Source organism: Pan troglodytes, chromosome 17 (assembly GCF_028858775.2).
Source record: "Pan troglodytes isolate AG18354 chromosome 17, NHGRI_mPanTro3-v2.0_pri, whole genome shotgun sequence".
Taxonomy (NCBI): Eukaryota; Metazoa; Chordata; class Mammalia; order Primates; family Hominidae; genus Pan; species Pan troglodytes.
The window spans coordinates 80,662,979-80,735,067 of record NC_072415.2 but is presented as its reverse complement, the minus strand read 5'-3'; the positions used below and the strand labels follow the sequence as shown (position 1 = coordinate 80,735,067).

Here is a 72,089-nt window from a genome sequence, read left to right as displayed (position 1 = left end):
TCTCCAGTAGCCTTTTAAAATTCTATTCCCAGAGTAGTTAAATGATGGAAAGTTTAGTCAACATTTATGCAGATATACTTTTGGCTCTTTCAAAGTCTTCTGAATATTCATCTTCTCTAAATGTTAATACTACAAAGTTTTCCAATTTTAATGTATTTTTTAATTTTTCAAACAACATAATGACTGACTGAAAAAATTCTGTTTATTATCTCAAGAAAACTGCTAAAAAGAAATGGAAGTTCAAGTGAGCAGGTTTACTAAGGAATGAATAGGAATTGAGAAATAGAGATAGTGACAGCTGATTTAATATATCAGTTGCATTTAGAATCACTGGGTATATTAATAAAAGGAAGATTACTAATACTTATATAATTTCTACTGAATCTCAATTTCTAATCATAGAGCTAGACAAAATATGTTTTGAAGAGTCTTCACATATGGCCCCAATGTTCCTGAAACACCAGTATAGACAACACTGGCAGAGGTGCTAAGGAAGGAAAGATCTAAGCAGGTTTAAAAAGAAAAACTGGAAAGAGCAAGATGACAGTGAAATAATGAAAAAAGAAATAATGGGCTAATCAATGCAAACAAGGTCTCTCTGGGGACAGGATGAGAAAGGCAGAGAGAGGTACTAGGTTTACAGAGAAGAAAGAACCAACTTCCACATTGAAGCAGAAGACACAAAGGAAAGAAAGAGCGGAGATGCAATTCAGTCCATATGTTACGTGGCATAAAGTTGACATTTCCAGACTCTTCTCAAGCCCAAGCCATCTCCTGAGAATGAGGGAAGAGGCAGGAAGTATAGAGGTTCAATGCAAGTCCAGAAAGCTTGAAGTTGCTGATTGCTTTCTAATTAAGATACTATATATGTTCTTTGTTTTAGAGAGGTAAAAGAAAGAGATACTCACTAGCAATCTCTCATTAGTATTTCCTAGGTGCTTTAAACTGTTGTAACTACCACCAATTCAAATATAACTTCTAGGATTGATGAATTGGTCTGGGCAATTAGAATAGCAGAAAAAGCATATTGAAAGGAATTTATCAATTTCTACCAAGGCAGGTTTTTTTTTTTTTTTGCGACAGCCTTTGTTAATTTCAGATATCATATCATCCATGATTACCATCATCTATAATAAATCATGTGATTTCTGCATCACAGCTTATTTTTAAAACAAGAAAAGGAAGGTAAAAAATTATTGTCTCTTCATAGTCAATGTAATCTTGTTGAATCAACCCAACTTTTTTTCCTAGGTGAATTTTGGTAGAAAGAAGATGAATTTGGGACAAATGAAGAAGAATGTCAAAGAGAGGGAGGAAGGGAGAGACTCATTATCCCCCAGTGTTTATATAGTGTACTTATTGTTCCTTTCTGTTTTCTGAAAAACGCAGATGCATTTAAATTGATTAGTAAGTCAGACATCTCTATAAACAACAGGAAATTGTATGCTCAAGTCTAACTACCACCAAAATCAGAAGAACTTCTTCAGACGCCAGGAAAACACTGATCTACATTCTGTAACTACAGATTTGATTTGTCCTCTCTACAGTTTCATATGATGCAATTATACAGGATGTACTCTTTCATGTCTAGCTACTTCAGCTTAGGTTTTGCGATTCTCCCATATCGTTATCTGTACTTTGCTCTTTTTATTGCTGAGTAGTGTTCCATTGTATGGATGTGCCACAATTTGTTTATCCATTTGGCATTTCATGAATATTTAGGTGTTTAAAGTTCCAAACAACAAGAAATGGGAGTTCCATTTCCTTCATAGCCTCACCTCCAATTTGGATTGTCAGTTTAAGAATTTTAGCTATTTAAGTGAGTGAATAGTGGCAAACTGTGTTTTTTTGTAAAATTTTCATTTCCCTAATGACCAGATGATAGTAAAATGTACTTACTAGCCACTTATGTGTCTTATTTAATGAACTGTTGAAATCTTTTGCTCATTTTCAATTATGCTGTTTGTCATATTATTGAATTGTATATGTGGACATGGACATAGATAGATATAGATAAAGATATATAAATGACGTATATACAATACAGTTATATTTTAGAACCAAGTCCTTTATCAAGTAAGTGTATTCCAAATATGTTCTTACAGTCTGTAACTTGTTTTTCCATTGCCTTAATGATGTCTTCCAAAGAGCATTTTTTCACTGTGAGAAAGACCAATAGTGTTAGTTTACTTTTGCTGTGGTAACAAATGACCAGAAACATAGTGGCTTACAACAGCATAAATGTGTCATGTGACAGTTCTATAGGTTAGACATTTGGCATGGCCTCAGTGTTCTAAAATCAAGGTGTTGGCAGGGCTGTGTTTCTTTCTGAAGGCTCTAGGGACTCTTTCTGCTTCCAGAAGTGGCCAGCATTCCTTGGTTCATGGTCCCCTTCCTCTATCTTCAAAGCCAGCAACTTGATATCTTGCTGACTGTTCTTTTTCAGTCACATGTCCTCCTGCTTTTAAGGATTTCTATGATTACATTAAGCCCATCTGGATAATCAAAAATAATGTCTCCCATCTCGAAATTCTTAATGTAATCACATCTACAAAAGTTCCTTTTGCCATGTATGGTAACATATTTAGAAGTTCTGGGGATAAAAATGTGTACAACTTGTGGAGGGGAGGAAATTATTTTGTCCAGCATACCAGTGTGCATTCTAAGAAACCTTTACCTAAACCAAGTTTGCAAATATATTTTTTCTAGTAGGTGGTTTGTAGTTTTAGCTCTTATATTTCGATCTATCATGTATTTGAATTCAAATCTTGCCTGTGGTGTGAGGTAAGGGTTGATGTTTTATTTGTCCCATTATAATTAGTTGTTACACCATTGTAAAAATGACTATTTCCTATTTGAATTACCTTGGAACTTTGTCAAAAATCAACTTTGACTACATGTGTCTGGATATATTTCTGGATTTTATATTCTGTTCTATTGATTTGTATGTCTAATCTTACATTGATAATTCTCTTTTGATTATTGTAGCTTTTTAGCAAATCTTGAAATCTCTGGAGCTTTCTCTGGAAGCACAGCATGAACATAATAATATTCTTTTATAATTTAAAAATGAATAACAGAATTGACCTGGTAATAATAATGAATTGCTGCTTGGCACTTTGTCTCGACAGAACTATCAATATCTATGCTGTCAAAATCTCTCCATTTTGACTAAAAGGATTTTAGTTCAACATTTCAAAAATGTACAAAAATGTGCCCACTATGGTCCTGGATGTGGTAGAGTAGAAAAATAAGGCACGTGTGCAGCGTGGTGAAAAGAGAGACACACGGGGTAGCACAGTGCGATTGTCTTTGCAGGGTACTTAGGCACCAAGCCCAGCTCACTCACAGGAGCAGGAGTCCCTGTCCACCTGCGGAGCCAGTGGTAGCTCCACAGAGGATGAGGCCAAAAGCTGTGGGACTTTAAAGACAAGTACGACTTCCCAGCAGAGAATCATGATGAAAAGAAACATTGGAGACGTGACTTCCAGCACTTACTTTTAGGACTCAGATAAAGTTCTTCATATTCATCCTTACTAAATTTAGAATCATTTGTTTTGGATGAATCCCCAGGCTATCGAGTGTTTTTTAAAGAATTCTTGGCCGAGCGCGGTGGCTCACGCCTGTAATCCCAGCACTTCGGGAGGCCGAGGCAGGTGGATCACCTGAAGTCAGGAGTTTGAGGGCAGCCTGGCCAACAGGGTGAAAACCCATCTCTACTAAAAATACAAAAATTCACTGGGTGTGGTGGCAGGCGCCTGTAATCCCAGCTATTTGGGAGGCTGAGGCAGGAGAATCGCTTGAACTCGGGAGGCAGAGGTTGCAGTAAGCTGAGATCATGCCACTGCACTCCAGCCTGGGAGCCTGGGACAGGGCAAGACTCCATCTCAAAAAAAAAAAAAAAAAAAAAAAGAAAGAATTCTTAGTATATTACCCAAGCACATTGGTGTGAGGTCATTTGTGAAGGTGATATGCACTTGTTATATTAGATTGGACAAGCCAACTGCTATCAGGAGACCTGCCTTTGTTAAAATATGACCTCAGGAACCAAGAGGTGTTGGTTGGGTGCTGACTAGATACTGGTAACTGCTCAGGGTGTCATCGAGAAAACAAATACAAGTTTCCAGTTGCTGAGATTGCTAATTACTACCTTCTACAAATAGTTGATAGAGGGAAGAATACGGCAAATAAAATATGACTGCCACATAATAAGAGGGTGAAAGACTTTGCTATTATGACCTTGTTGCATGCTGTATTCATTTCCTAGAGCTGCCGTATCAAAATACCAAAAATTGAGCAGCTTAAATCAACATACATTTATTTTCTTATTAGTGCCGGTGGTTAGAAGTCCAAAATGAAGGTGCTGGCAGGGTCATGCTCTCTCTGACAGTTTTAGAGAAGCATCTTTCCTTGCCTCGTCTAGCTTCCAGTGTTTGCAGGCAATCCTTGACATTCCTTGGCATGTAGATGCTTCAGTGCAGTCACTTGGCTGACTTCTTCCTATACCTGTACATCGTTTCCCTTCTGTTCACGTCTGTATGTGCCCCCAATTTCCCCTTTCATAAGGACCATCAGTTATATTGGATTACGGCCCACCCTAACTACCTCCTTTTAACTTAATTACCTGTGTAAAGACTCTGTTTCCAAATAAGGTCACATTCTGAGGTACTGGAGGCTATGACATCAACAGATCTTTTCTGAGGCAGACACAATTCAGTCCATAACACATGCCTTACTAAAATATAAACAGAGACACTGTTTACAACCCTTCATTGATCTACATAATAAATAAGCTTAATTTGGAGAGACTACTATTGGGTAACTCCAACACACTTCAGAGTGGTCATATTTTTTTCAATAATTACACAGAAATCCTATGTTTAATAATCTGCTTAAGATCATATTTACAATCCTATATTTGATTATTCATATCCTATTTGCTGATGTAAAAACATCCTACAGTTTCCAAAGATAATCGAGTGCCTGTCAATTCCTCATTGCCACTTCCTGATAGCTAATAATTTTTCTAAATTATAGCTTCTGTACATCACGACACCTGGTTTTACCTAGTAGTTTTAACCTTTCTCATTTCTGTTCAAATTACCATTTCTAGGTCTCTTGATAAGGATTAGGACTCTTCATTTCTAAAGCCAGTGTTTGGAATTTTCATAGTGGGGATGTTTTTAAAAATCCGTGGTAAAATAGAATAAATGATATTTTTAAACAAAGTAAAATAGGCTTATTTACTTTCAAACACTTCAGCCTTTTGTATACAAGCATATATTGAAAATCATGAAGAAAAGGATGTAATAGGCAATGCTGAACATATTTATTTGCCCATGGAATACTTTTATCATATCGCACATGAGAAACACACTTAAGAAATCACAGACCTACAATAAATAAATTATAAAATCTTATTCCTTAAAATCATCTGTGTGTTCAGGTATTCACTTTTCTTGTTGTCCTTTCTGTTTGGTTTCATGACCTTCAACCCAGAAGAAGAAATTAAAATATTTTCTTTATTTTCTGTTAATACCATCTTCTACTTAGTAAAAAAAATCACCAAAGTTTTCTGTTTCTTTCTTCCAGTTAATCAATTAAATGTTGGTATACTTAAGTAGACATGTATCTATCTACCTAAGTCACTTCCTTTGGGAAACTATCCTTTCTCTCACTCTTCAAAAATACTGCTCGGCCGATTAGGTTTGGTCAGGGCTAACCCTACACAAGAGAGAGCAAAATAAAAGTACTCCACCTCCTTAAGTCAGAATTTCACACATGAAAGTGGGAGAAGGAGAAGAAAAAGAAAGAAAAGGAAAGAAGAAAGAAGAAAGGAAAGGAAAGGAAAGGGGAAAGGAAAGAGGAAAAGAAAGAGGAAAGGAAAGGAGAAAGGGAAGGAAAGGAAAAAGGGGAGGGGAGGGCAAGGAGAGGGGAGGGGAGGGGAGGCAAAGGGGAAAGAGAAGAGGAAGGGGAAGGGACTCTTGGTTTGCCTGAAACTTCAAACTGTAAAAATCACATCAGTGTTTCATTTCCAGAACCATTATGCTCATATCCCTTTTGCTTAGGGAAGTTTGAATTAACTTTCTGTCTCAGACCACTGAGAAAGTAATAATAAATGCTTTTTCGTTGTTAACAAGTCATCAATGACTCTTATAGTTCACACTTAGGCAAATGATACCCAATATAATTGAATGTTTCTCCATGTAGAAGCAACCCCAATTTCGCACAGAAATGAATGATAATTAACTGTCTTCTCTAGTCCCATTTGTTTCCTTTAGGAGCAGTACTTGCCATTCCAGCAAGTCTCTTTCTTCAGAAAGTGGGTTGCCTAAGAGAAGAGAAGATGTATTGTCTTTTTTGCATTTTTCACAAATCTCAGCCAAGTGTTCAATAAATTTTTTAATTAAATTACTTCTTTGATATCTTAGATAATGTATCATAGAGTTTATTGATTATAATTAATTGCTCCATCTCCAATTAAAATTTGTTCACTGTAACTCAAATAGCATACCCATCTTACGATGTTTTATATAAATTGTATTCCAAAGTGAATATCATGTTAAAGGATTTCCTCTGCCCTTGCTTCTAGCAGGCTGCTTTCCCTTAATGTGAAATATTAGCCTCTGAAGACTACTTTCCTTTGAGCAGATTATCAAGATTAACAATCATTCTGCACTTTGTATTCTACAAGGAAGGCTTTTTGCTCAATTTCTTCAAGAAAACATATGCACTCACTACTCTTTCTGATTTGTTGGGTTAGCTTATGTTATTTTGTTATTGGTGTTGCTGTTGTTGTTTTTGTTGTTACATTGTTCAATTTTTGGAGTTAAGCTTTCTGGATAACATTGAGAACATCCCCATAAAGCTTTGATTTTTTTTCTTGAAATACTAGTGAACAGTATTCCTACAGAAACTATAGGATTGATCAATGGTGAAAATTTTTTTAAAAAAGAAACTCTAGGACCAAGATGACCCTTTGGTGCCTATATATTTCCACTGTATTGTAATATAAAGATCTTATTTCACCCTAAGATTCAATTAACATAAGCTTTAACAAACATTATTATTTAATGTTAAGCTATTAACATTACCATTATTTGATGTTCTATTATATTTAACATTATTTAATGTTCTATTATTCAACATTAAACTTAATAACAGAAACAGATGTTGTATTATTACAGGAAAAATGAGAAAATTATTGACGATAAATATTGGTCTCAACAATCAATAGAATTTATATACCCTCTTTTTTCTTTGCATTCTGACACAGTCCACTGGGTACATGGTTATTAATGAGTTCCTTTTGAAATTATAAGATATTCTACCTATAACAGTAGTTTATCCTTGGTTACAGAGTAGGTCATTAGTTGTTAAGAACCATAACTTCAGATAAGATTTTACAGTTAAATTTCCTTTAATCACTAACAAATAGCTTCTATTAAAGCCAAACTCTCTACTGAAATTATCTTACCCAACTGCTCAGGGATTCCCAGGAGCTATGAATTTAGGTCTTTTTCTCATTTATTGAGCAGATCATCATATGGTAAGTAATCCTCAGCTTTGGAATCCAGAGGTTATAACAGACACCTATAAATTCTATGTAAAGTGTTATCTCTTTTTTTTCTTCCAGAAATACTTACTGTGCCTCAATGGGAAAATAGAAGAAACACAGTTGTGTGGTAACAATATAATTGTAGCCCAATTCGTTCTGCTCATTTCAATATTGCCTTTATTATTAATGCCCTCTCATTACTTTTCACTTAACAAATGATAAGACTAAAGAAAAGAAATTACTATAGGATATGATCGGGATTTTTTTCATGTACTCATACAAAGGTGATATCAAAAAGGGAGCACTTGTTCAAAAGATGTTAGGGTAGACTTTAGGGAGAGAAAGTGAAATAATTATCAGCAGCTGAGAAAAAAGAAAGATAAGAATTGTTTAATGTTCATAGGATATCCCAAATAGCAATGAAAAATCAGGATGTAAAAACTGGTTTTGCATAGTAAATGTGTTTTATGAAACAGAAGTATTGCTTTGAAATGAAGGTGCAAGGTACATCAGTTCTAAGTGCCTTATCCATCACATACAAAGCTTCCACAGTCAGGCAGCATTAATTCTATGGTTTTGTATTGCAAGTCAGGCCACAGGATACATATTATTTTAAAAGGAAATATTGGAAATGGTTGGAGGTGCTTGTAAACATATACTAGAGATGGAATAATGATGCATAGCACATTTACTGTACACACAGAATTTAGATAAGTGGAAGGAGAAGTCTTGTTCATCTTAAAGGCTCAGCTCACCATTCCTTAGGTAAGGTTTATGCCCTGGTTCAACACATTTACATTATGTAGGAGGAGAGGAAGGTACACCAAACAATTAATATAAAACCTTGAAGAACATGAGCATCCTGTTAATGGCCTATGAACAAGAAAGCCTTCTCTCACCATGGTAACCAGGAAGAGCTGTCAGAGTTTTCACAGTTGAGGCTTCCATTGTTGCTCAAGGGAATCCTGTGGATGCCTTAATTTCCTCTGCTTCTAGACATGTTTTCTAAAGGTTAAGACACTTTTTTGAGGGTCATGTTTAAGGTTCTTTTTCAGAATTAAAAATAAAATCAAATAAAGTGGGCCTAATTGAACACTCTGTGCAATGTATTAGAACTTGCTAAACAAGGTGACTTCTGCATTCTAAAGCTCTGGTGCAAGGTATGAAAAACCGGCATGGTGCCCTAGAAGGCAAGAACAGGTATGAATATGTGAGTGCACAGGGACTCCAGGAAGCCCATAGTTGAATTTGTTATACACGTGTCATTTTCATTTTCTGGGAGAAAAGATGGCTAAGAATTGAAAGTGCTATATGATTCTAATGGAGGGGCCGTCTCAAAAAAGAATGTGCAAATGTTCAATTTCAGTCCAAATGGACAATGGAGAATCATGGACTGTCCATTAAAGAAAGGTTGGGTCATGGATATGCATGGCATATATATGGTCAGGAGATGACAATGATCACTTCTCACATGATCCACTTATGAAGAAACTTTCTCAGAACGAGCTGCTCTTGTTTACACCTGCTGGACTTGCTGTCTACGCTCAATCTCAACTCACCAACTCCTTGCATTTATCTTCTCGGTATTAACCCTTAAGTCTTATATGTGATATCCATGTTCTCTGCTTGGGCAATTAATATTTTCAAGTATCTATCATGGTGACAACTGGGGCCAGTGGTCTTATATCTAAAGGGTCTGTTATTTTATCGTCAATGTTATATGTTAATCGGACTGGGCTAAGGAATGCCCTGAGAGCTGGTAAAACATGAATTCTGGGTGTGTCCATGAAGGTGTTTCTGGGAGAGATTAGCATTTGAATCAGTAGACTAGTAAAGGACTGAATGACACCTACCTACTGGGTACCAAGATGGTGGGCAGCATTCGATCCATTGAAGGCCAGCATAGAAAAATAAGGCAGAAGAAGTGTGAATTCACTCTCTCCTTATGCTGGAACATCTATCCTCCTGCCCTTGAACCTCCAAGCTCTTGGTTTCAGGCCTTCAGACTTCAGGCCTTGAAATTACACCAACAACCTCACACCCTTCCCCCATCCCTTTACACACCAACCTCCCTCCCACCCCCATTCTCAGGTTTTGGTCTCTGTCTGGGAGTGACACCATCAGCTCCCTTCCTTCTCAGCTCTTGGGACTCGGACTGAATTACGCCACAGAATTCCTAGTTCTCATGCAGATGTCATGTTGTGGGAATTCTTGGCATCCATAATTCCATGAGCCAAGTCCCATAATTAATTTCCTTTTATAGATCTGTATATCCTATTGGTTCTGTTTCTTTGCAGAACCGTAATGCAAAGCCCCGGGAAATATGCTCCAGAATCAAACAATGACAGATGGTTGCAGAGCCTCAAGGAAGAAGACATGCCAGCCATGCCCAGTTATCTCAGACTCCTCTCTTCAATAATCTTATAATAACTATATTTATAAGCTCAAGATTTTAACATATAGACATACTGTGTCTCAATTCCCATAGGACACGTGAAAAAGATTTTTTGTAATATACTGATTGAGCATCCCTAATCTGAAAATCTGAAATCCAAAATGCTTCAAACTTCAAAGCCTTAGAAATCTGACATGATACCACAAGCAGAAAATTCCACATGTAAGTACTTAACACAATTTTTTATGCACAAAATTAATAAAACTATTGTATAAAATTACCTTTAGACTATGTTTATAAGGTATATATGAAACATAAATGAGTTTTATGCTTAGCCATGGGTACCATCCCTAAGATACCTCATTATATATATGCAAATATTCCAGAATCTGAAATCCAAAACACTTCTGGTCCCAAGCATTTCACATAAGGGATACTCAACCTGTATTGATAAATATATACTAGAGTCAATAGAGTTACATATACACATAGCAGGGTGTACAGCCTGCCATAAAAATCTTAATCAGTGGGTTGATATAGAAATGTTTTAAAAGAGAAAGAAAAAAATGTTTTAGAAATATTTCAGAGTTTCACTCTTGGCTTATTCCATTTAACACAGAGATATAAAAGATTTTTATCTAGAATTTGGATGTCAGATTTCAGAATAATAGGAAATTGATCAGATGTTGTAATTATCATTCAATATTATCCTTTTAAGGAGGAATAACAGCTTGAAATATGGAATATTAAGCTACCAAAATAGACATTTGACATTAGTCCATATGGAAAAGGGTCAATATAAATCAACATAGGAATACAATATATAAGCAGTAAATGTGAAATAAGGCTCGAATGATGGAAACAAAGCCATAGAATCAAGAAATATCATTCACTCACTAGAATTCAAACGGCCGTTTAAGTACCTATGCACTGGGAACATGATCAAGATTTAACATGTGAATGAGGCCTAGACATCAGGAAACTTTCAGCATGACAAGTCTGGCGGGAGAGACAGACTTGTAAACACAAATGTCAAGAAGTGTGATACGCAGAGCTGACATTCAACAGTGCTGCCCAGCAACATACAGGCTTGCATTAGCTCAGACTAGCAATAGACACCATGTAACGCTGATTAAAACATTATTTTTAATATCAGCTGAACTGGGTGATACAGGTTCCATAACACTGTTGTGCTTAAAGATAGGCAGAATTTCTAACAAGAAAGGAACCAGGAAATGACGCTGAAGACTGAAGGAGCATCATGGAGCCTAGAAACATAAAACTTTTGGTAGTTTTCACCAGTCAAGGTCGGTGAAAGAGCTTTGGTGGGAGACAGGCCTGGAAGAGTAGAAAGTGAGCCCAGGGATGGATTTGGGAGCCACTCATGTGGATGTGATAGTTACAGTAACAAAAATGAATACAATCTTCAAGGAAGAGAATGCAAATGAAAAAACAGTAGAAGACCCTATTAAGTGAAAATTGGATTTATATTTCGAGAGAAGTTAAAAAAAAAATCATGAAGCTCGGTAATGTAGAAAAGCTAGGCTTTCATAGAAAACTGAGGGTAAAAAGCTCAGAGAGTACAGTTCTGCCCTGTCCTCTACATCTGGGTCCTGGAACACAACCATGTACAGAGGACATCATTGGATCAAGTAGAACAGAGCATAAGTAATCAGAGGATTTTCTTTGTCCTGTTAAAATCTCCAATGCTGTTCACGGTAGAATATATGACCCCATATATTCCACTGAGAAACTTCAAGATTCAGTTTGCTGTCAGTGTGTCTCCAGCTAAATTAGGCTAATAAGTTAGCCTAATTTATTCTTTCTGAGGGCTTTTGTGCTTAGTAAAGACAACCTGAAAGCATAGATTTTCACTCTTTGGTGTCAGCAATCTTCTTATCCCAACATCATCCTTGGTAATCTTGATAATGTTGGAGGAGAAAGAAAATGAAGAAAAATCTGTGATAAGATTTATCTCAGAAGCACCCTAAATGATAAATTATGATTTTCATGGGCATTCACAACAGTCGTCTGATAGGAGCTTCATGCTTGGAAAATGAAAAGGTTTGTTTCTGATACATCTCCCTGGGCCGTCTTGCAGCATTCCTTGATCTTCCCTTCAATATGTTACCAGTCACGCAGTAGCACTCTGTCACCTAATTTAATGGTGCACCTGAGAGAAACTGCGTCTGCCTTCCACAGACAGAACATTAGCAATAACAGGAAACCACAAGTCTGTTAGGAGGTCAGTCAGGCAATTTTATTGTTATTATTGAGGATGGTGATCAGAGGCTCGGGAGTGAACATCACCCTTGACAGAGATTGTTCTGGAACAACCACAATTTCATTTTATGGCTCCTTTTTCAAAAGTGCATATATTTATGAAATCGCTCTTATGAAGTTCAGCACAATCTTGATGGAACACCTCTGCATTGTTGTGTGATACGGTACAGTGGCAGAGGCTGAAAATATCTTTAAATCAAAAATAGTGATACCAGTTGCAATTTTTTAGTTAAAAAAGGAAGAAATGCTTCCCAACAATAATCCCTTATGCCAAACCAACTGTTAGAGCAGAGATTACTATCCTTACCACAGTTACCATATGCTTAGAGAATCTGCTCCAAGCACAAGTAACAGCTGTCACTCCCATATGCGGGGTTAGTGAGAGCCCAGCGGTGCTGTGCTGCTATTTCCATTGCACGTCTGGGTGTGCATGCTCATGCCTGATTCAGGTTCACATAAACTGAAGGTGTGTGCCTCACAGGTGCTGCACTTTGCTGGTGGCGTATACTACGAGGCCCAGTCATGTCTGTGTGACAGCCCACAGGTTGAAAATGCGGCTGTGGCATTTGCAGAGAGCTTATTTTAAATGGATTTGTCCTCCTCTAAAGATATTGCTCCAGCATTATGTAAAGTAAAAAAGTCCTTCAATTCATGGGCTCAGAACCCTGGGGCTACAGAGACTCATGAAACTTTCATCAAAAACAATTCTCAGTTCTCAATTTATTAAAGAGATCACCTGTGTATAGGTTTTGACAGTTATTTATGGAATTCATGGTGGTTAAGTCTAAAGTTCTATATCTCGTTTCCAGTGGTTCTTTAAGATACCTCTCGACTAGACATTTTTATGGCATATATTGTTGGTAGTGAACAAAGAAGTGTAAAATTATATTACATTAGAGGTATAATCTGACCCAACATCCAACTTGGTTACTTCAAAGATGAAGAAACCAAGTTAATATTTTATTATTTTTGTTTATATCTTTATTAGGCCATTAGATTTTTGTTCTTCAAAACCTCACTGCCTTTTTGTGACTCCCTGTTTCCCTGGAAAATTCAAGGTTTATGTAAGGTTTGTAAAAATAAGTCAGCTTCATTCTCGTGGATGTTCTTATTATGATGATCTTTTTGTATCTATTCTATCATCTGAGAAAAGGCACAAATGAAATGTTAGCTCTCCTTTCTCTCATGCATCAAGTCATTTTAAATTGGAGAAGCTGTGCAACAGGGAGTATCACAGTATAAAATTTACATACATGTTTTTCCACTTTATATTACCTGCTACGAGGACCTATAAAAGAGGAGGATTCATGGACAAATTTTAGAAGCATAGAGTCTTCCAGATCACTATTTTAAATTAAGGATTTTTTAAATCTCCAATTTACATACAAGTTTAGAGCTAAGCAATGAATACTAAAGGCATTGACCTCACTGGAAATGGACTTCTTAGATGGAAATGTTATAAAATACTCTAGGAATTGCACTATCAGCTTAGTACAAGGTCTGCATTAAAAACCTAAGTAGTTAGAAGCCAGGGGCCATGACCAGAATCTAATCCCAGAACAGTCAAATGAATAGAGTTGGGTCATTTAACTTTGAGAACTATGCTGTCCACTTTAAAACAAATAGAATGATACCAGGTGACTGAAAAGGGTATCTGGGGGGTGCACAATCATCGATGTAGCTGAAGCCTCAGCAGGGACAGAGAGACCACATGACTAAGCTGAGTTCAAAGATGGATTCTAAACACTCTTCCTGATTCAGCTGAACAGCCCTGGGTGTGGGCATTGTTTAACTGGAAATTGAGTTGAAAGCACATACGACCTTAAATTCATGGTGCCCTTTAAGGATTCTCCTGTAATCCAAATTCTGTGATTCTAGAATACTCATTGAGAAAGATGATGTTCACCTACTGCAAGGAGTAGAGATCGCACTCCAAGGCTATGCTGAAGGTGCTTTTCCATTACATAAAAGTTCCCTCAATAGAATGAGCTCTTAGTGTGATAGCTGAATTTAGTGGTAGCCTTGATCTTATTTGTTTTTTATTTTTATGAACAACGCTGTGAACTCCACAATGCAAGTTGTGTAGAGATGGGCCAAACTGTCCTTAGCTCTGGTTCCAATGAAGTTTATTATTTTCATACTATTTCTTTTCAGAGCAATTAAGAGAGCAAAAAAAATACAGACAACAAAGCCCCCACATCTTGGCATTTTTAAAGAATAGTTAACAGAGACAAAGATGGAGAAATAGGAGGTCCCCAGCCATCATCCCCCTACAGAAGCAACAATTTTCCAGCCACCCATGGACAAAAGTGCCTTTGTGGGAGCCTTGGGATCCAGGTAGGAGGTTGTGAAACCCTGATGGAGCCCAAGAATAAGAAAGCCCACTTTGAAAGGGCAGGCCCATGCCCTGGTGATAGGCCTGCTGACAATAGTCCTGGCTATAGATTCAAAAGCAGCCCATGCCCCTGGGGACTTGGCTTCAGCCCCATTTGGGGTTCAGCCACTACACAAAACCAGGCATGCTGACTGTGGCAGGGTAGGCAACTCCAGGTGCCAGCATGGGTGCTGGATCCCTACAAGGCTGCAGCTGGTCCAGATGTACCACAAGCAGCTTCCACAGGTGGCACTGGGGAACTGAGTGGCACATGGAAGCTTGGAGATGCCAGGAATGCAGGCTCTGAGAGTTCCCAGGTCTGGGCTCCCCAGAGGGCCACAGCTCTTCTCTCTTCTCTCCTTCTTGTCATCCACAACATGATGAGCAAGGGGCATGTTTCAGTTTGTGTTACAACTCTTTTAGACCTGCCATGTGGTGGCTCCCAAGTTCTTGTCCTGTGTCCAGGAAGAATTAGGTGTGCAGACAAGTGGAGGGTGAGCATGGTGAAGAGGAGCTTTATTGAGTGACAGAACAGCTCAAAGGAGAACTTGATTTGGGTAGCTCCTCTCTGCAGGCAAGGTGTCTCGATAAGTGTTCAGCTGTCAGCAGAAAGGAGACCATGGAGTGGGTAGCTCCTCTCCACATCCGGTCATCCAATAATCTCCACAAGTCTGGCTGAGTCCAGGGTGTTTATGGGCCTCAGAGCAGGGAAGTGCACACCGATTGGTCCATGGGTTGCCATGGATGGGCCTAGAAAAAGCACCACAAGTTCCCACTCTGGTCTGTGGGACTGGCAGCCCGGGCCCCAGGCTTTAGGCCCTATCCAGCTTGAAGGTGAGGCTTCACTAAGGACTTGCCCTTTCTACTCAGGCACCTGTCTGCCTCCTGCCCCCATTCATGGAGATCAGGCTGTTCATGAAAAGGGGTCCCTGCAGGCCAGCACTGAACTGCCCTCAGTCCCTGCTTAGCCTTCCTCCTGTGCTCCTTGGTGCCCAAAGTCTGGAGGGGGCTGAGACAGCAGGGGGTTGGTGTATCAGCACTGCCCTGAGTGTGTGCACACCCAGCTAAGTTGCAACAGCACCTGGGCTCAGCCCCAACCTTGCTCTGAGATTGGAGAAGGAGTCAGGAGCCAGGAGAGGCCAAGCAGCAGGGGCAGACACCTCTGAGCCTGCAGGGGCAGCGAGGGCCTTTCCAGGACCCTGAGAGTGCAAAGATGCCTGGGTCCACAGCTGAGGCTGCACCTGGGAGGGCGGGACTCCTGCCTGCTTCCAGCCCCCAAGTACACAGGGAGGTCCAAGCCACAGCTGCAACTTGGGCAGCTGCAGATGCACCCAGGAGAGTGGGGCTCCTGCCTGCTCCATGGAGCACACAGCCCCACCATACCTCCCCTACTGCAGTTGGTGTCATGGCAGCAGCTGCTCCCAATGGGCCACCACTGCCACTAACAATGCAACCAAAGGAAACTGGTAAAGCTCCAGTAACTAACCCTAAGAAAATGAAGACCTACAAACTGAGACAAATCAAAATAACCAGCTTAAAAAAGCTCAATGAACTACAAGATCACAACTAAATAAAGTAAGCAAAGCAATACAAGAACAAAATGTTAACAAATATTATAGCAGCATGATTTCTAGTCCTTTGGGTATACACCCAGTAATGGGATGGCTGGGTCAAATGGTATTTCTAGTTCTAGATCCCTGAGGAATCGCCACACTGTCTTCCACAATGGTTGAACTAGTTTACAGTCCCACCAACAGTGTAAAAGTGTTCCTATTTCTCCACATCCTCTCCAGCACCTGTTGTTTCCTGACTTTTTAATGATTGCCATTCTAACTGGTGTGAGACGGTATCTCATTGTGGTTTTGATTTGCATTTCTCTGATGGCCAGTGATGGTGAGCACTTTTTCATGTGTTTTTTGGCTGCATAAATGTCTTCTTTTGAGAAGTGTCTGTTCATGTCCTTTGCCCACTTTTTGATGGGGTTGTTTGTTTTTTTCTTGTAAATTTTTTTGAGTTCATTGTAGATTCTGGATATTAGCCCTTCATCAGATGAGTAGGTTGTGAAAATTTTCTCCCATTTTGTAGGTTGCCTGTTCACTCTGATGGTAGTTTCTTTATTGCAGCACTGTTCACAATAGCAAAGACTTGGAACCAACCCAAATGTCCAACAATGATAGACTGGATTAAGAAAATTGGCACATATACACCATGGAATACTATGCAGCCATAAAAAAGGATGGGTTCATGTCCTTTGTAGGGACATGGATGAAATTGGAAATCATCATTCTCAGTAAACTACCGCAAGGACAAAAAACCAAACACCGCATGTTCTCACTCATAGGTGGGAATTGAACAATGAGAACACATGGACACAGGAAGGGGAACATCACACTGTGGGGACTGTTGTGGGGTGGGGGGAGGGGGGAGGGATAGCATTAGGAGCTATACCTAATGCTAAATGGCGAGTTAATGGGTGCAGCACACCAGCATGGAACATGTATACATATGTAACTAACCTGCACATTGTGCACATGTACCCTAAAACTTAAAGTATAATAATAATAAAATAAAAAAAATTAACAAAATATTTCTTAATAAAGAAATAGAAACCACAAACTAAAACTGAGCAGATATCCTGGAACTGAAAAAATCAATGGAAAAATACTGAAAGCTTCTCCTCTAAGATTTGGTGTGAAACAAGGATGTCCCCTTTTGCCACTTCTATTAACGAGAGCAAATAAACAAGAAAATAATTTAAAAGTATTTAGTATTAGTAATTTAAAGTTATTTACTATTATTAGTAGTCCCAGCTACTTAGGAGGCTGAGGTGAAAGGATCACTTGAGCCCAGGAGTTTGAGTCTGAAATGAGCTATAATTGTGCCACTGCATTTCAGCCTGGGCAACAGAGCAAGACCTCGTCTTTTAACAATAAGGAGGAAGGGGAGGGGAGGAGAGGGGAGGGGAGGGGAGGAGAGGGGAGGGGAGGGGAGGAGAGGGGAGGGGAGGGGGAGGAGAGGGGGAAGGGAGGGGAGGGGAAGGGGAAGGGAGGGGAAAGGGAAGGGAGGGGAAAGGGAAGGGGAGGGGAATGAAGGGGAGGGGAAAGGGAAAGGAGGGGAGGGAAGGGGAGGGGAAGGAAGGGGAGGGAAGGAGGGAGGGAGATTTTAACAGGCAACTAATTGGAAAGAAAAAGTAAAATTATCTCTACAGATGAGATGATATGATCATGTATAGAGAAAATTCTGAAGTCTGTAAAGACAACAAAAAATTATTGTCTTAATAAATTCAGTAAAGTTGCAGAATATAAAATCAACATACAAAAAATCAGTGGAACCTTTATGAACAGATAAAAAATTATCTCATAAGAAAAATTTTAAAATAACTCCATCTACAATAGCAATAAAATACTTAGGAATAAATTTAACCATGCAGTTAAAAGACTTGTACACTGGAAAACAGAAAATATTGATGAAGAAAATTACAGAAGAGACAATGAAATGGAAAAGTATCCCATGTTCGTGGACTGAAAGAATTAATATTATTAAAATTAATATTATTAATATTATTAAAAAGTCCATACTAACCAAAGAACTCTACAGATTTAATGAAATCCCTAGCAAAATTCCAACTGAATTTTCCTCAGAAATAAAAAAATCTATTCAAAGGTGTATGTAGAACCACAAAAGACACCCGAATAGTCGAAGAAATCCTGATAAAGAAGGACAAGGCTGAAGACATCATACTACCTTACTTCAAAATATATTACGAAGCTATAATAATCAAGACAGTATGGTATTGGCATAAAAGCAGACACATAAACAAATGGAACATAATAGAGAGCCCATAAATAAATCCATGCATTTACAACTAACTGATTTTTCAAAAGGGTGCCAAGAACACACAACGGGGAAGAACAGTCTTTTCAATAAATGGTTCCAGGAAAACTGAATATTCACACACGGAACAATGAAATTGGACCCTTTTCTCATACCATATACAAAATTGTACTGAAAATGAACTAAAGACTTAAACACAAGACCTAAAACTGTAAAACTACTAGAAGAAAACAAAGGGAAAAATCTCGATGACCATATTTTTTAAGATATGATTAAAAGCACAGGCCACAAAAGCAAAAATAAACAAGAGTGATTGCATCAAACTAAAATTCTTCTGCAAAGCAAATGAAAAGTCAATGGAGTAAAAAGGCAACCTACAGAATAAGAATATTTCCTAATTATTGTGTGTCTATGTATATAATGTGTATATAATAATGTATATATGTATATACACATACACATATGTATATACACATACATATACATATGTATTATATATCTGTATATCTGATAAGAGGCAAATATCCAAAATATATAAGAAACTTAAACAACTCTATAGCAAAAAAATAACCTGACTTAAAAATGGGCAAAAGGCCTGAATGCATATTTCTCAAAAGAAGACATAAAACAAACTAACATATGTATGAAAAGGTGCTGAACATCACTAAATGTCAGAAAAATACAAATCAAAACCACAATAAGATATTACCTCACACTATTAGAATGGCTATTATCAAAAACACAAGACGTACCAAGTGTTGTGAAGATGTGGAGAAATGGGGAACCCTTATATACTACTGGTGGGGATGTAAATTGACACAGCCATTAATGAAAAAAAATAGTAATTCTTCAAAAAATAAAAAAGTAGAACTGCCATTTGACCCATCAATTCCACTTCTGAGTATATATCGAAAGGAAATAAAATCAGTTTATTGGAGAAACAGCTGCACTTTCATGTTCTTTGAAGCATTATTTACAATAGCCAAGATACAGAACCAACCTGTTTTCATCAAAGATGAATGGATAAAGATAATGTGGGAGATATATATGTTTATAAAATAAGATGATATTATTCAGCCTTTATAAAAAGAAATTCCTGCCATTTGCAACAACATGGATGAACCTGGAGAACATTATGCTAAGTGAAGTAAGCCAGACATAGAAAGACAAATAATACACGACCTCACTTATATCTGGACTCTAACATAGTCAAACTCAAACGGAGAGTAAAATGGTGGTTGTCAGAGTTGGGGAAGGAGGAGTAGGGGAAAATGGGGAGATGTTGGTCTAAAGGTATAAAATTTCAGCTATTCAAGATAACTAAGCTCTGAGATCTAATGGACAACATGGTGAACGTAGTTAATGCTACTGTATTGTACACTTGAAATTTGATAAGAGGGTAAATCTCAGGTGTTCTCACCACAAAAAGCAGGTAGCTATGTGAGGCGATAGATATATTAATTAGCTTGACTGTGGTAATCATTTCAAAATGAAGATGTATATTAAAACATAAAATTGTATACCTTAAATATGTACAATTTGTGTCAGTTATATCTCAATAGAGCTACAAATAGTAGTTAATAGAACAGTGATGCTTGACTGCATTCCAACTTGGAGGTAAAAAGCTTAGTATGTGTCAAAATTCTGTCAATGAATTTATTCACTGTCTCAGATCTGTAGTAGATGGGTAATTGCAGAACTGAAGAAGTGCAAATGAATGCCAGGCCCTATGCCAAGTATTTTATCAACATGATTTTACTTAACTCTTAAAACACATCTTTAAGCAAAGCTGTAAAAGAGCAACAATTTTTTCCCGTCACAAACTTGGTAAAAGACAGCATTTAAAATTCTAACTCACATTTGTCTCACTTAAAACGCTATCTTCTGAATATACCACTATTTTGAAATATATATTCTTAAATATTATAAAACATCGAAATATAGAGAGGTGACAAATTTAGATATCTGCTCACTATACTGTGACCACTCAACTCCATTAAGAAGGGAAGATCACACAAATCTGTCATCTGTACCGAAAAGGATGAAAATCTTCCTTTGTTAAACTGGAAGTGTTGGTACTTTGGCTACAATTAAATCCACAGAACCACCCTGTTCAAATAGCAGTCAACTCTTCTATGAGTTGTCAAATATTCCCATGCATCAAGTAAGGCCCATTCTTCACATTAAACAAAATGCTGAACTAAGTAGATTAGCAGGAGTTTCATTGTTTTCACTTATTCTTTATTCATTTTGTCTCATTACATGTGAAAAAATTCTCTGCTGCAGTTTAGAAAAAAACTTTTGAAGTCAAATAACACACTATCTCAAGTGAGCCAAGAAGGTTAACGATCTATACTTTCAAAGCACTAGCTCGGTTAAAGTTTAAAATAATCCTTTGAAGACAGCAGAACTAGTTATCATTTTACCATTTTGCAGATGAGGAAACTGAGGCCTAAAAATTTTAGTTGCTCGCCCAAAGCCAGAAGGCGAGTGAGTGTAGCCAATGTTGCTTTGAGGGAGGAGAACGTCCCCTTGCTTTGACAATCTGTGAGTCAGGATCAGTTTGACTCTGCTATAATTAAAATCAGTCCAGTGAAAATGTGTGTTAGATGGGTTAATAGTGATAATTATTTAATATATCACACTGATAGCTAGTCAATTCCCTAAACATTAGTTGGTGTATTGTCAGGTGCTATATGCTAACTTTCATCTTACCATTTAAAAAAATTCTAAAAACACCTAACAGATTCATCAAGAAACCAAATATAGATGGTTTCAGTGTAACTACTCTCAGTTGATTCTTAAGTTTTAAAACAATTGTAGATAGAGGTAAATTTGGGGTTAAACAATAAACTCTGCTGCTCAGATTTCATTAATTTGGTGTATTTTTCTTTCAAGATTAAATTTAACTCATATGGCTAATTATCAAAAAAGAATAATAAAATAAAGTATATAAGTATAGGTTATTGCAAGTCTCATTTGGCTATAAAAATTACTATTTGCCAAAAATTAAGCTTGTAACTGCTCTCAGTTAATTCTTAATTTCTTCTATCCAAGAAGAAAATTGAAATGATTGAATCAGATACATCACCATCTATCTTGGCAGCACATACAAAAATTATCAGACGACATCCGTTATTCTACCAGTTCTGGTTTTGTGTTGCTTTTGCTTTCTGATAACTGACTCCTTGCTTATGAAATGTTAGAGAAAGTTCTCATTAAACTTCAAAAGAAACTTTTCAGAAATAAATAAATCTGTCCAATTCACTGGGATCTTGGGAAACAGATTCCTTTACAGGCCTAGGCTGTTACACTGTGCACTAAATTTGAGAATTCGGAACAGATATCAGAATGCATTTTGTGTAGCTATGATGCCTGTAGAGTCTAGACAGAGAGAGGCCGAGCCATTCCTTCAATTGCTCCCACTTTCTCTCGGATGGATCAGGGTTCATGCAGGAAGGACACAGCATAGTCACAGGTAACTCAGAAGAGTTTTATAAAAGGAGAATTTACAACGCAGAGAGAACTAACAAACATTGGTGAAGCAAGAGTGGAAAGTCTACCATCAGGAAGACGCCTGATAGGTAAAGGAGGGAACATCATCGCTGGATCCCTGAGGGAGAGCTGTGGCCAGGAGCCCAGGTACTGGCCCCCATACTGCGTGGCATAAGAGATCTGACTTGCTTGCTCCCAATTCCTGCTGACACCTCCCACTGGCCATGCCCTATCAGAAGCCAGAGGGTAGCAGCATCCCTTGCAGCCAATAAGGGTTAGACTCCTGGGGGACAGTGCAAGGCAGAGAAGGGCAGAGGGTAAGTAGGTGTAGAGGGGCCACTGGAAAATATCCAGGACCACCCCCCACCAAGAGCACCCAGCAGTCAGAAAGGACCCCAGACAGGTTTGGGAAAGGTGTGAGGAGAAGGACAAAAACACAGCCAGTAATGACCACGTGAACATAGTGGGAAGACCAGGTTATAATTTCCTAACTTTGCATTAAGATGATGAGTTATAGAATTCATAGAAATTATCATTCTTATTTTACAGATGAGATAACTGAGGTGCAGAAAAGTTAAATAAATTGTCAAAATTCATACAACCAGTAAGTGGCAAAATTGAGATTTAAATTAATGCTTTCTGATATCAAATCATATGCTTTTCAAGTAGAGAATCCACACCCCTAGCAATATGTGAAGAGCCATTTGATTTCCCACTGGTCTGAGAGGTAGCCCTAGTAAGAAAAATCAGATGTTGTTCAACCCTGCTTGCATTTAGATTAGACGTAACTGGAGGTCCTTGAGACTTGAGTAACCAAGAAATGCATTAAATAACATGAAGAACAAGACTAGTCATGGAAAGTTTGCTTTTTCTTTGCCTTTCTTTGAAAGAAAATTTGCCACCAAGGCATTTTTTTTCTCTTTGCCAGAGGCATTTCTAGCACTTGAGAGAACAGACTGTCATTTATACAGTCCTGAAGTGGTTAATATTTGTGATCAGTTGCCTGCTACCCTCTTCCCCAGGACAACTTGAGCTCATTTTTAGACTATAATTCACAATATGCTTTCTAAAAATAAGAAAAATAATATGTGTCACCAATCTGTTTTTTATTTGGCCTCAATAAACTCCTCTACACTAATATCTTTCAATTGTCCAACTATTCTTCAAAGAAAAGACCATTTATTTTATCTTTCTAATCTTAAGGAAAACATTCATATTAACTGGATTTATCATTTTGTGATCAGACCATACAATCTGAATTAGGAAACTATTTTGGCAAAAAATGAAAATAATTGTTTTTTGTTGTAATTTTGATGGAAATGTCGCTGTGGAAATTCCTTTCTATCTAACATACGAGGAAGATCACCTACTGAGACTCCAGTACTTATATGTCATTTGCCTGAGAGTGCACACATTAAATACTTCATTGGTCACATTAAATATCTCAATCTTAAATTTTGGGTTGATTCTATTAAGTCTTTCTATAGTCATGAAGGAGCAACATGGATATATAATACTACTTATCTCTACGATAGACTTATGTTAAAATACTGACTCTGCAATGGTCATTGGCTAGGTACTGTTGGGAGGTGAGGACAGAGAAGACATAAGAAATAAAACAATGAAATGCACGTACATGAACTCACACACATATGAATTCACATATGTGAACACATATAGAGCACACAGGCGAACACACATGCATATGAACAGTTATGGACCACGCACAAATCATCTTGGAACTAAAGTTCTTCACCATCTGATGGGGTGAGTGAATCTCTCTTACAGGCTAACAGACAAGTCACATACACGGTCATTAATTTGTAGAACAACACATGCACTATTATGTTATTTCTGTAACTCACACAGAAGATAACACTGTCCATTTTATGTGGGGCCATGTATATGCATATAGAAATAAAAGTGGCTGGTGGGATATTCTCACACTGAGAACAGGGGTTAATCCAAAGAGTGTGGAATGGAAGAATGGAGAGTAGTGATGAGAGATTTGACCCTTATTCATGCTACTTCACCTTTTATAAGAAGAATACATTTTCTTAATTGTGGTGTATTTTAAAAAACCTTTACAATAAGCCAAGTATTCTAATAGTGGTGTATACACAGTAATGTTAGCACAGATGAAGGAAAGATTAAATGTTTATGCATCCTTGGAAGCCATCTTAGAGGAGGTGCTATTTGAATTCAGTCTTAAAGATAAATAAGAATTTTCTTATAAGAAATATGAGGGTGGGGGCATATCCAAAGAAACACAATAACGTATTGAAAGACAAAGAAATGGGACAAAACATGGTGTATTCACATTTTGGTGTGGCTCACAAGGAGAATGTGTATGCAGGGGAAATGAACTGGTGAAGAAGAGTTACTGTATTTGAAAGAGGCTTGCCGGTCAGATGAGACTTTAGAATCACTTTTAACCCATGACCCCTTAGATAAACAGAAATATCTCCTGCCTTCTTTTAATGTTAATTGAAATTGCACAAATAATGTGAATATTGCAAACTAAAAATGAAACAAAGGAATAGTAGCTTTAGAATCACACACACACACACAATCATATTATCTGCTTTTGCTGGCTACACATTTTCTATTCTATGCATCATAAAAGAAAGAGAGAACAGAGAGCTGACATGCAATATTGAACCATTCCTACTGCTTTATTTCCATAGGGACAATGAACACAGAGCAACTTCCCAATTACATACAAATTAAAATAACAAGACAATACCCAAAGCCCACCAGAGCACACCGTTTACCTCATAATCAAATCCTAAAAATGATTTTCTAGAAGTTAACTGTATCAAATGAATGAAGCATTAATTTTTAAAAATTAAACTTCTCTGGGATAGTGACAAAAACTGGGCATCTCTGAGGAGAGTTTTGCACAAGCTTCCTTCTCGGCCAGAGCACGCGAGGTCATGGATTCATTCCCTGGATTTCACTTTCCCCACCTGAGCTGTGCTTTTGTCCCTTTGAACCACTGTCAAGCCGGGTGCTCTTTGAGATCTTCACTGAGGGATGAGACATTTGGTGTTGTGATTTTGTTAGCTGGGGCTGGAGCTTATATATGGATGCTGTAGGGCTTTTTTTCCCATCAGTTTCAGTTTCAGCATATTTGAAGCTCGAATATATTTGCCAAATTTCCTAAGTTCTTTTGAAAATTATCATTTTTGGAGGTTTGAAGCATTTGGTAATTTTCCCTGGTGTTCTGAAACCAGAGCAACTTCAGGTCGCAAATCGGGGCAAGCATATTTCTATTTGACAAGGTTGCAGCGTGTTTTCCATGAGCTAATTTCAATAATGTATAAGCAGTCTATTCCAGGTCCCCTGAGTCAAGCTTTGTGGTTCACCAAATTAAATATGTATGTGTGTGTGTGCATGTCTCTGTGTACGTGTGTGTATAATTTATACATATATGTATATGTGTGTGTGTATATATATATATATATAAAACATTAGATCTTTACGAAAGAAAAAGAAGTAGTGCATAGAATGGATGAGCCTGAAGCATGGATCCTGGAATAGTTCTGCCACCTAGTTCCCTCACAGTCTAATCCACACTCTGTCCTCACAAGCCTGGGTGAACATTTCTTCTGGAGGAATCTGTGTTAATAGCTCCTCCTAGAACAGGGCTCAGCTGTGCGGATGTCGTCTTATCAACCACAAGCAAACATGGGGGTAGGGAGCTGTGTGTCAGTGAATCTTGCTCGTGGGAAAATTGTTCTATCAGTCACAGTAGTATGCAGCAGGGCTACATTTTTTAAAAATAGTGCCTGCCCTTCTTGACTGTCTAAAAAAGCAGAACCAAATTCTCACTGAACCAGTAAACCAGCCAAGGAAAAGTGTGTCAATCACATTGATGATTTATTTCTAAGACTCTTGCTGAGTACAAACATTCTAAGTACCATTGGTTAAACTATTATCTTACTTAGAGGGAATAGCTAAATAAATCAGAATATTCTTCTTAAGGACTTGTCTTTTGATTTACAATACATTGGGACAAAATATATTCATCATCTCCATTCTAAAATGAGTTAAGTTATTGGTTTCATATTTTTCCCTGCCTAGAATATGGAAAGCATCTTCAGAAGAAATTCCCAAACACAGTGCAAAAAGAGCTTCACTTTAAAAATGTTCAGGTCCAGTGGGACGATATTCATAATCTGAAGTTTTAAAATTCTGATAGACATTCAAATGGCATCATTGTGGAAAATAAGCAAATTCTATTTGTCATTCAGGATCCTCACATTGCAATTTGAACAATCTACTAATCAACAGTTTTTAATTAACTGCATTACTCACAATGGACTCTCACCCTGGATCACTAAACAGGGTTTTCAAAGCTAAAATTTGGTAACAAATGATCTAATACATTCCTGAAAGAAGAACTTGTTTCCTTCAACTTTCCACCAGTAATCCCTATTACAAAGCTAGCATAGCTGGCATTTTACCAGCTCATGCTCCAATCAGCTTTTTTCTAAATTAATTCATTACATCAAAGAATTTTATTCAGCTGCAAAGCTTCATCAGCTTTATTGTAATCTTCAAGACCTGAGAAAGAATCAGATATTTTTCTACAGATTTTTTTAACCACATATGCTATACATACACTAGTAGTGGGGAAAAAATTGCTTTGCTATAAAATTCATCACAATAAGTAACATAAGAGTAATAATGTCATTCCTGGCATATCCTACATTTTGATATGCTAAATTATTAATTCAGTGGTTGACATTGTGATGATTGATTTTATGTGTCAACTTGGCTCAGCCTTGGTACCCAAACAGTTGGCCAAAAATTATCCAAGGCCAAGCATGGCAGCTCACACCTGGAATCCCTGCACTTTGGGAGGCTGAGGTGGGAGGATTGCTTGAGTACAGGATTCAAGACCAACCTATGCAACATGGCAAGACCCAATCTCTACAAAAAAAAAAAATTTAAATTAGCTGGGCATAGTGGTCCATGCCTGTGGTCCCAGCTACTCCAGAGGCTGAGGCAGGAGGATTGCCTGAACCCAGGAGTTTGAGACATTTAACCACTAGAAATAGAACCAATAGCATGTGTGTGTGTGTGTGTGTGTGTGTGTGTGTATGTCTGTGTGTCTATGTGTGTGTATGCGGCTGTGTTTGTCTGTGTGCATGTGTATGTCTATATATAAATTTTGATCTTTTTCAAGAAATTGGCTTGCAATTTTGGAGGCTGGCAAGTCTGAAATATGCAGAGTAGGCTGGCAGCTGGAAGCCCAGGAAGAGTTGATAGCACAGTTTGAGCCTGAAGGCCATCTGCTGTCAGAATTCCCTCTTTTCTTTGAGGGAGGTTAGTCTTTGTTCTATTCAGGCCTTTAACTGATTATATGAGGCCTATCTACTTATAAAGAGTAATCTGCTTTACTCAAAGTCTACTGGTTAACTGTTAGCTTCATCTAAAACATACCTTACAAAAATATCTAGGATTTTTTTTTCTTTGAGACAGGGTCTCTGTTGCCCAGGCTGAAGTGCAGTAGTGTGATCGCAGCTCACTGCAGTCTAAAACTCCCTGACTAACACAACTATATATCCAGATAAATTCATATTCTGGAATTTCTTCTCAATTTTCACTGCAGGTAAAATTTGGAAGCCATTATAATAAATATTTTTATGAGGTTTCCTCAGAAATATGGCATTTAAAAATTATTTGTAATTAGAAGTGTAAGTTCTCAAATTATACCTTTAAATGGGGTTTGCACAAGTATGACTTGAATAGTATTCAAGTAGTCAAGAGGGTGATGCAATATTATTGTGCAGAATTTTTAGACTAAAATATTCCCAAAACTACAATCCTTTTCTTTTCAATACATGTGAATCAATACTGGATATAAGCTTTGAAAGTTTTTGAACTGTATATTTCCATTATCAGCCACCTAAAAGAAAAAGAGGAAAATAGGAATAATGACCCGTCACTCTTACAGAAGAGAAATCATGCTAGCTGTTGCCAGTAATAGGTAGAAGTCTTCCAAACATGCACTCTTTTCTGATCCATGGAAAAGAAACTTTGTATTTACTTTTCGTATATGCCTAAAACCACAGTCTATTAATAACCAGCAATTGGTAATGCCCAAAATTAAATATAAATTATTTTATGTTGACAATCTTCTGGTATTTAGCTAGCAAAGCCAAGGATGAAAACTAACTCCTGGGGAAGATGGAATAAAATACAATATGCTTCTCAGGGTTCAAAGATGCTTTACATGTACCCAGTTAGAATAGAAATAGTAAATTTCAATAGAAATAATTTTTTAAAACTTGATTAATGGTGGTTATGTGCATAGGAATATTTATAATTTGCTAAAAAGAAGTCATTTGATTGGCAGTCATAGAGTTGATTCAATGGTTCAAGGCCATCAAACCTAGGCTCCTTCAACCTTCTGTTTTAGGGTGTTGGCTTTGTCCTCAGGCTTGAATCCTCACTGTCACAAGATAGCTGCCATACCTCCAGCCATCATTCCCAACATAGGAAGCAAAGGGGCAGTCAAAAGAATAGATTTTCTCATTACAGAATTACAATATTTCTCTCAAGAAGAAATATTTTTCTAGAGAAGCCCAGAGGACTTCATAGATCACTGCCCAGAACTGGGTCATATGGCCCCCTAGGACAATCACTGTCAAAGGGAACTAGAATTACTAGCATTCTCTGAGACTCACCATGATTTATCTACCAAATTCAAGCACTTTGCCACATGAACAAAACTGGAATTTTGTTAGCAAGAAAGAATTGTAGCATAGGCCGGGTGCAGCGGCTCATGACTATAATCCCAGCACTTTGGGAGGCCGAGGCAGGCGGATCACGAGGTCGGGAGATCGAGACCATCCCGGCTAACATGGTGAAACCCTGCCTCCACTAAAAATACAAAAAAAAAAAAAAAATTAGCCGGGCGTGGTGGCGGGCGCCTGTAATCCCAGCTACTTGGGAGGCCGAGGCAGGAGAATGGTGAACCTGGGAGGCAGAGCTTGCAGTGAGCCGAGATCGTGCCACTGCACTCCAGCCTGGGCAACAGAGCAAGACTCCACCTCAAAAAAAAAAAATTGTAGCATAAACATTGGGTGGGCAGCCAACGGGCCCACAGTAACTGCCCGCCTTAAATCAGTCAACTTGTAGATGCATAAGATCTTTATCCATAATTAACAAACATGACACACTCTTTGTAATAGTAGGGTTTACATCAAATATTTTCTCATTCTACACTCAGCATATTTCCACTTGCCATGAAAATGTTGCCAAGCATTACTTCTTTTGTTTTTATTTAGCATTTAGTGTTTTATTTAATTTGTATAATGAAATTGTGTGAGATTTTACTTGTATAAAATATAAATTAATCCAATTGAGTAAAATTTCTCAAACCACTCCATACCTTTATTCAGACATGCGTTTTCCTTACCAGCTAAAGAATCATTAGCTCAGAATGCACCCTAATATGATGCCATCTGATAGTTTTGAGTGGGAAATGGCAAAAGGTGAGCTACAGACATGGAGGAAGAACCAGAGTTAGAAAGATAACTCCACCAAGGGACAGATAATGCAGGCCAAGGCAGCTGCAATAAAAATAGGGGGAAGGCCAGGTGTGGTGGCTCACGCCTGTAATCCCATCACGTTGGGAGGCCGAGGCAGGCAGATCACCTGAGGTCAAAAGGTCAAAACCATCCTGGCCAACATAGTGAAACCCCGACTCTACTAAAAATACAGAAACCAGCCGGGCATGGTGGCACATGCCTGTAGTCCCACCTACTCATGAGGCTGAGGCAGGAGAATCGCTTGAACCTGGAAGACAGAGGTTAGAGTGAGCTGAGATCGTGCTACTGCACTTCAGCCTGGGCAACAGAGTGATACTCCACCAAAAAATAAAAATAAAAAATAAAAAATAATAGGTGGAGAAAGCCCAGAAAGATATTCAGGAGCTCAAGCGACATAAATTTTTGACCAGATAGGAAGCAATTACTGCACTATACAAAGCCTGGGCTTTGGGTGAGGTACACCTGAGTCTGAGTCGTGATCTTTCTGCTCACTAACTGAGGTTTTGAACAAGTGATTTTTCTTTCCTAAATCTGAGTTTCATCCAATATGAAATAGGAATAAATGAGAATGCTCAGTAGTTGTAAATACTAAATGACACAATATATAACATGTCTGTCCCCTGTTGAGTATTGAATAAATAAAATAGGAGCTGAATATGATGGTGATCATGATGCTTGTTTCTAGGATAGAAGACAAGTAGATTATATTCAATGAGGATATGAAATATAGTGGAAGATGAGGCTGAGAAAGAAATGTATCAAGTTCAGTTTTAGCCTGCATTGTATTTTATTTGTGTTTATTACATCCTCGTAAAATGCAGAACACAGTGTTGGACACAGAGGATTCTCTGTCCAGTGAACCTCCCTGACTCTCAGAACTGCCACCTCTCCCAGCCAACATGGGTCACTTTCAAGTTTGCCCAAGTTATAACAAGGGTACTTGGGCACCCTAAACCTCAGTTTCTTCATCTGAAATGGAGAAAATATTACCCAACTGACAATATAAATAGTAAATGTATATAAAACACATAACAACCAGCTGCATAGACAATCAATTAAAAAAAAATTCTTCCCTTTCTTTCATCTGAAATTCATACCCCAACATTTCCAGTAGATTTTGAAGGAGTTCCAGTTGACCCAATTTACAGACCAGTAAGAGTTCTAATTCCAGAAATTTAAGAATTCTAATTCCAGCTATTTACACGGGGCCTATGCAAACCAAGGTCCATATGGATTGTAATACAACTAATGCCACCTTGTTAACACAATTAATGCTTTTTCTACTACTTATTAAAACTGATATCATGGCTTTTAGCTATCCCTTACATTACATAATTTGTGGATCAGTTTTCTCACCAGGCTTGCAAAAGCAGTTTACTGTGATCAAGTTCACTCACTGTAAATATCCACCAAATTTGCTAGAAGAGGAAGTCTGCAATAACTTATCTTGCTGATAAACCAATGGGCAGGTCTCATATCTTCTTATCCATGTTTTTCCCTACCTAGTGCCTCACTTATAATAAACATTCAACAAATGCTTTGCAAATAAATGAGGCAGATAACTTTTAGAAGAAACTTCACCCCAAAAAAATTCAATTCACATGTGGAGCAATATTTCAAAGACCTAAATGCAATCTAAGATAAAGGGAATGAATACTACTATATCATTTCCAGCAAAATGATTCACTATTATAAGACTATCCAAATGTAATTAACTAATTTAAAAAATACATGCATCTTTCAAATTTTCCATTTTTTTAACCAGTAATACAAGATGGTAAATCATAACCATTGATCATTCCCAGGTAACATTTTGACTTGCTAAAACAGCAGTCCTTCATATTTTCAAAGGATAAAAATCCATTGGTGAAAGGAAATTCTTCTATACCGCAAAATTTTGAAGAAAAGAATATTGAGGCTGTAAAAAAATTATATAGAATATTTCCATATCCCTTTATTCAAAATTGATATAATTAATGTTAATAGTAATAGCTAAATAAAGAAAAACAATTTTAAAAATGCTGTGGATATTCTGGGTATAGGAGTGGCATTAAAATGGTTGCAAATAATAATGAAGCATAAATGATAATAGATATTGATAATTAACATGCAAAAAAGAATATATCACTGTCTGTCCACATGAGCCTTCATTGCTGAAAGCACTGAAAGCAAGAGCCAAAGCTAGCTATTGAAGAGGCTAAAAAACAATTGTCAAGTCAGGAATAACCTCCCATGTCCTACTGATGTTTAAGATTCTAAATACTAAGTAATATATTAATAATGTACTGTCTTGGTTCATCTAGTTTAGTAAATTTACTCTCTAGAATATGAAATTCTATTGATTATATCAGCATCAAAAATATATAAAAGTGATTGAGAATGAGGCTTTAAGATAATCTCCCAATAATATGTATCTGATTAGGATATGCCACATCCCACTTTCCAACCCACATATCTATAAAGACAAAATCTGAATTACATGGAAAAGCAAGCTATTAGTAAACAATTTGCAAGAGTCTGAGAAAATTTATAACTATAGAGTAGATAACACTTCAGTTTTAAACATAATCAGTGACTTATACTCAACTTGTTCTCAGAAATGTCATCTTACAAGTTGGTATAACTAACCCAGTTCAGAAATATGGAATATACAACTTACAGGAAAATGGTTAGGCATATTCAAATTTTTGCACCCAACCATGCTCTACCCTCTTAGCCACACTATGGGTACTATTTTCTGAGGCAGTCAAAATTGACTGCCACCCATTTTTCAAAATCTGTTCTATGACTGCAAGCTCTCAAAGACAGCAATGCAGAAAGGGTAGGAGATTGAGTCCTGCATATGGACTCTTCCATAAATCAATGTGATGAAGGACAATATAATCTCTTATCTTGCTGAAAATTAATGAGCAAGACCCATGTCATATTCATATTGTGCCCTACTTAGTGTCTCACTCATAATAAACACAACAAATACTTTACAAATGAAGAAGATGACTTCTATAAATCAGTGTGATCAAGGGCAGAGACACTAGCCCTGGTGATTGGAATTTCCCTGGAAGAACTACAACATGACTCCAATTATTTGAAAAATGAAATAGCTCACTAATATACAGGGAAGACTGAATATTAGAAGGCCCACACTAGACAAATGCATTCTAGACCTAAGTTGGGCCAGACATGTGCTCATTAGTGTATAATTCAACTTCAGATCTGAGGAAGGGGGTTGCAAGGCGGGGAAGGGCAGGGAATTATTTTACTCACATGTCCAATCCATACAGTACTCTCAGTCACTTGAAAACATAAAATCCAGGAAGGCAAGGCCAGCTTGCCTCTCCTTACCATCTGTTCACTCTCTCAGCTTCAGGGAACTTCAGGGAGCAGTTATACCAGGTACGTCACAAATGTTTGACCTCAGCCACAAATGTTTGACCTCAGCCACAAATGTTTGACCTCTGTGAATGCCACCAGCATCCAATAAATAGCTCAATATAGAGACCTAGGAATTACCTAAGACTCCTCCACTGCCCCAGGTTACATAGCCAACCTTTATCGATCTTATCCATTTTACTTCCCAAATATCTCTCATTTTTCTCCATTTCCATTATTCCCACAGTAGTCCAAGCTAAGGTCATCTTTCTCCAGTAATATGCCATCACTTGCTAACTGATCAAGCAATATCCACACTGCAAACCTCCTTCATATGATCTATTCTCCCCTGCATAACCAGAGTGGCCCTTTCAAAATTCAAATCCAGTGTCACTACCCTGATATGGTTTGGCTCTGTGTCCCCACCCAAATCTCATCTCGAATTGTAACCCCCATGTGTCGAGGAAGGGACCTGTAATCCCCAAATCTCAAGGGAAGGAGGTGACTGGATCATGTAAACAGTTTCCCCCATGCTGTTCTCATGACAGTGAGTGAGTTCTCATGAGATCTGATGGTTTATAAGTGTTTGACTGTTCCTCCTTCATAGGCTCTCTCTCGCCTGCCACCACGTAAGACATCCCTCCTTCCCCTTCTGACATGATTGTAAGTTTCCTGAGGCCTCACCAGCCATGCGGAACTGTGAGTCAACTAAATCTCTTTTCTGTATAAATGACCTAGTCTCAGGCAGTTCTTTACAGCAGTATGAAAATGGACTAATATGCTACCCCATCTCCATCCCACTGCCATCCTCCCTAAAGCCCTATAGTAGATTGCTGTTACTCTTAGAATCAAGACCAGACTGCTTCCGGGGTCTATGCCACCTTCTGTGGTTTTGTCCTCAGCTAGTTTACATCACATGCCCCTCCTCTTCCTTTCTCCACCACATTTCACATTTGCCATTTACTTTTTTTTTTTTTTCATTTCAACCTTCCTTTGCTTTTACCCTATCATGCTCCCTCACCCCACAAAGCTTTTGTACATTCTGCATCTTCTTCCTGGAACATTCTACCTCTCTCTGCATCTAGGTCTCTGCCTGAGCTCAGGTTCCCTAAAAAGCCTGGTCTGAGGCAATGACTAAAAAGGCTCCTATTTTGTTTAAGGACGTGCAAACTCATGGCAAGAAGATGAGGAAAACAGCTACGGAGGGAAGGATGAGAAGCAATGCAAAGTGACATATACCATCCTGGCCACATCTTCCCAAGTTGGGTCCTTTGCTGGGTGCACTCATGTGGCCATGAGGGACATCTCAGAGAGGCTGCAGAAGTAAGCAAGATCTCTTTCCTGAAACAGTTTGCTCATCAGAAAAAGGGAGAAGAGGAAATGAATCTTCCTAGCTCTTTCAAGGTCTTTTTTCCTCATTACTCAATTCCCTGAACAGGGGGTTAATTCACTCAGTTTCAGATTGTGACTTCCAGCCTCATTATTTGGGAAGCCAGGCTGCAAACCATAGTACATTATTTTATCCAAACCTTGAAGTAATGGGGAAAACATTAAAAAAAAAAAAAAAAAAAAAACAGAGACTCGGGTGCACAGCTGGTTAGATTGGCTGTAGGTGGCAGCCAAGGGGAAAGCCTGGCCTTCTGAGGTGCAGACTGGTCACGTTTAGGCAGGAGCATGGGTCAGCCAAGGCTGTGGCCTAATTAGAGGATACAGTGGAGCATGAAGTCAATGGCGACGCACTCTTAGAATGTGGCTACGCCCCTTGTAACCACTATGGTATTTACAACCATTCTAAGGACACAGAAAACTTGTTCATAGTATTAAGAAAAAATGGTATATAAAACTGTGTATAAAGTATGTTTCAATTATAATCTTTAATTCTGTTAGAATTATTTTTTCCCAAGAGTATGCATTAACTTTACAATTTTCTTTAAAAAAAAAATGGAAGAAAACAGTTTCTCAAGAAGAAGGGTCAACAGATTCCACAGTAATGACTCAGGAAAGTGCAAGCATTGCAGGGACCAGGAACACCCAGCCTGGCAAGAAGCCAAAACAGGAGGGAGCGGGCAGGGGAGCAGCCCCGAAGCAATGTTAGGAGGCTCTGACCACTTTCCGAAGAACGTTGTATCTCCAAGGCCTTCACTTCTCTATCTGTAAATTTCAAACAAGATCCCAGTGTGTGATGTTCCCCTTCCTGTGTCCATGTGTTCTCATTGTTCCATTCCCACCTAAGAGTGAGAACATGCGGTGTTTGGTTTTTTGTCCTTGCGATAGTTTGCTGAGAATGATGGTTTCCAGCTTCATCCATGTCCCGAAAAAGGACATGAACTCATCATTTTTTATGGCTGCATAGTATTCCATGGTGTAGATGTGCCACATTTTCTTAATGTAGTCTATCATTGTTGGACATTTGGGTCGGTTCCAAGTCTTTGCCATTGTGAATAGTGCCGCAATGTTGTGGGGTGGGGGGAGGGGGGGAGGGATAGCATTAGGAGATATACCTAATGTTAAATGATGAGTTAATGGGTGCAGCACACCCACATGGCACATGAATACATATGTAACAAACCTGCACGTTGTGCACATGTACCCTAAAACTTAAAGTATAATTTTAAAAAAGTTCAAACAAGATCTTCATTTGAGTATAATGAAGAGAAAGTGAGGATATGCATCTGAAAGCTGACTCAGAAACTCTGACGCTCTTCCTACATTTCCTAACTGCTGCCAATGGAGAAATGTCCTATGTCACTTTTCCTCACAGAGACTATGGCCTTTTACGAATTTATCTTTTTTTCTGAAACTTCTCTCTAACTTTATTTGACATTGCAGTACTAAATAATAGATGTGAAGCTTTTCACATCTGTACTGGAAAAAATATGTTACAAAATAAAGTTGTATAATGCCTCCAGCTATCATTATAACTGAACAGCAGAGAATATTTCAAAATATTTTGAAAAAAGATTGTTATGATAAATTTGCACTTCAGGCCGGGTGCAGTGGCTCACACCTGTAATCCCAGTACTTTGGGAGGCCAAGGCGGGCAGATCACGAGGTCAGGAGATAGGGACCATCCTGGCTAACACAGTGAAATCCCGTCTCTACTAAAAACAATACAAAAAATTAGCTGGGCGTGGTGGCGGGCGCCTGTAGTCCCAGCTACTCAGGAGGCTGAGGCAGGAGAATGGCGTGAACCCACGAGGAGCTTGCAGTGAGCCGAGATCTCGCCACTGCACTCCAGCCTGGGCGACAGAGCGAGACTCTGTCTCAAAAACAAATAAATTAAAAAAAAAAAAAAAGAAAAATTCGCACTTCAACAAGTGGTTTTTCTTTTACTGTTGGGATGTTTCTGCACTTTCCAAATTTTCTACAACCAGCATAAATTTCTCATATTTCAAGAAGTATCTATTCTTCTAATATCCATAATGAAATGATCTATCAATTTAAGATATATTTTTAAGTGATGATGGGCAATACTAATAGCATGAGGTGGCTCGGGCATTCTCATAATTATTAGAAAAAATATCCAGTCTATTTGGGAAACAATTACGTCAACTTGGGAAACAACTGGAAAAGTGCATATCACTTTTAAATGATTACATTCATTGCTGCAGGAAATTTTTTTATTTTTTGAAACTGACTCTCACTCTGTCGCCCAGGCTGGAGTGCAGTGGCACAATCTCAGCTCACTGCAACCTCCACATCCTGGGTTCAAGCCATTCTCATGCCTCAGCCTCCCAAGTAGCTGGGACTACAGGCATGTGCCACCACATCCAGCTGATTTTTGTATTTTTTAGTAGAGACAGGGTTTTCCCGTGTTAGCCAGGGCTGGTCTCGAACTCCTGGCCTCAAGTAATCTGCCCACCTTGGCCTCCAAAAGTGCTAGGATTACAGGCGTGATGCCTGTATCCCAGGCTGGCCTGGTGCAGTAATATACCCCCAAAATTCTCCCCCTAGACTAATTTTAAATGTTGGTAAAATTTCATGCACAGACAAATGTGGATTACCATACCTTACATGATCTTGAAAAATAAAAAATATATAAAATGTCCCCAAATTGTACAATATAAATGATTACATGAATATATCCTTATTGTGACCATCATAAAGCCATTAGAAATTAAATTTATAGAAAAACTTTAACTTTTAATCATGAAAACGTTTAAATATATGCAAAATACAGAGAACAGTATAATAAATTCCATCATTTCCATCACCCAGATTCAACAATTATCAGCACAGTACCAAACTTACTTCATTCATACTCCTACTTACTTTGCCCCTCTCGAGTACGTATTTTGAAGCAAAATCCTGACATATTATTACATCTATAAATTCCTCAGCATGTGTGCTTCCAAGATAAAAACTTTCAGAATATGACATTATTACACACAAACATTAATAATTCTTAACATAAAATATCTAGTCAACATTACAAATAATTTGTATTTTTCTCTATGACAGAGGAATTTCAATTCTTCTAACGACATGGGAAATGCATAGAAAGGGAACTGCAGGTGCAAATCTGTATATACAACATTATTCAAACATGCACACACAAGTGTGGAAAGAGATTATACACGGGCCTTCCACAATTGCATATCTGTCCCTTCAGCTGTCCACAAGCCCCCTTGTCTTCTCACATTTCTGATCTGTCACATGTCCTACCAGGAGTCCTACTCCTGTGAGTTTATATGTTAGTAGGTGAACATGAGTGGGCACTCGGGGTGAACCAAGCCCATCTTCCAGCATGTGCCTTCCAGATGAGTTTTGCTGTTCTCAAAATCATTGTACATGTACTTTATGGAAAGATATATATGTAGATTTGGGGATTTCCAAAATCTTTGTAAAATTTTCTTCTCAAATGTCATAGACCTAGTGCAGCAAAATGTTTATAAAGTTAACCTTCTGTTAAAGAGATAATGCTTTCCAATTTACATACTGAATGCTTATTTTTTCTTCTATTTAAAAAATTAGAGCCAACATATTATTGCCACACTAAATTGTGAATCAAATTAGCCAGTGCTTGCCAGTCACCTACTATCATACCTGCAGCACAGAGAACATACTAGAAATGGAGGTGATTATGGGGCCATGTTTTATGTTTATCCCTGAAGATTAAAAAAGAATATATGGCACTAGCTTTCCATCTAAGAGAAACAGATTGAGTAAATTTTATTTATCTTCCCTACTTTACCACATATCTGAGCATTACTTTTTACACATATCAAACTATATGATCTAATGATAAGCCACATATAACCTGTTTTTTTAACAAAGCCTTTGTACTCCTTGCCTGTATTGTTTTGAGCTTAACCCTCTTAAATTCTCCATGTTTCTCAACTACTACAGGGTATTATTTCACCATTCCATATAACATCCAAGAAGGAAATCTCTGATATTATACGTATTTTCAAAATTGAATTAAAGGCAAGTATAAGTAAAGAAAATTAGTAATGAGTGACTAGAAACCTTTTTAAGCCGTAATCCAGGTTTCTACAACATGAACCTAAATGATAGATGTGTTGTCTGCAATAATTATTTTAGACGAGGATATTCTAAAGACCTATATTTACATATATCTAGCTATAATATGCACTATTAGTGAATGTAACATGAAAGCCAACTTAGATTTTGAGTTTGAATTTTTAAAAAATCTACTATTATAACAGAAGGAAGAAATCAAAGGTCGTGTCCCAGCCTTTGCTCTCCCCGTAAGAGAGAGCACTTCCCATGAGCCAGACTTCCCTTCAGCGCCTTATGACTCAATAGTGACTGTGAAGGACATCGCCATCTATTCAATATACTATATTTGGATCATGAAGCAAGTAGTGTACGCTGTCGAATATAATTCAGAAAATGCTAGTGGTTTGTAAATATTACTTTTTAAAATAGTACAAAATAAGTATACTCTTAACAGTGCTTGTCAAGAGGAAAAAGAAATTACCAGCCTGCTGTCTTTAGAAAGCATATGTGTCATAAATAATTTAATAAAAGACAGCTCTAAAGAGGGAGGTTTCACAACGACTGTCAATAGGTGATGTGCTTATATGCACAAATGTGGTGTGTGTGTGTGTGTATACGTATGCGAGCATGCGTGTGTGTTGTAGCAGGAGAGGAAAAGGGGTATTTAGCAGAATCATCTGGAGCCATTTCAAAATATACCTTCCTTCTTTCAATTAGGACTTCATGTAACAAAGGTTTATCAAGTGTCCATCAGGTACAGACAGCTTTTAGTATGTGCAACACCCCTATCCTTTAATATCACCCCTTCAACAAGACACATATTCGTGGATGTGTTGGCTCTGTCTCTGGAGGTGAGAGATAGTGTATGCTGTGCTTAATCTGTTTACCTCTACAAAAGTCTTCCTTATCTTTAATTAAAGACTCTTCCACACAATATCCAAGGAGGCAATATATTATCACATCTATTTTCGAGCTAGAAAACAAAAAAGACACCAAAAATTTGAGAAATTTCTCCAAGATTACACAGCTAGCCATTAGTAAAGGTAAGATTTGGGCTCCAAAGAGCAGATGAGAATGCATGCCATGGACAGGCAGATGACCCTGGGGGAGAGAGAAAAAGGAAACCATCAGGACTGAGCCAAGCATGGCCAGTTCGTCCTTCTCACCAGCCAGGGAAGGGACATGCCTCCTTCTCCTGGAGGAATGTCCAGGATGAGGGGCAGAGGAAAGCGGAAGTCCCAAATACAAGTCCCTCCATAGGAAACATGAGCCCATCTTTTAAGATTCTCCCTAAGAGCAAATACTTGTTCTGAGGGGAAACAAGTGCCTGGATGAGCACTAGAGCAGTGTGAGAAGCAAGGTTCAGTTTGTGGATTCTTCTTGAAAGATGGAATGCATATTTTCTCTAGCTTCCCTGTTTAATCATGCCTTATTATGCCAAGTTTACATGATACTTAAGATAGAGAAAACTTTAGAAACCCAAATGAACACACTTAGCACAGCCTATCTAAGGAAGAAAATTCAGTGTGTCCACATGGCTGAGCTCCCAACTCCTACCTATCGATTGTATACAGTGTACATATAATCTCTCCATTTCTCTCCTCATGCCAGTGCATAGCAAAACACTCTGGCTCTCTCCCATGGGACTCTCACAGCCATGTCAAGTTCATCCTCCTTCTCTCAAGACTGCTTTTAAAATCCCAGTGTGTGTGTGTTTGTGTGCATGTGTATATTCTACTCTGCACGCATCATTACCTCCTTCTTGTTTTCTTATTCCTAATTTCCTCTTTAATTATTTTTTTTCTTTTTCTCTTTTTTTTTTTTTTTTTCGAGAGGCAGTCTCACTGTGTCACCCAGGCTGGAGTGCAGTGGTGCAATCTCAGCTCACTGCAACCTCCACCTCCCGGGTTCAAGTGATTCTTCTGCCTCGGTCTCCCAAGTATCTGGGATTACAGATACACCCCACCACACCCGGCTAATTTTTGCATTTTTAGTAGAGATGGGGTTTCGCCATGTTGGCCAGGCTGATCTCCAACTCCTGACCTCAAGCGATTCACCTGCCTCAGCCTCCCAAAGTGCTGGGATTACAGGTGTGAGCCACCATGCCCGGCCTCCTCTTTAATTATTATCAGCATTTCCTACACCAAATTTCACACTACATATCTGTTTTCTTCTCCTCAAAAAACGTTCAAATAGGCCTATTCAGAGATTCAAAGAAAATTGAAATCTTCCACAATGGTTAATAAAACAGTTGTTATGACATATAAAAAGTGTGGAGATTATCCATTGATTTTGCATAATATTCATGGCAGTTAGCTCAAGAATTCTGGAATTGGCTTCTCAATTGCTTTCAGGCTAATATTGAAGTCTAAAAAGAAGAAAAAATAAAACCTTAATAAATTAGAAAATTAATAGAAAATTAACAGATTAATAAAATTAAATAATAAATTAAAATTAAAATTTTATTTATTTAAAAAATAATAAAATAAAATTTAAAAATTAAAACCATAATAAAAAGTTGTCCTCCAACTAAGAAAAAGCTCCAGGAGTCCCAATGACCCCAAACACTCACTCCCATTAAGGTAATCTCCATAAAATGCACTGAATGAGTGACTTAAATGAAAAATAGTAATAATTCCACAATTACAAAATAAGGGAGATTGTATGCAAATTTTTGTAGGCTTTTCCCCCCCATATTCCAGAGCTAAATTGAGCCTCTGTCTAAACCCTCTTGTTTTTCTCCTCCCCTGAGACAATGTACAACATCACAGCATGAATTCAGCAGGGTGCAGGACATCACATACAGAGATCATTGCTTCTGAAGGGTTTTCATGTGCACAAAGACAGGCTGCAGGTGGTGCAGTGAAATTCAGAAATGCACCGGAGTATCATGCATCCTGACTCAACCATCCCATCTGTATATATAAAAAAACGGGATCCTCGCAAAGCATACATTGATTCATTTCTATGCTGATTCTTATTTTATCCATGGCCTGTGGGCATATGCAAATATTTTTAGCTAGGTCAGTATCACATGCATACACACCACACATGGCAGACAAAAATTGCCACCTACCAGCCTTCTTTAAATAAACAAATTCAAACAAGTCAAAACCAAAGACGGTCAAGGAAAATAAATGTGTTGTTATAATTAGGTGATGCTTTCATAATTCCATTTGGATATTTTCCACAAACTGCAAGTAGGTTAAATCCCCAAGTAAAATCTACATTCCTCCCAAATGTATGATTCACAGGTGTAGCTGCAGCCTAAGGGAGAGGGCATCTTGCTGATGCAGCCAGTCCCCAGGAGGTCTGCATTCCACCCTGTGCCAGGTCTCCCTCCATAGCATTCCAAGAAATCCCCAGCCGACCTCAGAAAGAATCACATAGCGTACTTTCTGAGAAAATAATAAGCCAAACAATTAAATTAGTTGACAGCAAATTTCTCTTCATTTCATTGCAATCTGAATGTGAATTTTCAAGTTGTCTAATAGATTAAAGCGCTCATGTTTGCATCCCTATGTTATCTCCATTGATTTTACTCTTGTCATTAGTATAATGCTTGCAGGACTGAGCCAAAACATCTGGAAAAAAGCACAAGATTAAGTATGGATCTCCTCTAAACTTTTGTTTACATCTCACAATTTTTTTTAAAAAAAGCACATTCATCAACACAAAATTTTGTAACTAAATATTACACAATAAATTAAATAGCAAACTTGGACTACTTTCAATTAGAACTATATTAATGCAACTCAGTTCACAGTCCCCATTTTACTTTGTCAGATCAGAAAAACTCATCAAAATGGAGACCTGCAAATAAGAGGAGGAAGAGGGAGGAGAGAGAGCACAGAAATCTTCCAAGTGGCTTCAGTGACAGAAGGGGAGGAGTCACCACCTGCCATTTGCATGTAAGTGTTTTTGTTCCTCTGGTTTATTGCTCCTATTTATGCATGCGTGTGCAGGTATGTATTAGCTATACCAGAATTTAATTTTCTATATATAATCAACACATCCCACAAAAGGTTTGAAATAGGTGCCATTCATATTAAAGAATGTACATAAGTCACTCCTAAAAGCTGAGAACTTTCTAAACACACAAAAAACGGTACCTAGTTGCAGAAGTTGCCCAGAATGTGGTCACCAATGATTGGACAGTAAGAATCAAAGTAACTCAGGAAAGAGGGTTTATTTCTAGCCACAGAGGTCCAGAAGGCATAACAGAGAAAAGGGGACTGAGAGGACCCTGACGTGATGTTAAGATAGGTGAAGAAACGTGTAGAAAGAAGACAAATGACAAATAGTTGAAACACAGGGAAAAAAAAAGTACATGATTCAAACATTTCAATGTGGTCACCATTATCTTCACTACTTCTACTACTATTTATATTATTTATGTACATTAAGGACCTGTATTGGAACACATTCAAGGCAAAAACTTAAAGCAACAAATGAAAACATTAGTGTGATTGGAGCAAATGTTTTGTGAAAGGAGTACTAATCAAAAATAAGGCTAAAAATAAAAACTGGACCCAAACTTTGGAGACTTGGAAATCCAAAATAATAATGTGTTTAGATTTTAACCTATAGGTAACAGGAGTCATTAAAGGGTTTTATGCTGTAACCTATGTAAAAGAGATGTTTCTGAAGTATTCAATTGGTAGTGATGTTAGGAGGAATAAAACTGGGAAAAGGACACAACTTCAACCAAATAAATGAGGTGTGTTCATTCCAATGCAAGACAAATAAAATTTTTATGAAATTCTCTACTTCAGTTTTGAAAAAGACAAATGGATGTTGACAAATCAAGGCATAAAACAAAGTCGGAGGCATCAGGGTCAGAAATATGTCTGTGGTATTTCTTTTAGTCAAACAGTTCAGAGGCAGGGCCCTGTTCAATAATTAAACATTTGTTCTCAATGCACTCTATTGTGTCACTCCAGAATATCCAGGAAGCAAAAAAAGATGATTGTAGGTCACTCAATTTCAATTGGAAGGAATTTTGACCAATGAAGTAAGCACACAAGTAATTTCTCCCAAAATATTGCAGAGTAGCTGGAGTCAGTGCTGTGAGTGCAGCCGAGAGCAGTGAGGGGCACAGTCTGTGGTGGCAGGCGCTTTGTCCTACGTGCTGCTGCACATCAGGATTCCAAATCACACACTTGGGAGGGAGCTGACACCTTATCCTGAGACGACAACACCAGCATGTCCAAGGTTTCTCTTGCATGGCTGTGACCCAGAAGGGACAACTGGTCAGGCACAAAGCTGAGATTTCTGCTAGGGTCAGTCAGACCAGGAAACACTGTTTTATTCCACACTGCTCAGGGCCTCAAAGAGCCTCATGCTTACCCAGCTCTGCCTAACACCTCCCATTCTCCAAAATGATCTGGCAACACTCCCACTAATATCCCTGCCATGGCATCATCCTCACTTCCATCTGACTATATCCCTTCAGGTATTAGAAAGGAAACAACCTATTTATTTTTAATTAATTATGAAAAATACTTAATTAGTTATTTATACCATCATCTCATTACATGAAGGACTTGAGCCAGATTTCAGAGACATGTATAAGAAAATGAGATAATAAATAAGTCAGAAATTTGAAGAAAAAAGATGAAGGAAGGAAAATAAGATGATAGAAATAAAAGTCATAAAAAGATGATATTATAAAGTATATATTGAAAATCCACTGAGTAGGGCTCATTGGAAGAGACTGGATATTAAAGCTTTAGAAACAAGTAAATATGAGATTGGTTGATAAGTCTATGGACCTGTATTCACTGCAGGTCATTGGAAGAACTGAACTGAAAGTAAAACATAAGTCAGTAAAATGCCCAGAATAGAAAGAGATACATAGTTAAGATAAATGAGAAAAACTAAGCAAAGCCTGCTATCGTGATTGTTGAGAAAGAGGAATCATGATGCCCTGCATTCTCGTGGGGACAGGGACCCAGCAGAAACAGCTCTGCCACAATTCACAAAGTAGGTGGGATGGTGTGGAATTTGAAATTTTACCAAGATGTCTATGGCTACCTTGTCCAGGTCACAGGCTGGGGAATTTAAGTCTAAAATTTTGCAAATTTCTCTCTGAGCCTCTTGGCAACCAAAACAAAGTAAAGAGGAAAATCATGAAACTGTAGCAGCATTTCACAAATTGGTATCTGTTTAATGCTGTTCTGTCAGATCATAATTGAAATGCCCACATACTACACACATGATGTAAGAAATATTGGCAAATTCAGGATTTAAATAAAGTTAATGTTTGTTTCTTCTTAACTGTTCAATCACACACAGCCGTTAATATGATGATTACCATATAAAGGGGCCAGAAACTTTTTCCATGTGCCACTTACCAGTCTGCTTAGAAAAAGACTGCAGAACACAATCTGGGGAGTAATGACTTAAAAAAATTAATGATGGAAAACCCTCAAAAAACTGTGTATAGAAGAAATATACCTCAACAAAATAAAAGTTATACATGACAGATCCACAGCTAGTATCATACTGGATGGGGGAAAACTGAAAACTTTTTCTCTAGTATCTGGAACATGACAAGGATGCCCACTTTCACCACTGTTATTCAACATAATACTAGAAATCCTAGCTAGAGTAATCAGACAAGAGAAAGAAATAAAGTGCATCCAAACCAGAAAGGAAGAAGTCAAATTATCCTTACTTGCAGATGATACAACCTTGTATTTGGAAAAACCCAAAGACTCCACCAAAAACCTATTAGAATTTATTCACAAATTCAGTAAAGTTGCAGTATACAAAGTCAACATACAAAAATCAGTAACACTTCTCTGTGCCAACAGTGAACAATATGAAAAAGAAATCAAGAAAGTAATCCCATTTATGATAGCTACAAATAAAATAAAATACCTGGGCATAAATTTAACCAAATAGGTGAAAGATCTCTGCAATGAAAACTATAAAACATTAATGCAAGAAATTGAAAAGGACACACAAATATATAGAAAGATATTCCATGTTTATGGATTGGAAGAATCAATATTGTTAAAATATCCATATTATCCCTACCCCAAAAATCTACAGATTAAATGCAATTCCTTTCAAAATACCAATGATATTCTTCACAGAAATAGGAAAACTATCTTAAAATTTATATGGAACCCCAGAAGACCCAGAATAGCCAAAGCCAACCTGAGCAAAAAGAACAACACTGGAGAAATCACATTACCTGACTTCAAATTATACTACAGAGTTATGATAACCAAAATAGCATGGTACTGGTATAAAAACAGACACATATATCAATGGAACAAAATAGAGATCCTAGCAGGAAATCCATATCGTTACAATGAACTCATTTTTGACAATGGTGCCAAGAATATACATTGGGGAAAGAGTCTCTCCAATAAATAGTGCTAGGAAAATTGGATATTCATATGCAGAAGAATGAAACTAGATCCCTATCTCTATCCACATACAAAAATCAAATCAAAATCCATTAAATACTTAAATTTAAGACCTCAAACTATGAAACTACTACAAGAAAACATTGGGGAAACTCTCCAGGATTGGTCTGGAGAAAGATTTCTTGAGTAATACCCCACAAGCATAAGCAACCAAAGCAAAAATGAACAAATAGGATCACATCAAGTTAAAAAGCTTCTACAGTAGCAAATGAAATAATCAACAAAGTGAAGAGACAACCCGAAATATAGGAGAAAAATATTTGCAAACTATTCATCTGACAAGGAATTAATAACCAGAATATATGAGGAGCTCAAATAACCCAACAGGAAAAAATTCAATAATCCAATTTAAAAATGGACCAAATATCTGAATACACATTTCTCAAAAGACATACAAATGGAAAACAGGTATATGAAAAGGGACTGAACATCATTGATCACCAGAGAAATGCAAATCAAAACTACAATGGGGTATCATCTCAACCCAGTTAAAATGGCTTTTATTCAAAACACAGTAAATAACCAATGCTGGCAAGGATGTAGAGAAAAGGGAACCCTTGTAGACTGCTGATGGTAATATAAATTAGTACAAGTACCTCAAAAAACTAATAATAGAACTACTATATGGGCCAGCAATTCCACTGCTAGGTGTATACCCAAAAGAAAGGAAATCAGTATATCTAAAAGATATCTGCCCTCCCATGTTTACTGCAGCACTATTCCCAATAGCCAATATTTGGAATCAACCTAAGTATCCATCAGTGAATGAATGGATCAAGAAAATGTGGTACATATACACAATGGAGTACGATTCAGCCATTAAAAAAAAATGAGATCCTGTCATTTGCAACCACATAGATGGAACTGGAGGTCATTATGTTCAATGAAATATGTTGGGCACAGAAAGACAAACTGCATGTTCTCACTCATTTATGGGAGCTAAAAATTAAAACAATTGAACTCGTGGAGATAGAAAGTAGAATAATGGTTAACAGAGGCTGGGAAGGGTGATGGGGATGGGAGCAGGAAAGTGGGGATGGTTAATGGGTAAAAAAGTATGATAGAATGATTAAAATCTAGTATTAGATAGCACAACAGGGTCTATAGTCAATAATAATTTTTTGTACATTTTTAAATAAATGTGCATAATTGGGATGTTTGTAACACAAAGACATGATACATGCTTTCGGTGATATATACCCCATTTGCCTTGATATGAATATTATATGTTGGATGCCTGTATTAAAATATCTCATGTAGGCCAAGCATGGTGACTAACTTCTGTAATCCTAGCACTTTGGGAGGCCGAGGCAGGAGGATCACTTGAGGCTAGGAGTTTGAGACCAGTCTGGGCAACATGGCAAGACCCCCATCTCTATAATTTTTTTTTAATTTACCAGGCATAGTGTCTGTAGTCCCAGCTACTTGAGAGGCTGGGGCAGAAGGATTCCTTGAGCCTGACAGGTCACTATCCTGCTGTGAGCCAGGATAGCACCACTGCACTTCAGCTGGGTGACAGAGTGAGACCTTGTCAATAAATATATATAATGTTTATATATATTATATATAATGTATCCCATAAATATGTACACCTACTATGTACCCATAAAAATTAAAAATTAAAATTAAAAAAGATGAACGGCGAAAAGAAAAAAAATGTTCAGGAAAAATTTAGTTTTCCTTAGGAATCAAGAATTAGGAAACACAGCATTCTTTCATAAAAAGAATTGCACAACACATTTTCCATAGGGAATATGTTCCAAGTCCCTCAGTGAATGACTAAAACTTTGGATAACACTGAACTCTTTACACACCATTTTTTTTTTCAATACAATAAACAAGACAGCTACTAAGTGACTAACAGGGGGAGGTAATATCTACATTGAGGATACACTGAACAAAAGGATGACTCATGTCCCAGGTGGGATGGAGCAGGACAGCATATTTCACCACACTACCCAAAATCAACAGGGAATTTAAAAATGTATGAATTGTTTATTTCTGGAATTTTCTACTTAATATTGTTGGACATCAGTTGGCCTCGGGAAGCTGAAACCACAAAATGTGAAAGTGCAGATGAGAAGGGAGGACTACATTTATGCTGGGAATCCCCATGAAGGTCTCACTGTGTGTATGGAACACAAAATCCACAACCTCGGCCCTACAAAAAAATGTCCTAATAGCATTTCTCTGACAACATCCCTTGACATGGTCACATGCATAACACTGAAGAAAATATGTACATGTAGTTAAAAAAAAAAAAAACAGGATGGGTGCAGTGGCTCATGCCTGTAATCTCAGCACACTGGGGAGGCTGAGGAGGGTGGATCACCAGAGGTCAGGAGTTCGAGACCAGCTTGGCCAACATGGTGAAATCCCATCTCTACTAAAAATACAAAAATTAGCTGGGCATGGTGGTGGGCACCTGTAATCCCAGCTAATGGGGAGGCCGAGGCATGAGAATTGCTTGAACTCGGGAGGCAGAAGTTGCAGTGAGCCAAGATGGTGCTACCACACTCCAGCTGGGGGGTAGAGCGAGACTCTTGTCTCCAAAAAACAAACAAACAAACAAACAGGCCAAAACTATTGTCTGATTCTCTAAATATGTGGTTTTCTAGTGGTCTAACTTGATCCCAGAGTTCTAAAATTTAGAAAAATAAGAAGAATAGATTATCACATGCACTTCAAGTAATCTTGAAGAGATGTTATAACCTGATATCTAAGCTAAGATATCCTACAGCTAAGAGTTAAAGCTCTTTGGAAAGCATTTGCAGATAATCTACAGCACTAATTAAAGACAGATTGATTTATTTTGTGCACAAACAAAAAGACTAGGATTTTAATCCCTTAATAAAAGTTTTGGATTTATGCTTTAATAGAAAGCTCTGAAACTTGTCCATCAGGTAGATAAAGGAAAGGTTGGCAGAAAAGGTCAAGTATCTCACCAGCAATATCAGATCCACTGAAACCAAAGGTCTCAAAGTTTTGCATTATAGAGCTTATAATAAGTATTTTATACTAGAGAATTTTTAAAGCAGGTGTTATAAAATGCCCATTTAAACCATTTAAAACTTCTTTCCAGATTGCAGTCAAAGGACATCTAATTTTAGTGAAGGTAACTTCTTGGTGTACCTCCAAGATAAATTGAATACAAAATGTAATCCCAAGTAACTAAATGAGTTAACCTGCTACATAGGATTTTAGTGATAAGCCAATTATATTTAGAGAATGCCTGCCAAAAATAATGACTAGATTTTCAGAAAAATTGATCTTGAGCCGTTCTTACTGGTGCAACTTTGAGAGCAGGGCCACATGCCTACTGAGGAATGGCCAGTTTTTGAGAGTCACACCTTGTTGTCAGCACCAGAAGAGTCTCCCTTTTCAGTCTCATGTCAATAAAGCATCCAGCATTCAGAACAGTGTCATGTCATTGAGAAATAAGATAAAAATAGAACCCTAATATGGTTCTATTTGCCCCTTTTAAAATTGATCTTATCAAAGAGAGTGTTCTTACTCAGCTAGACATGTGTGGGGGCTTCTATCTGAGCCTAAAGAGCTGACCAGGGCCCAGAGTGGCAGCTGTTATGAGCTCTTATACCCAAGTTCATTCTTCCCTGGTGCAGAGTCAAAGACTTACCTACCATCTGCAAGGAACAGACCTATCTGTCTTACATTATCCTCATACTTTGTGCATTGTCTAGTGTCAATATTGCTGTCCCTACTTAACAGGAAGCCCATGCTAAGCTGGAGCCAATGGCTAGAATCAGTCCACATGAGCTTCCTGCCTACTTTGGCAGAGATGATCGTGAAACTATGCCCCTGCCTCCCAGCATCACATGAGATGCTTCTTCTGACTGAGCATAACCAATTTCCCCATTCTGCTGCAACTGTCAGAGTCTTTAGGCCTCATTCTGTGATTCAGGGCCCCTGCTATTATTATACCAGGAATCAAAGAGTGACAAGAAAAATAATCAAAAATATATTTTGTTTTTTAACAAAATAAGAATAAAATTATGTAGCAAAAGACAACACACAATGATGTTAGCACTCAGAAATGGGTTTTTTGCAAGTTGATACGCTGAAATATGTCCTGAGGCTTGTCTTGGATAAGATCTACATACTGGTCTCTGGCCAAGTTGCTGTGAATCATTGCAGGAGACATTGAAATCTAGGTTCTAATCTTCCTATACTCCTCTGTAAAAGCAGCCTATCACACAGTGCTCTTGGGTTCTTTGAGCTTCTGAAACAAGTGAAAAGGAGACACTGTTGTACTGATACTCTCTAGGGAGTGAATTGCCACCCCCAACATGCTATCTTCCTTCTTATTCATCAATGCCTTCTGTACAAAATAAGCCAATGATAAACCCACATATGTTGAGCTCCTGTCAAATTCAAAGTGCTCTGCCAAGGAGGAAGGATAAGCCATTCGTCCCACACTCAGGAAGCTAAAAGGCAAAGTTGGGGTAATACATTTTATATATATATATATATATATACACACACACATATATATACACACATATATATACACACATATTATGTATATTATATATAATTATGTATTCTATATTTAAAATATATTATAAACATATTTTATAATATATGAAAAATATTTTTAATATATAAATATATAATTATATATTTTATAATGTATATATATTATATATTATGTACTATATATATTATTACCCCATATATATGATATATAAACATATAGGTTTTGGATTCAGCCTTGGTCACTTTGCTTAACCTTAAAGTATGGAAGGTGATCAGCAGAGTGTTTGGCCCAAAGTAATTCCTTAAGAAACTGTAATTATTATCTATAATATATCCAGAAAGTGAGGGGACTTTGAGGATCATTGTTGGCCTAATATACATCAGTAACTATTGTAGACACATATTTTATACATTGACTCCTTGGTAAGTCTACTTAGGCTGTACGGAGGTGTGTGTGTGTGTGTGTAGTCATCCCTTGGAATGTGGCAAAATTTCCATAACTTGTAAATATTATAGCAGGACTGGGTTCAAACCCTGACTCTATCTGGCTCAAAGCCAGATACCACCACAGAACACTGGTGCTACAGTCCGAAGCTACCCCGTCCAATATGGGAGCCACTAGCCAATATGGCTATTTAATTTAAATTCAAATTAGTTAAATTAAAAATCAAGTTGCTCAGTTGCACTGGCCACACGTCCAAGGCTCAAAAGCCACACATGGCTTATGGCCACAGTGTTGGATAATAGAGACAGTAGAACATTGCTATCAGCACCGAAAATTCTACTGGGAAGCACCAATCTAGATAAAAAGATGAACACAATAAACATTTTTCACTGGCCAGAAAAATGATGGTATCTGTTAAGTTAAAGCAATGATAGAATGAAGGAAGTGATCATTCTGTATCCCTGAGTGGGCTGTGATAGTCATAGTTAAATAAAACTCTCACCTTCACCTTTAGGTCTCTATTATGCAGGAGTTAGGAAGCAACTAAGCTCCTAGAAGCTGCTATTATCTGTCTGGTTAATATGCTTTCATCAAGCTCAGAGAAGCGTTCTGTTAATGTAAGTTTGTCTCCGTTTCTTCAGTAAACTGTTACCAGTGAAATAAAATTGTGTGGAACTGTCAAACGAGGTGTTAGGAATGTCACTGTGCACACATGCGAGTATCAACTCCTTTGCAAGTTTGTTCAAGCTGTTAGCTCTTTTCTTTGGTGCTCAGTTAGATACTTGTTTGTGCTTTTTCTACTTAAAACAATAGTAGAAATGACCAAGTGTTTGAATTAGCCTCCTTTTCAAGAGTTCAGTTTAGCCAGGTTTTTAAAAAATTACTTATAGAATAGAACTTTCATTTCATTTTTATTCATTTGCTTAATCAATAAATATTTGGAAAAAAAGAAATATTTGCTTATCACCTGCTCTGTATCTATCTGCTGCTGGGCTGGATGCTAAGGATGCAAAAATTAACCAAAATAAACTGGGCCCCTAATGCCACAGCATTTAGAGTTTTTGGTCTTCTCTCACCATAAAATATTTAGATTTTACTACAAAAGATAAAAAAAATGTATAGGAAATAATTTGACTTACATAACTTAGCAAATAATGACACATCCCAAGTATGACAAATTAATCACCACTGGAATATAAATTCTTGTTCACCATTCTCTTTCCTCTTCCTTACTATGCCTCTGTCTTATACTACAAGCCCTGTAAATATTACACTTATTCTCAGAGAAAATTCGGATATAAAGTTATTAATTTTTTTCACAGATGGAAAGAAAGAAGTACAAAAAAAACCCCCACAATTATTGTTTCAAGTTTATACACTATGTAGAGATCCTAGAAATAGAAATCCTGCCTGGCAAAGAAAACCAGAACTAGACAGAGGTTAAGGTTAAAGTTGTGAACACACAGATTCTATTCAGGAACAATTGCAAAGGAGAAAGAAAACCAGGTTCAATTCAAATATAGCATGGACAAGTGGAGATTTATAGCCAAGGAGGAGGGTGAGGTCAGTGGATGGAAAATTACTGAGAGGAAACATCAGATGTAATGGGAATTCTGGCTAAACTGACTTCATAGGATTCTTGGTGAAGGTGGGCCAGGATGATCACATACCACAGGTTATGGGGATGAAGAATTTGATTGTAAAACCACATTCAGATCTTTGAAAGTCTGCTTTCTATGTCACTACATTTAAATTATAAATGCAAGTGAGTTGTTACCAATGCAGCATCCTAAAGCTGAGTTAAGTAGCCACGAAGATTCTATGAGTAAAAATCCTTTCATTTCATCAAATTTGGCCAAGAAGGATTCTTTAAAAGGTGAGCCTACAAAAGCCGACGTGATTGAACATTGTTTCATGGTCTATGCAGTCAATTTGTGTTTTCCTTATGGCCTGAAGACAAGTGGCCATGAGCAGTGAACATTTTTGACTGGAGTCTAAGAACCCGTATTGTTTCTAAATGCAATCTAATGGAAAATTCCACTGGGAAAGAAAATCACAAGTCAACCTAAACCAGTAAGATAATATTAAAAGAACAGAGAATGGACAATAACAATAACTCCATTTTTATGTAACACTTATCTCTATCATGAAAAAGCAAATTGTCTTAGTATTGTCTGAAAAACTTGGAAGACTAAGAACATGCTAAGCAAGAATTAGTCCTGTTAAGAACATTCAGAACAGAAGCTGCCAATCTTAATAGCAACTGTTCTTTTCAAAAACTGTATATTCAACTTTCTGTGTATTTTGACTTTGGTTAGAAGAGGTAAGAAAATAAGAAGATGACTACCTATTTAAATATGAAATAAAATAATGCAACAATTTTGCATTTCTTTCTTTCCCAGGACCTCACACAATCACTTCAAATGCTGCCATCAAAAAGGAGAACATTTTGGTATAGGAAGCAGATTGATTTGTAAAGATCAGGATGTGGTTTGTAAGAGATATAGGTTCTACATTCATTTTTCTATGTGAAAAATACAACAGTTATGTTGCATTGACTATAGAAGGCAAGACAACTAAAAGAGACCCACCAGATTTCTCTTCATGGGTCTAATTTTACCCTCAATTTTTCCTTTTCTAAATATGAAACTTAAATTTTTGTCTTCTTCCTTTAAACACTCTTGGTCATACATCAGCGGTTTCCAAGTCAATACTTTGCCTCCTTAATTTCAAATTCATCAAGCTTTAAATTGATTTTGAAAACTTTTTTCCATTAAATAAATGTTTTAAACTCTTTCTGGCCAATTAACTTTGTTTGCTCCCAAATAGTACTTACTAGGGTAGCCCTTCTTATTCATCTAATCATCCTGTCATCATAAAATTCTAGTATTATTTTCTAACAGTTGAGTACAATGCATTTTCCTTCCCCCAAAGAATTCACAATTGACCTTAAGAGGCAAATGATACACACATATTATGGTAAATAAAAATACAAATCAGTAAATTACACATTCACCAAAGACTTTTTAAGAATGGTGTTTACTGGACAGCCGAAGTAATCAAAAAAGTCTATTTTTAGAAAAAGTGCACTTAATTGGGTTCTAAACAAAGGAAAGACTAGAGAGGGAAGACATTCTATACAAAATAAAAAGAGAAATGATAACTGTTAGGAACAAAAGCAGAAATGACATGCACATCTTATATTTCAGAAGGCAGTGACAAGCCAATTTGGCTATAGGGAAAGGTTTTCAAAACTTTCTTAATCACTGAGTTTTACTGACCTTCTTTCTAGAATGTTCAGGACTGGCAATAACTTCCCCTCAGTGATGTAAGTACATTCATGTAAAAAAAAAGTATTAGACCCAGAGAAAATGTTCATTGTTTCTAAACAATATTTCTGTATTTCAGGATCTTCAAAATCCAGGTAAGAAACACAGTGAAGAACTCATCTACTGCAAGCTTGGCCCCATCCGTCAGTACCAATGAAGAGAGACAAATCAGGATAGAAAGACATCACTACCGTCTCTATGGTCAGTGATATTATGGACTAATGAATAAAAATAACTGCTTTACACAGGATTCTACAATGTTCTACAGTGATTTCATATACTCCTTTCATTCTTGCAATGACCCAAATTTAAGTGTTGTGTTTAAACCGAAGTTAGGCACACGTTAATATCTCTACTTTACTAATGAAAAAAACCCGAGGTTAGGTAATTTATCCTTGCTCGTCTTCCTGTCAATGACAGAGGCACACTTTTTATATTTATTTTATTTTTTATTTATTTTATTTTTTTTATTATACTTTAAGTTCTAGGGTACATGTGCATGACGTGCAGGTTTGTTGCATATATGTATACATGTTGCTGTGCTGCACCCATTAACTCATCATTTAACATTAGGTATATCTCCTAATGCTATCCCTCCCCATTCCCCCCACCCCACAACAGGCCCCAGTGTGTGAAGTTCCCCTTACTGTATCCAAGTGTTCTCATTGTTCAATTCCCACCTATGAGTGAGAACATGCAGTGTTTGGTTTTTTGTCCTTGCGATAGTTTGCTCAGAATAATGGTTGCCAGCTTCATCCATGTCCCTACAAAGGACATGAACTCATCCTTTTTTATGGCTGCATAGTATTCCATGGTGTAGATGTGCCACATTTGCTTGATTCAGTCTATCATTGACGGACATTTGGGTTGCTTCCAAGTCTTTGCTATCGTGAATAGTGCTGCAATAAACATACATGTGCATGTGTCTTTATAGCAGCATGATTTATAATCCTTTGGGTATATACCCAGTAATGGGATGGCTGGGTCAAATGATATTTCTAGTTCTAGATCCTTGAGGAATCGCCACACTGTCTTCCACAATGGCTGAACTAGTTTACAGTCCCACCAACAGTGTTAAAGTGTTCCTATTTCTCCACATCCTCTCCAGCACCTGTTGTTTCCTGACTTTTTAATGATTACCATTCTAACTGGTGTAAGATGATATCTCATTGTGGTTTTGATTTGCATTTCTCTGATGGCCAGTGATGATGAGCATTTTTTCATGTGTCTGTTGGCTGCATAAATGTCTTATTTTGAGAAGTGTCTGTTCATATCCTTCACCCACTTTTTGATGGGGTTGTTTGTTTTTTTCTTGTAAATTTGTTTGAGTTCTGTGTAGATTCTGGATATTAGCCCTTTGTCAGATGAGTAGATTGCAAAAATTTTCTCCCATTCTGTAGGTTGCCTGTTCACTTTGATGGTAGTTTCTTTTGCTGTGCAGAAGCCCTTTAGTTTAATTAGATCCCATTTGTCAATTTTGGCTTTTGTTGCCATTGCTTTTGGTGTTTTAGACATGAAGTCCTTGCCCGTGCCTATATCCTGAATGGTATTGCCTAGGTTTTCTTCTAGGGTTTTTATGGTTTTAGGTCTAACATGTAAGTCTTTAATCCATTTTGAGTTAATTTTTGTATAAGGTATAAGGAAGGGATCCAGTTTCAGCTTTCTACATATGGCTAGCAAGTTTTCCCAGCACCATTTATTAAATAGGGGAGTCTTTCTCCATTTCTTGTTTTTGTCAGGTTTGTCAAAGATCAGATGGGTGTAGATGTGTGGTATTATTTCTGAGGGCTCTGTTCTGTTCCATTGGTCTACATGTCTGTTTTGGTACCAGTACTATGTGTTTTGGTTACTGTAGCCTTGTAGTATAGTTTGAAGTCAGGTAGCATGATGCCTCCAGCTTTGTTCTTTTGGCTTAGGATTGTCTTGGCATTGCGGGCTCTTTTTTGGTTCCATATGAACTTTAAAGTAGTTTTTCCCAATTCTGTGAACAAAGTCATTGGTGTCTTGATGGGGATGGCGTTGAATCTATAAATTACCTTGGGCAGTATGGCCATTTTCACGATATTGATTCTTCCTATCCATGAGCATGGAATGTTCTTCCATTTGTTTGTGTCCTCTTTTATTTCGTTGAGCAGTGGTTTGTAGTTCTCCTTGAAGAGGTCCTTCACATCCCTTGTAAGTTGGATTCCTAGGTATTTTATTCTCTTTGAAGCAATTGTGAATGGGAGTTCACTCATGATTTGGCTGTTTGTCTGTTACTGGTGTATAAGAATGCTTGTGATTTTTGCACATTGATTTTTTATCCTGAGACTTTGCTGAAGTTGCCCACTGAGCTACACCTACAAAGTGCATGCTGAAAACAATGCAATGAAAATCAGGGTGTTTCCCCCTGGAAAAATCTATACAATTTAAGAGTGAGAAAGAGAGGGAGTGGTAGACTCCTAATTAAAGTTTGAAAGGTTTCTTAACTTTCTTAAAGACTAATAGCATAGCAGAGACTGATTTTCAAAGGGGATCATTAATTTTCCTTAATTTTAAACTAAATCTCAAAGTATATTTTATTCATATTCAGAAAAGGATAAATGGAAGATCAAAAAGCAATAATGCAGACCTCACCAGTGCCCAGCCCCTGAGGGAACCATTGCACTGCATTTTTTATGTCAGCCGACCTTTCCTTTTTAGTATTCATGAAAACTTAGCAAATAATCCATTGAATTGATTTCAGGGACATATATCCATTGCTTCCTGCCTGAAACGTGAAGCTCAAGCATGGTTATCTGACACAGGAGTGCCCTTTCATTCTGTCTTCTGTAGGAACAACTGTACAGAACAAGTAAATGAGCGACCCGATGAAATCTCCCATCCCACAGTCTGCTCTTGCCTTACTATTCAATTCATCTCTCTTCATCCACACAGGGCTCTTGTTCTCCTTCAAAGCAAGCTCCGGGGCTATGGAGGAAAATTCAGGTGCAATGAACAGAAACCACTTCACTTGTTAGCCAAGAGGATATTTAAGGTGCTGAGCAATGAAAAGTTAATACGATGTACTATTCAGTCTCCATAAATCACCTCTAAGTTTAACATCTTAAAGGTCCTATCAGACACCATGCCCTGTGTTTATGCTGTGTTTACCTGTATATCATTCATGAGTTTCATGACGACTTGCTGAGAAAAACAATACATTACAGTGCAAGATTGAATCGCAGCTATTTATTTTCACTTTATAAGACAGATGGCTAAGAGATAACTTGTTCAAAGGAAGGCAAAAGACAATCAAATGTCATGGGCTCAAGATAAGCCAGCTGGCACTATCAACCACACCAGGCAGACTACCAATTTATAATTCAACTGTTGGGATGTTTATCATTGAAATGTTCAACTTCCTGGAGCAAACATTGACTATTTTGCCAGTAATAGGAGCCAAAATGCTATTATATTCAACTTAGCGGTCACAAAAAGATAAAAGGCTAAGCAACTCATCTTACACAAACCCACATTTGTCCACAAGGGGCTTCATAATGAGGTAGCCACTTGCAAGTAAAAGTGATGTGCTCTGATTTGGAATACTAAGACTTAGTTTATTCCCACAGCCAAGAGGCCTGGATTTTCTTTAACTAAAATCATTATTTTAGCTTAAGGTGTCATTCTCTACAATGCGTTTTCTAAAATGTGTGACTTAGTATTATTCATGCTGAACCAATTTAAAAGGTATTGACTTGCTATCACTCAGCAAAGCAGGAACTGGACAGGTGTTTTTAGAAGGCAGCTTGTTTATAAATTTTCAGAGTTCAGAATGCTAAAGGGGAGAGCACTGGGTGACAATTGTTACTACTGGGTCCTTGTGCAGTCAAAGGGGATCAGGAGAATATATAGTTCTTCTTGGAGCAAGGAGACACTGTAAGTAAACGATTTTAAAAAATTAGAGAGCTGAGCACAGTGGCTCACACCTGTAATCCTGGCAACTCAGGGGGCTGAATCTGGAGGATCACTTGAGGCCAGGAGGTCAACACTAACCTGAACGACATAGAGAGACCCCATCTCTATTTAAAAAATTTTTAAATTAACCAGGCATGGTAGTACGCGCCTGTAGTCTCAGGTACTTGTGAGGCTGAGGTGGGAGAATTGCTTGAGCCCAAGGAGAAAATTAGAAAGGTTCTCACTTTTGGCCTACTTTTGATTTGTGTCCCAATCTGTAATAATTCTAAAATTCAAATTTCCACCGAATTGATGAACTGCAAGATTAAAAGAGAACCACTACACACAGTGAAAAGACTAACCCCAGGTGGGAAACAAGAAGACCAAAGGAAAACAGCATGTCAAATGGTTTAGAAACCAAGTTCAGGAAATTCAATATTCACTGTTAATTTTCCCATGAGTCCATATATTGTTTTCTTTTTTGTCTCTAGCCAGCTGTGCTTTTTAATAGGACAATTATTTGCTATTCAGATGTATTCCAATTATTTATTTAAAAAGAAAAGTTCTATAGGATTATCAAGTCTGTCCATTCAAGAAAATTTTTCTCCACTTTTTATTGCCTGATGTAGCATCCACAACGTGATTTTGATAAATTCTTCATTGTCATTAACAATAATCATGTTAACAAGGAAAGATGTAGATTGTTTGTAACTTTAGTTCAAGGAGAGATAATGAGAGCTAAATAAACTTGATACGAATTGGAAATTGGACGAAATGGATAAGGCCACAGGGTAAGCAGTTTCCAGAGTCGTGGCCATAGAATGAATGACTCAGACCTGAGTGCTCAGTCACAACAAGGTGCAGCACAGCCTGCCTCCTCTGAAGATGAGTTTATTAACTTCCAACAAGGCCTCCAGCTGCTCATTAGCTGTGAATACTCTGGAGAGGAACACAAGGAGCTGCTTCTTTTATTATTCCCTTAAAGAAGCTAAAATATGGTTTTCAATGTGTTGCAGACTGGAAACACTGATTTATTCAAATGATCGTGTTAATGTAAGCTACTTGTGCTTTTGGTACAAAGTACTTTGAGCTTTGTGTGTGTGTTTTAATGGCAAAATTCTCCATTGGTGTGCTTGGGCCTCTTCTACCTGCAAGCATAATCAATGAGGAAAGGTACTGGGAGACTTTTCTGTATACAAAATTGAACTAGTGCCGCCATATTTATTTCTCATCAATCTTTTTTAATGGGATTATCGACATGTGTGTAAAAGTGACTTTCCTAGCTTGATTCATTTTTGCCTCTTCTTTACATGAGAAAACCATCAAACCCCTGATGAAAACAGTGCAATGATACTACACTGATTATAACAAGCTTACTTACTTCATTATTCATTGTGTTCTCTAGATGAATCATATGCTTTCCATATACGGAAAAGACAGGTTAAATCATAAGTGCCCCTTAGTGCTTACCTGGAGAGAAGCAGAAAGCAACTTTCCCACCACAATGCCCTGGGAAATAAGGGAATGTCCAACTTTTCACCAAATCAAATGGTGTTTTTTTCGATCCTCATCCTTCTTAATATTTTTGGCACATCAAACTGTTTACTCCCCTCTCCTTGCCAAAGAGCTTCCCTTAGCTGATATGTAACACACCAACTTAGTCTTCCTGCCTCAAAAACAAAATTCTTTCTCCACATTTACACACTGACCTTATACCATGTCCCAGTCTCTGAGCATGATCCCCCCAATCCAATCATCAATCTAACACTCTCCTCTGACACTTTAAGAAAATCCATCCTTGATTTAGTCTCAGTCATCACCTCTGTGTATTTGAAAATCAAATCCTTCTTGACAACTCATCCTTCATCCAATTCTAGGACTGTATCCTTATCATTCTACCACATAGATTTTCTAGAAAAGAAGAATGAGGTTGTCATTCTTAACAGAACAACATATCCAAATGACTAGCTTCCCAAATGTGTTGTTTTACTATGGCCCTCCAGGAAAAAAGTACAACCAGAAAATTAGTCAAAATAGAAGCAACAAAATATCAATTCACAAGGGATTAGACTATATTTTTCTTAGCATTCACTGTATTTGTTTCTAAATCAAAATCACTAGGGTTCATAGGTGGCAGAGATATTCCAGTTTCTATGAAATTTTGCATGTGAACTATATGCCCTGACATTCCATATCTCCTCTTCCTGACCTTGAAATCAAGAATTCAGTCTCAAAATATGGTCTTTTACAAAGAACACTGAGCACAGAGGTTGCCTTAACAAGAAAGCATTCTAATTCTGTCATAAATTAAAGGCAGCACTTCAGAGAATAGAGCATAAACTGCTGCCACTCCATTCCTGAGAGAGATCAAATGATCCTTTCTATAAAACCTGTCTTTCTATTACCAGGAACTAGGAGTTCAACAAATAACCAATGAGGAATGTAAAAGTTTCATGTGTGGATGTCCTGAAACGGATCCTGGGTGGGTCTGAACGTACGTTTGTCTTCACAGAGTCTTCTTATTTCTCCAGTCTTAACTTGAGAAAGTCTCCAAATAGGCACTTTTGTCATAAATATTCCCTTCTAATTTACATTCAAATCAGTAACCATTTACTGAGTAGGTGCTAGAGACCTGAAAATAAATATACCAGAACCTCTGCAGGCCGTGATTCTAAAGGAAGTGTGCCAAGCCCAGCTCCACCATTCAGCAGCTATGTCACCTTGGGCAAGTAATTCACCTCTCTGCCCATATTTCCTCTTCCGTTACACGTGGAGAATAATAGTACCTATGCCACAGGCGAGACTGCTCTGATGATTAAATGAAACAACTCATATAATGAGAGTAATAATATTATCTTCCTCTTGAGGCTTTGAGGGAATTAAATAGCTGGAAACATGTAAAACAGAGAGAGCAGTTTCGGACACACCGTGCACATAACATTTACACCCAGTAAATGGCAGTCCTCATTGTCGTTGTTATTGCCTGGTATCATATAGTTAGTTAAGGAGTTTCAACAAGATTCAGTGCCAGGAACACAGAGCGAGTCATTCTGAGAAGTGCTGTGGCACTGATCACCAGTGCCCAAACTCTCCCAATAAGAGTTTCAGGGAAATGACAAAGAGGAACTAGCCCTTGAATGGACCCTGATCCAATGAGCCCAATGTCCCAGGCAAACAGTAGAGAGGCAGTGGAGGGCAGAGGCATCCCAGACAAGGAGGCAAGGAAGAGTATGCGGCACTTGCAGGGAGGAAGGGCTCGTTCATACTGTTAGAGGGCAGGGAATGCAGACAGCTTAGAAATCCCCGTAGGGACAGACCTGCACCCCAGTATCAGCCACACCAAGGAGTGGGCCTTTTTTCTGGAGGTAACAGGACACAAGTGAGTAATACGACCAAGTCATTTTCCCCCCATCTGGAGCACTGGAGGTGTCACAGCTGAAGGTGAAGAGATTAGTGAGGAAGCTGGGCAGTAGCCATGGCAGAGCATGAAGACAGCCTGACCTGGGCAGTGACTCAGCAGAGGAAGGCACAAAGATGCAGAGACCATCAGCAGAACAGATGGACACTGGCATGATGGGCCTGAGTCAGAAGACGAAGTGTAAATACCCGATGCTCTCATTCTGTGATCTGGGATATGAACGTAGTCTCTTTAACAGCTCCCATCTTGTAAAAGGGAGTGCTGATGTGTACACCATGAGATTGTCGTAAGCCATAAAACACATGATGTGAGTGGCAATGATCTGCAATCTGCAAAGGTCTGTATGGATGTGCAATGTACGTTACCTCCAAAGTACATGATTTCCCTGGAATGATTTGGGATGACTGCCTCATGCATCAGGGCTCCACACTGCTCCAGTGATAGATGACTTCCTCACTTCTAAAGCTATGAATTATTTTTCTCAGGGGGACCTCTTTCTTGGAAGGATCTTCTCATTTTTTTTACAAAAGAAAAAATATATATCTTTGGTCTTTAGAACTGTCCACGCTGGCTTGCTAGGTCCCTTCTGTGTCTGATGTCATTATGCCTATGTGTGCATAAAGGCATGCTATTCCTCCTGCAGGCTTCCTTGTGATGTTGATCATTATCCAGCTTCTAATAAAACCAGTCAGCACAGGAAGACCAGGGAGGACTGAATGGGTTCTTAATGCTATATAAGGTCTGAGTGTAGACAACTCTTCTACATTTTCTGGACAGCTAACACGTAACACTCAAAAGAGAGTAAAAGCTACTTAGGAATATTTCCTGTTCCTTCAGTCATTGTGGCCATGGCAATGCATGTTCAAATGATTTAAAATGTGACCATTTGGAAAATGATCTCTCACAGCTTGTTGTAGTTGTACATATATATTTCTGTCATATATATCTATATATTATATAGATATATTTGATATGGGTATACAGAGATATCATATATTTGATATATGTATATCTTTGAATTATTGTTCCTCTGTAATCTTTATGTCATTATAATTCCATCAAAAATGCCCCAGGAAATTATTCTGAGGTTAAAACACAAATAATGGACATTTTCAGGTATGACAGCAAATAGAGATATGCTCATACCTTTTGTTTGTTCACTTGTCAATATAAATCTGTCTGTACCAGTTTTTACTGGTCTCTTAGCTCACTTCTACATATCAGTTCTCTGCTTAGTAAGGCTGAAGCCAGAAAGCCATAAGTATTTCTCCGGTGTCCTCGTGATGTGGCCTCCTGTTGGATAGGAGGCAGCAGCAGGAAAACAGAAGGCTAGCAAATGAGAAATATCTTTGTCCTTTCTCCTTCCCTCCCTCTTTCCTTCTCTCTGCCTGCCTGTGCCTCTGGCGGGGTCTCTGGAAGTTGCTGTGTTGCTGGCACTCCTCTGAGGCCCCTCCTCCACAGTGCCAGCACTGGCTAAGGTGTCCTTGTGGTCAGGGGCCCCTTCCTACAAGTTTCAGCACCCATTCAGGACCCCCTGCAGCATGCAGCAAGTGTGCGTTCGACACTAATAACAACAGCTCCTCCCTTTTCCTCCCTGAGATCTGTGGGCAATAACAGCTTCCTGCTGTTACCAAGCTCTTGCTGCCCACTTTCTGTTTTTTCATCTCCTCCAATATTTTTAAGCTATTCTCTTGATTAAGCAACCTCCTGGTAGAATATCCAGGTTTTTATTTCCTTTAAAAGACCCTGACTTATACAGCAGTCAGTACCGGTAGTGATCACAGGAAACAATCACTCAAAACTGAATTCCAGTATTGATCTGCTGACCTGTTCAAGCTTGCATAGAATGACCTCCTTATTAGCAGCAGAAAATAGGTATCTAGTAAACTGAGACTTGAAGTGGCATTATAATGACTTAATCACCTCTGGTAGCTTGAGGTCAAAATTCTGCTAAAGACAAGGCTTTGGGAAAGCAAGTGGCCACTTCATTTAACTGTAACTTTTAGTACTGATGATTCAAAGGGCTACAGTGTGGGGCAGTTACTTCTAAATGCACTGGAGATACAGGGAAAGAAAAGGATACACTCAGAGGTTAAACTCTCAGTTCAAGGTATGGTCAGAAAATCAAAGAATGTCTACAGTAGTGAAGATGTAAGGGTTTTTATTTGTTTGTTTGTTTAAGGTAGCTCTAAAACAAACAAATAAAAACCTCACATCTTATAGTCAGAATGCATTTAGGGCTGAGGATTATGCTAAAAACTAAATAGTAAATTGTAGTATAGATTTGAGAGGTGGGCACGTAGTAGGCCATAGAGCCAGAAGGGCAATGTGAATGTTTCAGCCGTAGGGGCCAAGGGAAAACCTCCCCCTCACCTAACAGGGTGCAGAAGCTTATATACCATCTCGAAATTACAGAGTGAATGGGGGCTTTGATCATGGCAAAACAAGTTATGGGAGAAAGAGAAGAGGAAGTCTGGCTAGCAAGGTGGTCTTGTTACATAACTGAAACCTCACAGGTAGCAGCCCTCAGAGACAAAGGACGGTAAATATTTCTTTCTGACCTTTAAAAGTCTCAGACTCAGTTAATCTTTCCTAGATCTGGACAAGGGGACACCTGGCTGCATCAATGCAGAGTCTCTACAGATGCCACTCTCCCCACGAAAGACAGCTTTGCAGAGCCACTTCTGTTTGCTGGCTCAATGAATAACCATCTCAAAGGATGTCAAAGAAGTACATTTGGTGGTAACATATTTGATTTCTTTCACAACTCACAGGGATCATTGGTGGTACCCAATAGACTCAGGAAAGAGAGAGATGAGCTGCCTACTGGATTGTTACCTGGCCTGTGTAATTGGATAGTCTCCCGTCTGGTGAGCAGAAACTAACTCGGGTGAGGACAATGGAGGGTCACAGTCTCTTACCCAGTATCAGAATAAGACCATCCCACAGAGGCAGAGTCCTTTTATTGGAGGGGAAGTAGACTCCTTTTGAGTTTGAATCCTGCTACACTGTCACTGGTGTCCATTATCAATCCTTCGTCTAAGCTTTCTCAAAAGGACCTGTGTCATATTCTTGAGGGGCTATAAACTGGGTAGACAGAATCGCCCAGATTTTAGAATTTACTAAACACTTGCTCTGCACTGACACTAATCTCTAGGGAAAGTCATGGTGGTTTATTGTCAGAGGGGAAACTTATACAGTTTAGATAATAATGGAGTTTTAGCCCAAGTCTTTCTCATAATAGGTCCACAGACCCACCCTGCTGGAATGTGTACAGTTGCTGAAGGTATAATGGGTTATACACACTTAGCAGCAGCTGGAATCCTCACCTTGGTTGCATGACCTAAGCTAAGAAGGACCAAGTGGATGGCCCTGAGATATCACCACATTGCTACCAAATAGTAAAACCAAAGCAATATTATGCCCTTGGGGAAACTTATGAATTTAGTCATACCATAAAAATACCATAAAAGACTTGAAAGAGGCAGTACTGGTCATTAATTTTACATCTCCATTTAATCCACTTCTTTGGTCCAGACAGAAGTTAGATAATCTGTATAAAGAATAGGCCGGGTGCAATGGCTCGTACCTGTAATCCCAGCACTTTGGGAGGCTGAGGCAGGCAGATCACGAGGTCAGGAGTTCAAGACCAGCCTGACCAACATGGTGAAACCTCATCTGTACTAAAAATACAAAAAAAAATTAGCTGGGCATGGTGATGCATGCCTGTAATCCAAACTACTCAGGAGGCTGAAGCAGGAGCATCACTTGAACCTGGGAGGCAGAAATTGCAATGAGCCGAGAGCGTACCACTGCACTCCAGCCTGGGGGACAGAGTGAGACTCCATCTCAAAAATAAATAAATAAACAAAAAGAATACTTGCATCTTGCTAGGAAGATGATTTTTTTATTGGCATAAGATGGAAATTTGCTTATGAATAGAAGGCTGTGTATGGATTCCTAGTGCCAAAAAGGTAGGTTGTTTCAATATGTACCTGTTGGCTTTCAAACCCATATGCCCTCTTATATAATTGGCTCTGTGATACTAGCACTAGAAGTCTGAAAACTACGTTTCCCAGAGATTCCCTTGTCTGTTGGCTTTCTGTGAATTTTGTCATTTCTGGGAACTTTCTAGAATACCCAAAGACTGAAGGGAAGAAGGAAGAAGCCTCTGTTTATGCTCATTCTCCCCACCTCCCTCCTTCCAACAGTGTCGCTGAAGTGTTTGCATCTCTCTGCAATCCTAGTGTGTGCAGCAGTCTCTCCACGGTTATCACCAGCCACACAGTCCCTTTACCATGAATCCAGCATTGGCCCAGGACACCCCCACCTTATAGGTTCCGACACTAGCCAGTCAGTCTCAGTGTCTCATGTGGCACAGGCAATACAACAAGCGTGCTTCTGAATTCTGGTAAAACCACTTTCTTCCCTTTTGCCCTCTGAACTGATATTTATTTCTGGGTTACATTGAGTGCCCTGTTTTAATCTTTGGTTTATCCAACACTTTTGGGACTTCCCCATCTTAAGTCTCCTGCGTTTGAAGTGCATAACATGATGTCCATTTTTCTGACTGGACTCTGGCAGAAAAATCCATTTAAAAAATGTCTTCATGGAAATTACGCATACACATCCTTTCCCAATCCATCTCTGCTTTCCCTGAACTTCCTGCTGCCCTATGCTAGGCTGCTTAATGAACTCTTGGAGTATCTTTCTCCTCAACACCATAGTTGTACTGTATGTCAATTGGGCATTATATGATCAGAGAAACACACTGGACTTAGGCCACACTGTCTTTATGATATAGGACATCGTCTATGTATCTTTCACTACCAAGGAGCTCCTTTCTCAGTCATTGCAGTTAATATGACCTCCTTGAGGACAAGGGCTTCGCTTGCATGTTCGTCTGTGTTTCCTCACCATATTTTTTTTTTTTTTGAGACGGAGTCTCACTCTGTCCCCAGGCTGGAGTGCAGTGGTGCAATCTCGGCTCACTGCAAGCTCTGCCTCCCGGGTTCACGCCATTCTCCTGCCTCAGCCTCCCAAGTAGCTGAGACTACAGGCCCAGCTAATTTTTTTTGTATTTTTAGTAGAGACGGGGTTTCACCGTGTTTGCCAGGATGGTCTCGATCTCCTGACCTCGTGATCCACCCGCCTCGGCCTCCCAAAGTGCTGGGATTACAGGCGTGAGCCACTGCACCCCGCTCTTCACCACGTTTTTTAATGTTCAGTTAATAGTATTGAGTAAATTGATGGATAAAGTTTCTGTATATAAATGCAGTGTTGCCAAATTCAGAAAATCCTCATGTTAAACAACTCAATTTTTTATCTGTTAATAGCACCAACAAGGATTAGTGTTGGAGCCTTTCTCTTCAGACCAATACTATGTGTCCAGGTCGCCAGAAGAGTGTTCTGGGGAAAGCTGCCCCCACACAAGGCTGCAAGCGCCAAGTCAGAGCCTGGACTTCCTGTGACTTGAACACACAGTATTTCTGCTATCATTGTACACACTACTCATAATTTTGATACATGTATTTAATATGTCAATTAGTGTTCTCATGTTTTACCGCAAAAGACCAGGTTTACATAATCAGAAAGCACAAAAAGGCAGGATCATGTTAGTGGTGTCTAAAAGATTTTATGAAACTTCCCTCTGCAGCACAATTGGTATTTCACTTTAAGAAGCTAATAAATATTTTAGAATGGCATTTCATTCGTTTTACAATGACATTTGGTATTACAATGAAGGAGCTGGAAAAAGAATATAAAAAGGTTCCCTCCACTACTCACTGGATTCCTTATATTTAGAGACCAAACTGATTTATAGCGTTCATGAGTCACCATAAATCATTAGCAATGGCAGTAGGACCTTAACCAGTGGTAGAGGTGAAGTCCCTTGAATCCTAAATACACAAATCTACAGTTGACACTAAACAGCTTTCAAATTTATTTATTTAGCAAATTGTATTGAATCATATCTCAACACTATTCATTATCATTCCAGTGGGAGAAATGCCACTTCACATATGCATAAGAAATTGATGATATAGAAAAATTATTTTTAGTGAAATCATATTTTTAAGAGTCACTTGCCCTAAGTCCTTGAATGCACAGGATATGCAACCTGAGGTCATTTTCAGTACAACACAAGCCTCACAGAGCCCAAGCAAGGGAAAAGGGAGATCAGCAGAATTCCAAAGCAGAAGCTGTACAGAATCTCTGAGGCAGTGGTTCTCAGCTCTGCCTGTTCATTAGTATCACCTGGGTGGATGTGCTGCCTTACATCTGTCATTTAAGTCATTAATATGTATCAGGAGTAAAGTCAGAGCAGTACAAGGGTCAAGGGTGAGTGCAGGGCTAAGGAAAGCAGGTGAGGTTAGTCACTTCTCTCTCCTCCTCTTCTCCCACTAAACCTTCAGGGCTAGAGAATCACAATCTAAGGATTGACTGGCTTTGTTTGTTGTGCTTGGGGTCTCCACCCTGAAGTTCATTAACCCCCTGCCCCCAAAGCTCTTTGGCACTGATATAAACAGGGGCTTGGTCACAAAACAAAGTAACATGACAAGAGCACAACCACCACAAAAGAAAAGCATCATACTGAAAATGCACATTGCAACAGGCAACAATATTACAATAGGTAAACTGTGAACTTTAAATTAACATAATATACAAATTAGACGGATGTGAAAGGATATTATTAATATGAAGGGATAAAAATGACGAAAGAGAACCAAGCAGAAATATTATGTATGAGAAATGTAATGACTGAAGTAAGAGACACAAAAGATCAATGTCTTGGGGCTCCACACAAGACTTGTTTTGGCTAGTATGATGTCTTCAGACACAATACAGGGCTCAAAATATGCTTGTATGGTGGAGCTTATGCTCTTGCTCTTTTACTATCAACATGAGAAGAATATGTCCTCGGGTAGGCCACTAGCCCCAGGAAGAAAATGAGAGGCACCTGGAACAGTGCCACCCAGCTGACCCAGAAACATGACTGAAAAATAAATGCTTATTGTTGTATGACACTGACAGTGATTTTATATACATACCATTATTAAGGTAATATGTGATTATATAAGTAGCAAAATGATACAGCTGAAGAATGAGTTAATAAACTGGAAAACCAGATTTAGGAAATCTTGCAAAAGGAAGAAGTAAAGTATAAAAAGTTCAAAGAAAATAAAAAAGACATGAAAGTTCAAATAAAATAAAAAAGAAATGAAAAGTAAAAATAATATCTAAATTATAGGAATCCAAGAAAGAGACAAAAGTATACATGAAGGTGAGAAGAAACTTGAAGAAATATTGAAGATAAATTCCCCAATTGGGGGAAGGGGGACAATAAAAGACCTCAGATTGAAAGGGCACTGAGAATGCTAAAGAGAAGGGATTTTTTTTTAAGTTGAAACTATAGACATTATAAAAGAAAAACAAACTCTAAAATCCACAGAAAAGAACATCTCACATATAAAAGAATAAGAATGAGATTGATTTCAAATTTTTCCACAGCAATACTATATGCAGTAGGTAACAAAAAAAGCATTTGATATAATTCAACACCTATTCATGATAAAAAGCACTTAATAAGTCGGGTACATGAAGTAAATTCATTAACCTGACAAAGATTACCTATTAAAAAAATTTGGACTAAAAGAGAAAATGTTTAAGGCATTTATTTTAAAATCAGGTACAAATCAAGGATACCCACTGTCCTCACTTCTATTCAACTTTGTATTGGTGATAACACCCAGAACAAAGGGACCAGAAAATAAGAGACTAGAGCTTTGGGAGGGCAAAATAAAACTCATTATTTGTTGACAATATGATCTTTATATGAAAAACCCAAAGGAAAGGCAAGAGAAATTATTAGAAAAAAAATATTGTTAGAAACAATTTAAGAATTTAGCAATATGGTTTGGTATAAGATGAACACGCAGACATCAGATGCATTTCCAGGTACCAACAGAAAACAACTGGTATACATGGAATACTATGTAGTCATAAAAAAGAATGAGAGTATGTCCTTTGCAGGGACATGGATGGAGCTGGAGGCCATTATCCTTAGCAAACTAACAGAGGAACAGAAACCCAAATACTGCAAATTCTCATGTCTAAGTGGGAGCTAAATGATGAGAAGAGATGGACACATGGAGGGGAACAACACACACTGGGGCCTTTCAGAGGATGGAAGGTGGGAGGAGGGAGAGGATCAGGAGAAACAGCTAATGGGTAATAGGCTTAATACCTTAATACTGAAATAATCTGTACAACAAACCCCCACGACACAAGTTAACCTATGTAACAAACCTGCACGTGTACTCCTGAATTTAAAATAGAAATTTTTAAAAAAACAAAACAACTGATATAATGCAATTAAATAGAGTATTCCATATACAGTAGTATCAGAGAATATAAGAATGAATCTAACAAAAAATATGCAAGTAGCCTACATGGCAAAATAATATAATTTTATGAAGGAGATATTTTTAAAAGCCTTAATAGAGAGATATAAATCACTAGAATTATAGCATAAAATGTTGATTCTCATCAAATTATTTATTATAGTCAAAGCAAATTTAATCAAAATTCTAGATATTGATTTTATCCTAATATATAAACAGACAAACACATACACATACACAGTCATGTGCCTAACAACGATGTTTAGGTCAGTTTTGTACTGCATTTACAATAGGGTGCCATGAGATAATAATAGAGCTGAAAAATTCCTATCACTTAGTGATTGTGTAGCCATTATAACATTGTAGAACAACTATTCTTTTTAAAATAAATTTAATGTAGTCTAACTGTACAGTGTTTATAAAGCCTATAGAAGTGTGCAGTAATGTTCTAGGCCTTTGGATTCTCTCACTACACACTCACTGACACCCAGAGCAATTTCCAGTCCTGCATTTGTCGTAAATGCCCTATACAGGTATACCATTTTTAAATATTTTATACCATATTTTTAATTGTACCTTTTCTGTTTAGATACACAAATACTATATTAGTCCATTCTCACACTGCTATAAAGAACTACCCGAGACTGGGTAATTTATAGAGAAAAAAGATTTCATTTACTCACAGTTCCACATGGCTGGAAAGCCATCAGGAAACTTACCATCATGGTGGAAGACGAAGGGGAAGTAAGGTGTGTCTGACATAGCAATAGGAGAGAAAGAGAGGAAGTGGGGAAGTATCATACTTTTAAACCATCAGATCCCATGAGAACTCATTCGCTGTCATGAGAATAGCATGGGGAAAGTCCTCCCCCATGATCCTATCACGTCCCACCAGGTCTCTCCCTTGACACCTGGGGATTACAATTCCAGATGAGATTTGTGTGGAGACACAGAGCCAAACCATGTCAAATACATACCACTGTGACACAATTGCCTACCAGTATTCAGTACAGTAACATGCTGTACAGGTGTATAGCCTGGAAGCAATAAGTGAAACCATATAGCCTAGGTTTGTAGCAGGCTATGCCATCTAGGTTTGTGTTAAGGGCACTCTAGGATGTTTACCCAACAATGAAATCACCTAAGGACACACTGCTCAGAACATATCTCTGTCATTAAGCAGCATATGACTGTGTATGTATGTGTGTGTATGTGTGTGCATATAGTATATGTGTGATTATACACACACACACACATATATACACACACACACACATACATACGTAGAAACTGTCAAGGGCCAACTATAAAAAGTATACTTTTGAAAAACAAATTCAGGGAGTAGTTTATGTCCTACAAATTATCAAGACTTCTTATGAAACTAATAAATAAGGCCATGTAGTAGTAATGCAGTGATGCACAAATGTATCGATGAAAAGGGGGGAAAACTCTAACAGTTCCACAGAAATGGGATTTTGGAACATGACACAAGTGGTATGTCTGAATGAAAGAATGGCCCTACTCAATCAATGGAGCTGGATAAAAGGGTGATTCACAAGTTAAAGATCAAATACAATTCTTACTTTAAATCATATTAAAAACTAGAAAATATTTATAATTTCATAGGAAAATATTTCTTAAGACATATAATTGATGAAAAATATTAATACATTTGCTTGTATTAAAATTGGCAATTTTGTTTAACCAAAGACACTTTTAAAGGTAAAAGTGTGGCAAACTGGGATATTATATTCATAAAATGAAAAATAATTACATATGAATAAATAATTCATATCATAATTACACTTATGAATAAATCAGAAGATTTCAAATAACCCAAAAGAAACAAATAATAAACAAAATACTTGAACTAAGATTTCACAGAAAAGGAAACACCCATGGCCACTAAGCATAGGAAGGGATGTTCATCATTGGAAATCCAAGAAAAACAAATGAAGATCAGAATGAAAATAGTGTACAATTGGGGAAAATTTAAGAAAACTTACAATATCAAATATTTGAGGGGATATAATCCCACAGAATTTGAGACGGAGTCTTGCTCTGTAGTCAGGCAGGAGCGCAGTGGCGCGATCTCGGCTCACTGCAACCTCTGACTCCTTGGTTCAAGCAATTCTCCTGCCTCAGCCTCCTGAGTAGCTGGGAATACAGGCGTGTGCCACCACGCCCAACTAATTTTTGGATTTTTAGTAGAGACAGGTTTCGCCATGTTGGCCCGGATGGTCTCAATCTCTTGACCTTGTGATCTTTTCACCTTGGCCTCCCAAAATGCTCTGATTACAGG

At 38.0% G+C, this 72,089-nt stretch overlaps 1 protein-coding gene across 1 annotated transcript; it reads left to right on the top strand.

Moving 5' to 3' along the window:
- Positions 1-34,037: 34,037 nt before the first annotated feature.
- On the top strand, positions 34,038-54,282 carry LOC104003204 (Gilles de la Tourette syndrome chromosome region, candidate 1). Its single transcript, XM_054672083.2, is given in 5 exon segments — positions 34,038-34,161; positions 38,457-38,474; positions 39,475-39,491; positions 42,123-42,301; positions 54,129-54,282. Coding segments are annotated over 5 exon segments (411 nt in total). The 5' UTR covers positions 34,038-34,094; the 3' UTR covers positions 54,259-54,282.
- Positions 54,283-72,089: the final 17,807 nt, after the last annotated feature.